Source organism: Pseudopipra pipra, chromosome W (genome assembly GCF_036250125.1).
Source record: "Pseudopipra pipra isolate bDixPip1 chromosome W, bDixPip1.hap1, whole genome shotgun sequence".
Lineage (NCBI taxonomy): Eukaryota > Metazoa > Chordata > Aves > Passeriformes > Pipridae > Pseudopipra > Pseudopipra pipra.
Window position 1 is genome coordinate 22,861,253 of NC_087580.1, and position 69,776 is coordinate 22,931,028.

The window sequence follows — 69,776 nt, forward strand, 5'->3', positions numbered from 1 at the left end:
TGGACACAGCACCTGCTCGGGGATGGGCACACACAGCTTTGTGCCTTCCCCACCACGGGGCTCTCCTTCCTCAACAGCACCTCTGCCTTGCACTTATTCTCAGCCTCACCTCAGGGACAGCTCTGGGCTCACCTCCGCGCCACTTCTCAGCCTCACCTCAGGGCCTGGGCTCAAGGACAGGAACCTGCAGGGAGGGGACATCAGGTGCAAGCTCAGGGCTGCCTGCCTGCACTGGGCTGGGGGCTTCTTTCTCCTTCTACAACCAGCCCAGAACTCAGCCTGCTTTGCTAACACCACACATTTACAGACTAACCTTGCAGATAGATATGGACAGACATCTCTATCCCCCTGGGGATGGAGCCTCAAGCATGTGCTGCCACAGGAATGGCAATCAGAGAATCACAGAATCAGCCACGTTGGAAAAGACCTCCGAGATCATCAAGTCCAACCCTGGATCCAACCCCGCTGTGCTTCCCAGACCATGGCACTGAGGCCACATCCAGTCTCACCTTCAACACCTCCAGGGACGGGGACTCCACCCCCTCCCTGCCCAGCCCATTCCAAGGCCTCATTACTCTCTCAGCAAAAAATTCCTTCCCAATATCCAACCTAAACCTCCCCTGGCACAGCTCCAGACCCAGCCCTCTTGTCCAACTGCTGCTTCCTGGCAGAACAGCCCCACCCCCACCTGGCTCCAACCTCCTGGCAGGGACTTGCAGAGAGTCAGGAGGTCTCCCCTGAGCCTCCTCTTCTCCAGCCTCAGCACCCCCAGCTCCCTCAGCCTCTCCTCACACCACTTGTGCTCCAGAGCTCTCCTGCCTTCCAGCACATCAACACACCCCCAGCTTGGTGTCAGCTGCACATTTGCTGATGAAATGCCTGGTTCTGCAGCAGCTGCAGATGCTCAAGGGGCAGCAGGACCAAGTCAGGGGCCTGGGGGGCTTTGGGGGCTTTGGGGTCTGGGAGGGTCCTGGGGGAGCTGGGGAGGGGCTTTGGGGATTGGGGGTACAAACCAGGACAGACCAGTACAGACCAGCACAGACCAGGACAGACCAGTACCTCCTCACTGCTCCCCAGATCTCTCCTGGAGCTGGGCCACGTTGCTGGGGGACACTTGAGCCCCCCCCAGTGCCCTCCCAGTACAGCCCAGTGCCCGCAGTACAGCCCACTGTTCTTGTCCCAGGCTCCATCTTTTGGGGGGGGGTGGGGGTGTTTAAAGGGATTTGAGGGGGGGGAGATTTGGGGGGATCTGGAGGGTGTTGGATAAGGATTTGGGGGGTTTTGGGTGCATTTTGGGGAGATAAAAGGGGTTTTGGGGAGTCAAAAGGATCTGTGGGGGAAGGGGATTAAAGGGAAAACAGGAGTTAGGGACATTTGGAGGGGTTATTAAGGCCAGAGGGGGGAGGGGAGGGCAGGGGCTGCACCATGAGCAGGTGAGTCCTGAGACCCCCCTCGTGTCCCCAAGACCCTTTCAGTGTCCCCAATTTCCCCTTTGACACCCCTGAGACCCCCCTGGTGTTTCCAGTGTCCCCAGGGCCCCCCCATGGCCCCAATCTCCCCCTGACACCCCCAATTCCACTGTCCACAAAGCCCTCCCCACTGTCCTCACACCCCATCCCTGATGTCCCCAACCCTCCATCTCCCCCAAGGAGCACTGCCTGGACCCTCTGACTGCAAAAACACACCCCCCCCACGCTCACAGAAAGGCCAAGGGCATCTGGGGACACACTGGGGACAGTTGGGGAGCTTTGTGGGGCACTGGGGGATTACTGGGGGATACTGGGACACACTGGGGGGAACCAGGGGGCACTGGGAGGGACTAGGGGTTACTGAGGGAAACTGGGAGGGCACTGGGAGGGACTGGAGAGTTACTGGGGGATTACCAGGACACACGGGGGGACAATGGCAGGTTACTGAGCCATACTGGGGGTTACCGGGTGCACACTGGAGCATTACTGGGCCATACTGGGGCGCAGTGGGAGGTCACTGGGACACACTGGGTGGTCACTGAGGGAGTTACTGGGCTGTACTGAGGATCACTGGGAGGTCACTGGGATATACTGGGGGCATTGGGATCCCCTTACCCGGATGTGCTACATCTCCCCCCCGCACTTTGGGAGGCACCCCCAGGACCCCTCCTCTCGGGGCTGGGAGATCCCCTGAACCCCACTACTGAGCTTTAGGGGGCCCCCGGACCCCCCTCCCTGTGGGGTCTCTGTGTGCTGAGTGTTGGGGGTCTCTGGGGTTCCGGGGGGTCACTGGGATCCCCTTTCCCTGGGGTCGGTTCGCCAGCCCGGCCGGAGCGCTGTGGCGGGAAAAGTAATGGCGGACCGCGCAGAGCCTCATGGGAGTTGCAGTTCCCTCTTGAGGACTCCGCCGGCGCGCCTGCGCAGTGCAGCCAGGGCGTTGGCAGAGCCCCCCCTCGCGCGGGTTCCAGGCCCCGCGCTCTGCCCCTCGGGAACCCCCGAACCCCTCGGCTAAACCGTCCCGAGCCCTCCAGCCTTTCCACCCACAGCCGCGCTCCCCGCAGCCCCCGAGGGGATCCCCAGAGCCCCGCTCTCCCGCAGGCCCCGCCAGCTCACAGTGCAGCACGGAGCCAGCGCCATCTTTGCTTCCCGGAAGCAACCACGGCGCTCTGCGCGCGCACCGCCTGTACAGAGCACCCCCCCCTTTTCCGCCGCGGCCCCGCCCTCCGCCCGCCCGCCCTCAGGAGTGTTCGCACGGGCGGGGCCGCAGCGCCCTCAGACCGAACTGAACCTGCTTTTACCTCATGGAATCTTTGATCTCTGTTAGCCAAGCCCCTCTTTCCTTCCCCAGTTGTCTTGTCCCTTTGGGGAGGGGGGATCATAGCGGCCCTTTGCACTTGAGCGAACTGAGGTTTCTACCACAAAGGGCCAGTCCCCTTTCCCAGGGGCAGGTTCTTCCAACAGAACCCTTCCTGGGAGTGTGTGGAGATTCCTGCCTTGGCTGGGGACCCCCCAAGGTCCCTCCTGGAGGTTGAGAGCAGAGATCTCCCCACCAGCGTTGGTCTGGGGGAGTTCCATCCATCTCTAATTAAGAATTATTGCTTTGGTGCCAGCTTGAGTAGAATTACTTCAACAATTGCTTTAGTGTAGAGCACTGTTCTATCTTATCCTGTACTCCTGGTAGTTTTAGTGTTTGTATTGTGCAGTAAATAATTCTGATGAAGATATTTTGTCTGATTATTTATGTCCCTAAATGACTCATTTGTATCAATAGATCTGATTTGCCATCATTAAAACCTGAGAGACAAAAGTGGTTCAGTCACAGCTCTGTAATTCCTCTAAACTGAAAGTGTTGGCAGGATCCAAGGCTGAGATTGGATCCAGCAGCCCCCAGCACCCCACAGTAAGTTGGAAGCTCAGGGGGCCACCCCCCTTTCCCAGCCCCCCCTGTGCCCAAAGACCCCCATGGGACCATCTGACCCACCAGACCACCCTCCCTTTTCCACGCTTCTCCCTGTTCCTCCCACTTTTCCATGGTCCTCTCAATCCCCACCCCACCTCCAGATTACTCTGGGGGTCCCAACCCCCATTTTTCCCTCCTCTCACATCTTCCACATCATCCCCCCAATCCCCAGCTCCTTCCAACTCAGTTTGAGGTCCCAGCACCCCAAAAAAAAGGGGTTAGGTGGGATCCTGGGTGGGCTCTGACTATGTTTGGGGGGTTCTCCAGGGCCTGTGGGGAGATTTAGGGGGGTCCCAGCACCTTTTGGGGTGAGCTGGGTGCCTTTTGAGGGGTAGGTGCCCCACCAAGACCCTCCCAGAGGGGTTGACACAGAGGGAACAAAGGGAGGTCCCCATTCCCAATCCATCCTGGGGCCGGTTCTGCCCCCCCAAACTCGGCTCCACTCCTTGGGATCCCCCCAAGCCCCTCCCCACTGCCCCCCAAATAACCAGGACTGGGGAGAACTGGGAAGCTGTACTGGGATCACTGGGAGCAGCCGGGCGGAGGCAGAGTGGCAGCAGGGGAGGGGGGACACACGACCCCCCCAAAATCCTCACGGGGGGGGGGGGGGGGTCCAGGCTGGGCCCGAGGCCCCGGGGAGGGGCTGCAGCCGCCGGCGGCTCAGGAGCTCTGTGGGGAGAGAAAAGGGGGTGACACCGGGGTGGGGGGACAGGGGGGACACCGGGATACACCGAGACCCCAACTGGATCCAGTGGGACCAGAACTGGGGCAACGGGGATCATACTGGGAGCACCTGGCAGCATGTTGGAGGCAACTGGGATATACTGGGAGTGACTGGAACCATGGTAGGGGTGAATGGGAGCAACTGGAATCACACTGGGGGCAACTGGGATCCTACTGGGAGCAGCTGGGCTCTTGCTGGGGTCATGCTGGGATCATACTGGGAGTGACTGCAATAATCCTGGGAGTGTGTGAGAGGGACTGCAGCCATACTGGGGATGAGTGGGATCAAACTGGCTTTGTACTGGAAGTGTCTGGAAGTCACTGGGATCATACTGGTGGCAACTGTGATTGTACTGGGATCATACTGGATCAGACTAGGATCATACTGGGAGCAACTGGTTCTATGCTAGGGGCAACTGGGAGCTACTAGGATCCCACTGAGAGGAACTGGGAGCAACTGGGATCATGCTGGGCACAACTGGGATCATATTGGGAGCAACTGGGCCCACAGTGAAGGTGGCTGGAGTCATACTGGGAGTGACTGGGAGCATTCTGAGGGCAGTTGGGACCATGCTGGCACAACCCATCACTGGTTGCCAAAGTCATCCCATACCTAAAATAAACCTGAAACTCTGCTTTTCAGTTAACCTGCTGCCTTGCAGTCAAATTTTCAGACAATGCAATTACAAACAACAAGAACAGGATCAAACTGCATTCAGCAGGTGTTTTTTGGAAAAAATCCTAAAATTTCCTGGTGTTGCCCATCAAAACAGCTGTTTAAATGACACTTTTATGAATCTCAAAAATCCAGTGGGATTGAACAAGCTCTTGGGAGAAGACAACCTGCTGGCATATCTAAATTGTCTTTGGATTTGCTGCAACATTAGAAAACAGACATTAACATGGAACTGGCAAAATCAGCATGAAAAATCCAATGGACTAATATGGGAGTTGGTTGTTTTGAGGAGAACAAAGTTTCTCGGTCTTCAGCTGATATTGCCAAAATGACAAATTTAAGTATCAACAACAGTATCTCAGATGTATTTTGGAGCTCAAGCCACCCATCAAAGTGTTTACTGGCAGCAAAGGGAATGCTAATCCTGATTTTCAATCAGAGAGTTTATTCATTGTTCTAACTAAACATACTTGGAGTTATGATTGGGCTTAATACTGCTAAAAAGCAATACAGATCCTCTGCCAGTAAAATAAGGGACTGGGAAAAACACTGTGACCACTTCTCTCCCCACAGCACCCAGTGGCAAACACAAGAGACCCATGTGTGGGCTTTGTAGGTTGCACTGACAAATATTAATTAGGTATTTTACTCAGAGAGTCTCTTCACTGGGTAGCAAAATAAATCTTCTGGGAGGAAAATTGTGATTTTCCACAGAAATTATTGTTGTCAGGTTCCAGTGACAATGCCTAATTAACATCCATTTATATCCCAACCATTACTGACCTTTCACTGGACTTTGTTAACTATTGAGACAAATACTCAAGACCTTTGTGTTCTTTTTTCACCTTTTAAAATTAGTTTACAACAGAAGGAGCTGCAAAAACATCCTACAGTTTTCTTCAAAAACTTTAAAGTCAAAAAAACCCTATGAAATTACAAGACAAATCTTAAAACTTTTTCTTCATCCTCTTTTCAGGCAGGCCAAGATTACAACAGTTGTAAAGTGTTCTGTCGTGTGCTCCCTCATCATTTCTTACTTGGTCATCTTGACCTTGTTTCTCTGTCCATCTGCACACACCTTTGGCAGCAACCCGGCAGCAACCCCACAGCCCAAAGGAGACAGAACACTCTTCATCAGCAGAATCCATCCCCAGAGGGAATTGCCCTCCCACCCTCCCACCTTCTGTATTGGACACAGAGACTGGTTTTCTTGCTCCTGCCCCTGCCTTGCCACAACTTGGCACGGCAGGAGTTAGCTGGTGAAATCAGAGCAGGGAAGTCCTCAGATGGCAACACTGAAACTGCCCAGGAGGATGTCAGCAGAGCCTGCCTTACATGACATTGTGTGCAACCACTTATGGGATGAGCTTCTACACACGGAAACAACCCCAGGAGTCATGGTAGGAGTGACTGGAAGCAACTGGAACCACACTGGGGAAGTGAGATCATACTGGGAACAGGTGGGCCTGTGCTGGGGTCATCCTGGGATCATACTGGGGGTGACTGAACTCATCCTGGGATCATACTGGGAGCAACTGGGAGCATAAAGGGTGCAACTGGGAGTGACTGGAAGTGAAATGGGGCAACTGGGAGCAACTGGGACCATGCAGGGGGAACTGTGATCATACTGGGATCATACTGGGATCCCCACAGCCCCCCAAGCACCTCCTAAACCCACTCAAAGCCCACCCAGGACCCCACCCAACCCCTTTTCTGGGGGACTTCTCTGGGCACTGGTGGTGCTGGGAGCCCCCCCGGCTGCGGGCGAGGAGCTCTCGGGTGAGTGGGGGGTGGGAAGGGGGAGGTCGGTGGGAAAAGGGGGGTCAGAGGGGATAAAGGGGTGGTGGGACCCCAGACTGAGTGGGAGGGGAGTGGGACTCCCCAAAAGTGGAGGGGGAGGGATCTGAGGTTTGGGAGATGATGGGAAAGGGGTGGGAGAGGTCAGAAGAGTGGAGAAAAATGAGGGTGGGACCCCCAAACTGAGCATGAGGGGGCTGGGGAGTGGGGGGATGATGTGGAAGGGGTGGGAGAGTGTGGGAACAAGTGGAGTCACTTTGCACCTGCACTGAGTTAATGGGAATCCAAAGGGAGGATCTAGAGTTGTTCTGGTTCCCAAAGCTTTTACACTTCCTCACAATAATGATTTAATGGGATCGACTCCCAAAGCAGAAATTAAAACTGTATCCTTGACTGTCTTTGGTGTTGTTCTTCCAGCTCTCAGTGACTCCTGTCTGTGCCAGTGTGCCAACCTGCCAGGGGGGAAGATGCTGCGCTCCAACGCAGAGGGAGCGTCCCTGAAAGGCTGCAACTCTGAGGACCCCTCAGGCCTTCAAGCTAATCTGGAAGGTGAGAAGCTTTTGCCTTGTCAATCTGTGCCAACTGAAGCCTGTGTTTGTCCATTTCCATGGCCCAGAAAAGGTCCAGCTGTGGTTTGTCCAACCCTGAGAAGGGCCCACAAGGGCTGCACTGAGTCTGTGACCATCTCAGCCCCAAATTCCCTTGTCCTCCTCCAATTCACACAGCTCTGAGGCAGCACCAGTGTGGAGCTGCTGTGTTTCTGTTTTTCCTCACAGAACTCCTTTCTGTGTGTGTTCCAGGTGCCAACCTGAAAGGAGTGGCCATGGAGGGCAGTCAGATGACAGGAATTAACCTCCGAGTTGCAACGCTGAGAAACACCAAACTAAAGAACTGTAACCTCAGGGGAGCAACGTTGGCAGGAACTGATTTGGAAGTGAGTTGGGATTCATTTTCCATCCTATTCCTTTCTCTCCTATAGTCAGCTGGTAATTTAGGGGATTGCTGGCTTTTGGCTGACCTCTCCAGCTTCAGAGTACAATGGAGTTCAGGTAAATGGACTTCCAGTAAAGCTTTGAACAGAGTTCTGGGTGCATTCCATTGACACTTCTTTTTCTTTTCCCCTTCCAAATTGTGACCTATCAGGTTGTGACCTCCAGGAAGCCAATTTGAGGGGCTCTGATGTGAAAGGAGCCATCTTTGAAGAGATGCTGACCCCCTTGCACACGTCCCAGAGCATCAGATAGGGAAGAGAACACGTCAAAGAGGAAGGAATCCAAACATTTGTTGTGACTTTCTTCACCTCCTCCCCTTCCTGAGTTAGAAGGAATGCTTATTAGACAACTTCCATTTGCAGTAGTGCCTAAGTAGACTCTTTCTGATCACTTTTGGGGAGGGAATTTTTGTTTCAGAGGTGGAGAGAGAGAGTTTCTCCCTTTGTGAAGAGAGTGAGGAAGTGGGCTGGTTCTGAAACCAGAAAGTGGGGCTGGTTTGGGGGGGAGAGTTTAAGACTTTCATTGTTTAGCATTGCCTGACTTTGGAATGCATTTTAATGTCTAAAGCACAATATATGCAATTCTATTTGTTAAGTCTGTCGCTGCAATATGAATAGAAAATGTTATTGCTGTATAGTAGCAAACAAAGTGGAGGTTTACAGGTAGACAAGTGTCTTTACAGTCAGTGTCTTCATCCCTGCAGGGTGTTAATGCCAGGGGTGGTCACACAGTGCCCACGGGATGTGTTCAGGTCTCTGCTGGGGTGGAAACAGTGGGGAACTGTCCTCAGAGGTCCTAAATTGCTGTGGAGTGCTTGGAGTGCAGGGTTAGAGCAGCTTTATCCCCTCAAATGTGCAGAGGAAGCTGCTGCCCCTGCAGGGACCTGCCCAGAGCCCGGATTGAGTTCCCCCTGGAAGATCCCTGGGCAGAAATGGGCTGTCTTAGTTAATGCTCTCCAAAGGAGTGTGAAATTGCACTCTCAATCCCAGCTGGGAAGAAAAATTCCCCTGCTTCCACATGTCCTGGCCACTCCAGACTGGAGTTCCTGTAGCTTTTTGATTCTTTGTTGGGAATTCAATGGACAGAGGAAAACACAGAAGTGTCCCCAAAGCAGAGAGAAGCTCTGGGGCCACAGCACCTGCTCCCCCTCTTCTCATCCCTTGAAGAAATGGCCCTCAATGTTTCCCCTCAATGTACTGTGGAAATCCTCCTTGAAAGCATGGGCATAATCCCATTTCCCAGCCAGATCCACTTTGGGCTGCTTAAAGTGGCTGTAAAAGCATCTTGCCTGGGGCCAGGTGCCCCTTCCACGCTTGCTTTACCTGTGGAAAAAAGCAGGAAAAGCTGTTTTTTGTGTGAGCACCTTTGTATCTCAGTGTTTGTGATCCTGGGAACCCTCCTGGACCTGGAACAATGGCAGATTATCTGTTGTTGTAAGACATGTACGTGGAGATTGTTTTGATATGTGTTTACATCTTCCTTGAAAATACAACTGATAGAAAACAATGTAAAAAAAAAAGGAAAAGGAAAAAACATGGAAAAAAAGAAAAAAGAAAAAAAGGAAGAAAAAAGAGAAAAAAAGACAGAAAAACTAAGAAAAATGAGACAAATAATAAAAAAGAAAGAAAAAAGGAAAAAAGGAAAAAAGAAAAAGAGACAGAAAAAAGAAAAAAGGGAAAAAATAAAGCAAAAAGAAAAAAGAACAAAAATGAAGGAATAAAGAACAAAAGCCTTATTATCCTCACTCCGCACGTGCAAATGGCCGCTGTGACCCGCCGCAAGGACTACAACTCCCGTGGTGCCCCGCGCAGAGCGCAGGCGCGGCGGTGGGCGTGCGGGGGCGTGGCCGCGCGCTGATTGGCTGCGGCGGTGTTCTCTAAGCGCGGTGCGCGCGCAGAGCGCCGTGTCGACTTCCGGGAATCGTTGATGGCGGCGGGGCCCGCATTGTGCTGTGAGAGCTGGGGGGGTGCGGGAGAGCGGGGTCTGGGGATCCCCTCGGGGGCTGCGGGGAGCGCGGCTGTGGGTGGAAAGGCTGGAGGGCTCGGGAGGGTTTGGCGGGGGGGCTCGGGGGTTCCCGAGGGTCAGAGCGCGGTGCCTTGGAACCCTCTCGGGGGCTGCGGGGCCCGGGGGGCCTCCCAAGAACCCGGATGTTCGATTCGATTCCGAGAAAGTCCCTCGGGAAAAAAAAATCAAAACCACCCAACAAAAAAATAACCCTAAAAAAGGGAAAAGTGAGAGAAAGGTGAAGGAAAAACTGCAAGGGCCAGGATGATTTTATTGCTTTGCTTCAGTTTTTCCTTGGTCTCCTCCTTCTCAGATTCTTTGCTCCCTTCCTTTACAGAAAGCTCTTCTGCTGTTGTGTGGTTTTGGGGTCCCTTAGGGGCTTTTAGGGGTCGCTGAGGAGGTTTTGGGGGGTCTGTGAGGGGGTTTGTTGTCCTGAGGGGACTTAGGGTGGAGGTTGAAGGTCCCTGAAGGGGTTTGGGAATCCCTGAGGGAGTTTTGGAGTCTCCAAGGGAATTGGGAGGTCCTGGGGGTCTTTGAAGCAGTTTTGAGAGTTTCTAGGGGGATTTCGGAAGTCCAAGAGGGTTTTGAGGGCCCTTGAAGAGGTTTATGGGGTCCCTGAAAGGGCTTGGGGGGTCCCAGGTGGGTTTTGCAGGTCACTGAGAGGGTTTGGGGGTCCGGGGGGGGAAGTTGATGTCTCTGAGGAGATTTGGGGTGTCCTTGATGAGGTTTTGATAAGTCCAGGGATGGATTTCTGAGGGGCTTTCAGGAGTTTTGAGTCTCAGGACTCACCTGTTTGTGGTGCTGCCTCTCCTCTTTCCCCCCAGACATCATTAACCCCCTCAAATGTCTCCTAACCCCCCTTTTCCCTTTAATCCCCTTCCCTCACAGATCTCTTTTAACCCCCCAAGACCTCTTTTAACTCCCCTAAATGTAACCAAAGCCCCGCCAAAACCCCCAAATCCCCATCCAACCCCCCCAGATCTCCCCCAGCCCTCCCTCAAATCCCTTCCAATGCCCCCAAAGAGGGATCACCCGGCACCCTGGGACAGGAACACAGTGGGCTGTACTGGGGGCACCGGGCTGTACTGGGAGGGCACTGGGGGGGGCTCAGGTGTCCCCCAACAACGTGGCCCAGCTCCAGGAGAGATCTGGGGAGCAGTGAGGGGGTACTGGACTGTCCAGGTCTGTCCTGGTCTGTCCTGGTTTGTACCCCCAAATCTCCAAAGCCCCTCCCCAGCTCCCCCAGGACCCTCCCAGACCCCAAAGCCCCCCAGGCCCCTGACTTGGTCCTGCTGCCCCTTGAGCATCTGCAGCTGCTGGAGAACCAGGCATTTCATCAGCAAATGTGCAGGTGACACCAAGCTGGGGGTGTGTTGATGTGCTGGAAGGCAGGAGGGCTCTGGAGCACAAGTGGTGTGAGGAGAGGCTGAGGGAGCTGGGGGTGCTGAGGCTGGAGAAGAGGAGGCTCAGGGGAGACCTCCTGACTCTCTGCAAGTCCCTGCCAGGAGGGTGTAGCCAGGTGGGGGTGGGGCTGTTCTGCCAGGCAGGAGCAGTAGGACAAGAGGGCCGGGTCTGGAGCTGTGCCAGGGGAGGTTTAGGTTGGATATTGGGAAGGAATTTTTTGCTGAGAGAGTAATGAGGCCTTGGAATGGGCTGGGCAGGGAGGGGGTGGAGTCCCCGTCCCTGGAGGTGTTGAAGGTGAGACTGGATGTGGCCTCAGTGCCATGGTCTGGGAAGCACAGCGGGGTTGGATCCAGGGTTGGACTTGATGATCTCGGAGGTCTTTTCCAACGTGGCTGATTCTGTGATTCTCTGATTGCCATTCCTATGGCAAGCACATGCTTGAGGCTCCATCCCCAGGGGGATAGAGATGTCTGTCCATATCTATCTGCAAGGTTAGTCTGTAAATGTGTGGTGTTAGAAAAGCAGGCTGAGTTCTGGGCTGGTTGTAGAAGGGGAAAGAAGCCCCCAGCCCAGTGCAAGCAGGCAGCCCTGAGCTTGCACCTGATGTCCCCTCCCTGCAGGTTCCTGTCCTTGAGCCCAGGCCCTGAGGTGAGGCTGAGAAGTGGCGCGGAGGTGAGCCCAGAGCTGTCCCTGAGGTGAGGCTGAGAATAAGTGCAAGGCAGAGGTGCTGTTGAGGAAGGAGAGCCCCGTGGTGGGGAAGGCACAAAGCTGTGTGTGCCCATCCCCGAGCAGGTGCTGTGTCCATCCCCTGTGTGCCAGGTGAGCTGGGGCTTTGCTGCAGAGCTGCGGGCGCTGATTTGAGCGGCTGCAAGTGCTGAGATGGTGGGCACCCAGGAACACCAACTGTGCCTGGCCACGGAGCCTGCAAGGAGGAGCAGAGACAGCCCTGGCAGTGTGGGGGGCCAGGTTGTCCCTGTGCCTTCCCCTGCAGGCCTTGGCTGTCCCTGCTGGGCCCCTGTCCATCCCCATCAGGTCCCTGCCCGTCCCCCCGGGCTGAGCTCCCCCCAGGAAGTGCCGTGGAGCTGAAGCTGCTGCCATCCCCCCCCTGCAGCCGCTGCCCCAGCCAAGGGAGCAGCAAAGGCAGGGCCAGGAGCAGAGGCAGCAGCAGGGGAGCCCTGGGGGGGCCGGGAAGCTCTTGTGTGGGGCAGGAAAGAGGCGCTGGGCACGAGGCCGGGGCTGTGCTGAGCAGGCCCAGCCCTCACATCCCCCCAGCCAACGCCGGCTGCCCGGGGGGCTTGGGAGGGACCCCCAGCCCGTGTGCCCCACACTGAGCTGGCAGAGAGAGAGCCAAGGGACAGGGATGTGGGCAGGGCCCCGGGTGAGGGACAGGCAGGGCCATTGCAGGGCCACGGTGAGGGCACAGCCTGTGGCAGCAGAGCTGCCCAGGGCCGGGGGCAGCCGGGGCTGTTGGGACCAGCCAGTGCTGGGGCCCAGCAGAGCACGAGGCCTCTTGCAGAGCCCTGGAGCAGCCTCCCACTTGCCAGCCCTGCCCTGGTGGGGTGACACTGTCCCCTCCCTACAGGACACTGCCCTAGAAATCTTTGTGGTGACCTTTTGTGTATATTCCTGTTTTCTGATCCAGCCTGGGGACCCAAGGGATCCTCTGCCATTCCATCCAGGCAGCAGGAGTCACCCTCCTGCCCTTGACTCCCTGCAGAGGAACAAGTGCCATCTCTCTGTTTGGGAGAAGCCAGATGCTGCCCCTGGGCCATCAGAAGTGGTGCTGAAGCCTCTTTCAGCCCAGCCCCGGGTGCAGTTTTCTCATCCCCTCAGCGAGTGCCCGCTGCCCCAGCCGACACTGACCAACCAGGGCGTTTGGCACACTTGGATTGGTGGTTTGGAGAAACAGCCCTGGACTGGCAGGTGGCCAGATAAGCTCCAGTAACAGCCCTGGTGAGTTTTAAATGAAACTACATTAATACAGCTTTTGATTAATATACAGCAACTCAATCAAGTGCTCATGAAATGATCTCATTCCCCTCATTCTCCTAATTAAACACTTTTCTTTGGGCTGAATAGTCATATTCTGGAGTACTTTTTGGCTGAATCCTAACTTTTTGCAGTTTGGGAGGGTTCATCTTGCTATTTCTGAAGGGTTTTTTGCCTGAGTATCGATGGTTTGGGTTTTCTGGGCTGAATCTTGGTGTTTTGGAGGTTTTTATGGACACAGGATTTCTGATGTGTTCTAGAGATGGACTTGGGCAGGAGGAACCCCCAAGCCAACACACTCAGCCCTTGTTTTCCCCCCATCAGGATTTCTCCTTCCCAAAGCTTGGCCAGATGAAGGAGGCTGCGAGGAAGAGGAAGATGCCTTGGGCCCCCCAGGCAGGTGAGGAGGCAGTCAGTGTCCCTTTGGGCGGGTGTTGTGCTGGCTCTGTCAGCCGAGCATGGCCCCGGCTGCAGGACAACCCCGCTGGCGCCGCCGTCCTGCCGGGGCCGGAGTTGGGGGGATGTCCTTGGCCTTCCCTGTGGGCCGGAGGCAAATCCCCTCCCTGTCCTTCTTGCTTCCTGCCCCAGGCCCCGAGCTGAGGACGGAGAGCCCGGAGGACAAATCCCCCTGTGAGACCCTGGTGGGAGAGGCCGTTTTGAAGGGCTCCCCGGCGCAGGAAGGCAGCGGGGAGGAAAAGGGCCGGAGATCCCCCGGCAGGAGGGGCTCCAAAGCCATCCCAGGGTGCTCTTAGGAGGAAAGAGCCAGCCTGTGCCGGGAAGGCAGCCGGAGCTTGAGGGGGAGCTCTGAGCTGGTGGTCCTTGAGCAGCCTCCCAGCAGGGAGAAGCCCTTCAGGTGCTTGGAGTGTGGGAAGAGCTTCAGCCTGAGCTCCAGCCTCTTCACTCACCAGCACATCCACACTGGTGTAGGGCCCTACACATGTGGGGAATGTGGGAAGAGTTTCAACTGCAACTCCATCCTGATCCAACATCAGCGCATCCACACTGGGGAACGGCCCTACACGTGTGGGGAATGTGGGAAGAGATTCAGGCACAGCTCACATCTCCTCAGGCATGAGCAGACACAGCACTCACCTTTCGTCAGCAGAAATGGCTCTAGGTTCTCATTCAGGCTCTCCTCATTATCCAGCACAAATTTGAGGATTGATGCCAGCTCAACCTGTGTCAGAGGAGCCATGGGGTCAGCAGCTCTGCTGCAGCTCACAGGAAGCAACCACAGCAGACTTGGGGCAGCAGGCAGCTCCCTTGCCTACCCATGCTGGTGCCCACACTTGCTGCCACAAGCCTTTGAAAGACCAAAACCACCGGTGAGCACTGCAGTACCCACTCCACACTGTCTTTTAAGGGGACCCAGAATAGGAGGGCAGGTCTCAGAGCACCCCCTGAAAGCCACCGCTGCTCCTGCTGCACCCCAAGGGAGGGAACCCCAGAGGGATTACCTGGGTCTTGTAGTCAAACTCATTCCAGTCACCAGGGCTCTTGCAGCTCACAGAGGTGTGATACAGGAGCAGCACAGCCACCTGAGCAAGGCAGGGAAAGTGTCACTGACCCCACGCCAGTCATCAGCGCCTTGGTGCCAGCCAGGACTAAAGCATGGCACACAGTAACCTTGGCCAGAGCCAGCTCCTCTCCATCCACCAGCTTCTGTGCAGAGACCAGGTTCTCTGCAGCCAATTTGTGCCTGCAGTGCTCTGCAACAAGAAGCAGGATTCCCTCTGCACCGAGTGCGGGAAGAGCTTCATCCAGAACTCCTACCTCATCAGGCAGGAAGAGCTTCGGCCGCTGCTTCCACCCCAAATGAACCCCCTGATGGGGAGGCAACCCCTGGAGTCCAGTGACTGTCAGTCCATCCCTTTTGACCACAAAGGGCCAGTCCCCTTTCCCAGGGGCAGGTTCTTCCAACAGAACCCTTCCTGGGGGGTGTGTGGAGATTCCTGCCTTGGCTGGGGACCCCCCAAGGTCACTGCTGGAGGTTGAGAGCAGAGATCTCCCCACGAGCATTGGTCTGGGGAGTTCCATCCATCTCTAATTAAGAATTATTGCTTTGGTGCCAGCTTGAGTAGAATTGCTTCAACAATTGCTTTAGTGTAGAGCACTGTCCTCTCTTCTCCTGTACTCCTGGTAGTTTTAGTGTTTGTATTGTGCAGTAATTAATTGTGATGAAGATCTTTTGTCTGATCATTTGTAACCCTAAATAATTAATTTCTATCAACTGATCTGATCTACCATCCTTTAAACGTGGGGGACAGAAGTGTTTCAGTCACAGCTCTGTAATTCCCGTAAACTGAAAGTGTTGGCATAATCCAAGGCTGAGATTGGATCCAGCAGCCCCCAGCACCCCACAGGAAGTTGGGAGCTCCGGGGGGCCACCCCCCTTTGCGAACCCCACTGTGTCCAAAGACCCCCATGGGACTGTTTGACCTGCCAGACCACCCCCCCTTTTCCACCCTTCTCCCTGTTCTTCCCAATTTCCCACTGTCCCCTCAATCCCCAATATCCCCCCCAATCAGTTTTGGGGTCCCAACCCCCAGTTTTTACCCCCTCTCCTGTGGGTGCTGAAGGAGAAAATGAGGCTGCACACACAGAGTTCCATTGCAGGACTTGTCCACCCATCTTTCCAATGTCCCCCTTTCATTGGGGTTCCTTTGGAAACAGCGCCTGGGCTTTGTCTTTTAGTCCACTGGAATTCCCAGCATGGCCCCAAAGCAGTGCCCTGATCCCACACATTCCCCTCCCCTCATGTGCTGGCTGTGTTCAACCACCAGAGAAAAACACAGGCTGCCCTGCAGAGCGTTCCAAGTGGTTTCCACTTTGGCAAACAGCCCTCTCTGGATGGAAAACACCAGTCAAGGCCAAAACACTCCTGGTTGATCCTGATTAACTGAATGCAGCTGCTGCTGCCTTAACTTGTTCCCATAGAAATTCTCAGGGTTCCTTTGCTTCCAGGAGGCCCCACATGTCCCAATGGCCCCTGGATTCCATGAACTTCCACAGTTTCCAACGGTTCCTTTAGTTCCATGAGGCACTGCAGTCCCCAAATGCCCTTTGGATTCCAGGAGATTTCCCATTGTCCCAGGGTCCCTTGTGCTTCAGAAGCAGCTGCAGTGGGACAGTGGCCCCTTGGTTCCGTGAGCTCTGCAGTGTTCCAGGAATCCTTGGGTTCCAGGAGAGCCTGCAGTTTCACAAGGAACCACTTGAATGCAGGAGGTTCTGCAGGGTCCCAATGGCCCCTGGATTCTGGGAGGTTCAGAAATATCTCAGGGCTCCCTTGGTTCCAGGAGGACACACATGTCAGCAGGAATCCTTGGTTGCAGGAGGTTTGACAGTGTCCCAGAATTCCTTTGATTTCATGAGGCCCTGGATTGTCCCAATGGACTCCTGATTCCATCAGCCCCCTCAATGTCACAATGCTCCCTTGGTTCCAGGAGTTTCTGCAGCATCCCAGGGTTCCTTTTGTTCCATGTGTGACACCTGCAGTGTCACAATGGGCCCTGAATTCCAGGAGTTTTCCCAGGGTGACAGTGCTGCCTTGATTTCATGAGATTGCCCAGTGTCCCAGGGCTCCAGAAGGCCCTGCAGTGTCACAGTGGTCCATCGTTCCATGAGGTTACTCATTGCTTTATTTACCTCAGTCTTTAACACCCAAAGCAGTTGTCCTCAGCATCCCCAGCTCCCAGGGCTGGCAGTTGGTGATGGGGAGCTGAGTGAAGCCCCCAGAATGCAGGAGGAAATGGTCAGTGACCTGCTCTGCCAGTGAGACCCCCCCAAGTGCCTGGACCCACATGGGATGCAGCCAAGAGTCCTGAGAGAGCTGGAGAAAGAGCTGGCCAAGCCACTCTCACTCATTGCCCAGCAGTACTGCACAACTGCACAAGTCCCAGCTGACTGGCAACAAGCAAATGGGATGCCCATCCCCAGGAAGGGCCAAAAGGAGCATCTGGGCAACTCCTGGCCTGTCCCACTGACCTCAGGACCGGGGAAGTCCATGCAGCAGCTCCTCCTCAGTGCCATCCCATGGCACGGGAAGGACAACCAGGGGATCAGGCCCAGCCAGCGTGGGGTTGGGAAAGGCAGGTCCTGCCTGACCAACCTCATCTGCTTCTCTGACAAAGGACCCGCTCAGCAGCTGAGGGAAAGGCTGGGATGTGTCTCCCTGGAATTCCAGAAAGCCTTTGGCACCATCTCCCCCAGCATCTCCTGCACAAACTGGCTGCTCATGGCTTGCCCAGGGACCTGTTTGCTGGGTGACAAAGTGTCTGATGGGCCAGGGAGTGGTGGGGAATGGAAGGAAATCCAGGTGGGGCCGGTCACTAGTGGGGTTCCCAAGGGCTCAGGGCTGGGGCTGCTCCAGTTTAACATCGTTCTTGATGATCTGGGCCAGGGGATTGAGAGCCCCCTCAGTAAAGTCGTGGACAACACCAGGTTGGGTGTGAGTGTGGATGTGCTGGAGGGCAGGAAGGCTCTGCAGAGGGATCTGGACAGGCTGGATCAATAAGGCCACGTGTCAGGGCCTGCCCTTGGCTCCCAACAACCCCCTGGAACACTCCAGACTGGGGGCAGAGGGGCTGGAGAGCTGCTCAGCAGGAAGGGACTTGGGGGTGCTGCTTGACAGCAGCTGGATATGAGGCAGAGTGTGCCCAGGGGGGCAAGAAGGCCAAGGACATCGTGGCCTTTGTGGAGAAGAGTGTGGCCAGCAGGAGCAGAGAACTGATTGCCTCTCTGTGCTGGGCACTGGGGAGGCCCCACCTGGAGTGCTGTGTCCAGTTCTGGCCCCTCAGTGCCAAAAGGTCCTTGAGGGGCTGGAGCGTGTCCAGAGAAGGGAACGGAGCTGGGGAAGGCTCTGGAAAACATGTCTGCTGAGGGACGGCTGAGGGAACTGGGCTGGTTGAGTCTGGAGAAGGGGAGGCTCAGGGGGGACCTCATTGCTCTCTGCAATGACCTGAAAGGAGGTTTTAGTGGGATTGGGTTGGTCTCTTCTGCAAAGTCTTTAGTGAAAGGAAGAGAGGAAATGGCCTTCAGTTGCATCAAGTGAGGTTCAGACTAGATGTTAAAAAAACCCCTTTTTCCACTGAGAGAGGGTTCAGGCATTGGAACAAGTAGCCCAGGGAGGTGGTGGAGTCTCTGGAAGTGTTCAGGTGTGTGGTGGGTTGACCTTGGCTGGACACCAGGTGCCCTCCCAGCCGCTCTATCACTCCCCTTCCCAGCAGGACAGGGGAGAGAGCAAGGTGGAAAAAAATATAGTGGATTGAGATAAGGTAAAAGGAGAAGATGCAAAAAACGAGCTCGAGAGTCAGAGACACATCCTCATAGAGGTACAGGCAATGCTCTAACTTTATTCCAAAAATACACACATTATCAAGGGTCCTACAGGGTTCACACGCTCTGTTCTAACTTTCTATTGGTTACATTCACTTTCACACACTATATCTGTAACTTTATTGGCTCTACTAGTCAAGGCACATTTTCAGGCCCCCCCATCTTCTGGTTTCTCACATCCTGGATAACAACCTCCTTCTTTGTTTTCCTCTATGCAGCTTTCTGATATCTGCTGCTCAAGGACACACATCTGCTGCTGGAGAACACAGGTCCCTGCCGTCCGGCACGCAGGCCGGATTGTGCAAGCAGGCCTGATGCAGAATATGTCCTGCATCATCTAAGATTTTCTCAACAATTCCCCCTTTTTCTTTTGCACAATCCAGGCCTGACTGATGGTCTTTTGCTTGGTTCATCTCTTTGTTCCATGTGGTTCTTGAGAACTTTTATTTTGCAAATGAAACTTCATTTAACTCAGGGTTATGTGCCTCCCACTCTTTATCCAAAGGTGCTTATGCATATGTAAGGTAATATGGTTTACGCATTTGTGAGCAAAACCAGAATATATTAATAATCATATATTCATACATTCATATGCATACATTCACACAACTTTCATGCGTGATGGCCATCACTTCATGCTCTCACACAAACATACTTTTGAGTTGTATTTTGCTGTGTTTTCTGGTTGTGAACTGAGAAATTATCATTCTTGTGTTTTGCCCTCATCTGAGTAAGATCTAATTATGCATTTCTTGTTTTTATGAAAGTATAACTTGGAAAACATAAACATATTTCTGCTTCACGTTCAATTCAAAACCCAAATACATACAAACATTCTTATAGTTTAAAGATAAATATATACTCATATTTTTAAAGCAAAACACACACTTCTCTATGCAAATGGGCTTTTGGACTTCAAAGAGAACTTGTCAATAGTCACTACAAAAACTTCAAAAGCTCCTCTTCTCCACCATGTTTAAAACAATTCTGGCTATTTAGGCAAGCAACCTCAAGTAACAGTCAGCAAGACCATTTCATGAACTTATCTTTCCTCACTCTCCCCCCCCCTTTTTTTTTTTTTTTTTTTTTTTTTTTGTACTGAAATTAAACTGTTAGGTTAGTTGTTGCATAAATAAAAAGCTTAGCTTTGTTGACTTTGAACTTAGTGTCCTGTGCAAGGACAGGTCTTTATATGATTTGCCTGTGGCATGCTGTATCTCAGGGGTCTGTCTTATCATCATCTTCTTTTTCACTGTTTCTGTCAAATGTTTTTGGAGAGTTGTCAACTAATAGCGAAATACCAATTAATCTCAAGTTATACAAGATGGTTGTGTCAGGGATGAAGTTCCCGTCTATCAGCGTTTGCATCATCCAATTAAGCACAAATACATTCCCACCGCATGGTCTGTGGTTGGACCATGCCATTGTTGAACAAGTTAAGCAGCATATTGATGAAAAACAAGGAAAACAACATAGAATATCTACAATAAAGGACTAATAGTAAAAGGGTAGACAATAATATCTTTGCAACCATATCCATTTTTAGTGAAGAGATCAGAATAGGCTCTAGCTGTTCCTGCTTCATTGGGTCAGCCAGGGTCACTTGCATGCTATGCCGTGGTTGCAGGTAATCATAATCTCTTTGCAGTCAGCATACAGGGGGTCAGCATCCTACTGTTGAATGTAGATGTAATCTCCAAGTTGGAATAGATGAACAGGAGTGTTTAATCTCACGGGTTCGGATTACAGAATGAATCTGTGGAATTTCTGCAAAATAGAGCCTAGACTATTAAACAATTTTCACAAAAGAATTTCAAATTTTCCCCAATCAGAAGATTGCAAAGTTGCAGCCTCTATAAAGCAGGAGGGTTCTACACTCCCCCTTTTTTTTTTTTTTTTTTTTTTTTTTTTGAGTTCGGCCAGAGGAGGTCTCCTACTCAGTTGCTCGGCAACAAACTATCTCTATTGTGTGAGCCACTAACACCTTATCTCTTTCTCTGCTAAGGCAAAGGCAAAGTTTTGCAAGAGGGCTTTTTATCCTTTTTGTCAAAACCCTGCTTTTTTTTTTTTTGTTTGTTTGTTTTCTGTTTGTTTGTTTTCTGACTACGATGTTTTTTCAGAAAGGTTTTATAGGGGTAAAATACAGCTAAGAATAAGGCATTTCACTAAGATTTTCGTACAAATACTCATTTCCCGGAAAAATTCCCTAAAACTGTCTGCAGACTAGCTTGCAGGTAAACGCAAGTCTTTGGGTTTAAGTTACCTACGAGTGAGTAGAAGGACTAAAGAGAGAGATTTCGCTTTTAACAACACCGTGAGCGCACAACGACACACCGGACAGACAACAGAGTCAACACGAGAGTTAACAGAAACACGGGAAAGCAGCCTTCTAGCCTGCTCCCCTTCTCAACAAGAAGTGATACTTTTCCGGGGTTGCTCCATCCCTGTTTCCCTCTGGGGCCGCTCCTGGTTTGTTGTTGTTTTTTTTTTTTTTTTTTTTTTTTTTTTTTTTGTTTTTTTTTTTTTTTTCTTGCACCGCTGCGGCCGGGCTGCTCTCCTGCCGGCTCTCGGGTACTCCTGCTTTACCCCCGCGGTGCTGCCTCGCCCTACTCTGCTACGCCGTGAGAGTCTTCCGGTCATAGCGTCTCTCTGGTGTTCGTCTGCACCACGATTCTGCACGGGGTGGCGGCGGCCACGGTTCGAATTCACACGGTTCGGTCGGGGCAGTGTGTGCCAGGCTGCGACGCACTCCCCCCTTCAGCAGGATGACTACACGGCCGAGAAGTTTCGTAGTAGCAGCGAGGGTTTTCAAGTCCCAAAGTCTATCTCCCAAACCCCGCCATTCCTCAAAGGCGAAAAGGAGAGGGGGCACTTTAAAGAAACCGTTTTCACAGGTCCAAGCAATAAGCTTGTCAAACACCTTCTCAGCTACTGTTTCACCTTGCTTAGCAAGGATAGCTAACAGCAGCTTTTTAGCTGCAGCAAACTCCGATTCCATGCTTGCAGCAAATGACAGGGGGAAGGTAGCGACCCTTCCTACCTCGGTTCGCGCCGACTGGCCCACGACCGAAACGCCTCTGTCCAGCTTCTATCAGCCTCTCACGTCTCCCACCGCGTCTCACCGCAAGGAGATCAACCGGCTCAGCCTCTCGCGTCTCCGACCGCGTCTCACCGCAAGGAGATCAACCAGCTAACCGCATTCTTCTACCGTTTCGCGCTTTTTATCACCTTTTCGGGCGCCAGATAAAACGAGAAGATGCAAAAAACGAGCTCGAGAGTCAGAGACACATCCTCATAGAGGTACAGGCAATGCTCTAACTTTATTCCAAAAATACACACATTATCAAGGGTCCTACAGGGTTCACACGCTCTGTTCTAACTTTCTATTGGTTACATTCACTTTCACACACTATATCTGTAACTTTATTGGCTCTACTAGTCAAGGCACATTTTCAGGCCCCCCCATCTTCTGGTTTCTCACATCCTGGATAACAACCTCCTTCTTTGTTTTCCTCTATGCAGCTTTCTGATATCTGCTGCTCAAGGACACACATCTGCTGCTGGAGAACACAGGTCCCTGCCGTCCGGCACGCAGGCCGGATTGTGCAAGCAGGCCTGATGCAGAATATGTCCTGCATCATCTAAGATTTTCTCAACAATAAGGCAGTTTTTTTAAAGCAAAAAGCAAAGCAAAGCTTGTGCACACAGAAGCCAAAGACAGCAGGGTTTGTTCTCTACTCCCCATGAGCAGCCATGGTCGGCCACTCCCGAGGAGCAGGGCTTGGGTACCTGTGAGGGTTCCTCAGCAGGCAGCCATTAGACAATGAATGCCCCCCTCCTGCTCCAGGCCTCAGCTTTAGAGCTGAGCTGACCTCCCATGGTCTGCAATGTCCCTGTGGTCAGTTGGGCTCAGCTGGCCTACTTGGGTCCCCTGCCAGGCTCTTGCCCTCAGCTAAGGAAGGAATGTCCCAGTGTTGGTGCTGTGCTCAGCAGTGGCCAAAACACTGGGGTGTTCTCAACCCCCTTCCAGCTGCCATGCCAAGCCCAGCCCTGGGAGGGCTGCTGTGGGGAACTGAACTGCAGCTCAGCCAGACCCAACCCAAATATCTCTGGCACATATTCTATAGAATCCATCCTTAGCTGTTGTATGATAGATCTATAAGATATTACAAATAATAAGCAATAATAAGGCAAGTGTCCTCCTTAGGGACACCCCCCCAAACTCCTGCCTGGGTTTGTTCCCTGGGGGTCTCTGCAGCAGCAAGCACAGCCCCACACTGACTGCTCTGGGCTGTGCAGGCATTTGTGGTTCTGCCTGTCTCACACACCCCCAACCTTGGGATGGATCTGGATGTCACTGGATGTGATGTCACAGGGGAGATGTGATGTCATATGATGGATGTGACGTCATAGAGGAGCCTTGATGTCCCAACAAGGATGTGATATCACAAGGGAGATGTGATGTCACAGGGAGAATGTGATGTCACAGGCGAGCCCAGGATGTCACAGGGATATGATATCACAAGAGAGATGTGATGTCATATGATGGATGTGGCATCATGGGGGAGATGTGATGTCACAGGAAGGATGTGATGTCACGGTGGAGGATGTGATGCTGCGGGGAGGACATGATGTCACAAGGGAGATGTGATGTCACAAGAGAGATGTGATGTCACATGATGGATGTGACATCATAGGGGAGATGTGATGACGCAATGAAGATGTGATGTCATAGGGGAGATGTGATGTCACAGGAAGCATACAATGTCACAAGGGAGGTGTGATGTCAGAGGGGAGGATGTGATGTCATAGGTGAGCACGGGATGTCACAGGCATGATATGATATCACAGGAGAAATGTGATGTCACAGAAAGGATGTGATGTCATAGGGATTATATGATATCACAGGAGAGGTGTGATGTCACGGGGGATGATGGATGTGATGTCATCGAGCAGCCTTGATGTCATGACAAGGATGTAATGTCATAGGGGACCTGTGATGTCATAGGGGAGCTGTGATGTCATGTGGTGGTGGGATGTCGTAGGGGAGATGTGATGTCACAGGGCAGGTGTGATGTCACAGGGGAGCTGTCATGTTATGAGGTGGTGTGATGTCATAGGGGAAATGTCATGTCACAGGAAGGATGTGGTGTCATAGACGAGATGTGATGTCCTGGGGACATTGGGATGTCCCGGGGAGGACATGACGTCACAGGGATGATATGATATCACAGGAGAGGTGTGATGTCATATGATAAATGTGACATCATAGGGGAGATGTGATGTCATGGAGGATGTGATGTCACAGGGACTATATGATATCACAGGAGAGATGTGAAGTCATATGATGGATGTGACATCAGATGTGATGTCACAGGGGAGAACGTGACCTCACAGGGATTATATGGCATCATTGGAGAGATGTGATGTCATATGGTGATGTCATAGGGAGATGTGATGTCACAAGGGGAGGTGTGATGTCACAGGAAGGATGTGATGTCATGAGGAACACGTGATGTCAGAGAGGACTGGCACATCCCCCCCCAGCCTTGCTCCAGCTAAAGCCATGGAATTTGTCTTTGTTTCCCTTGGGTTCAAGGTCAGGCTGTTTTATTTCCAGGGATGTCTAGAGATGAGTTAAGGGGAGCTCAGACCTTTTGGTGAGGAAGGAGTTGTTTACTCTGGAGCATTTGAACTCAGCCTTTGTTCCTGGTTTCTTCCCCCTGTGTCAGAGCAGTTCATTTCCCAGGGGGAAAGCTCTGATTCCCCAGCACAGTCAGGTTCTCCTGAGCTCAGGAGGTTTCACTGGTCTCAGTTTTCTCCAGTATTAATTCTGTGCCAAATTCTTGCTTCCTAGGTCAGTGAAATATTAGAAGAGAGAGAATCTCACCTTGATCTTGGACAGAACACTTATAGTTTTCTTTATTGTCGTGACGGAAAGCTCTAGACACCTCAATGTGAGAATCCAGGAACTTCGTTTATTGTAGATTGATAACAGCTTAATATACACTCTATAATAGGTTCATGAATATTACAGAAATTAGGCTCATTATTGGTGCTCAGTTAGGTGGTGATATCATCTTAACTGTCTTTCATTGTTTACACAGGTGGCTCGTTAAGTGTCTCTGTTTTGGTAATGCCTAGCTCCTGTTCTTCAGCTCAATTTAGAATACCCAAGGACGCTGCTGCTTTCTCACGGCCCTGCTATCTCACACTTTCTCATGGGCCTAGTCAGACTGCGTCTTATACTTTAGCAGCTCATCCATAGCCTTAGCCATGTTCATATGTCCTCGCATTTCTAACCAATCCTCTACAATTTCCCCCGTTTTTATTTTGTGCCAACAATGCTTTCTTTGTCGTAGTATTTACACGTCTAGTAATACAAGAAAAGGCAACACGAGCTATTACTAAGATTACAATAACTGTCAATATCTATCGTAGGCCTTCCTTAATATAACTTAGAGCCCATTCAGAATAAGGAATCACTATGGTTCAACAGAATCACGTTACACATCTCTAAAATCTTGACACCGGCAGAAAGTATTTTTAAGTTTACACATTCACACATTCATGTAGCTTTTTTCTTTCACACAACATTCAGGTGGCCACCTCAGACACGCTCCTCAATCACACACACATTTTCAAGTGGTCATTGGCTGTGCACTTCTTGTCAGTTTCATAATTCAAAGGAAATTTATGGCATAACTGCCATCAGCAATCTGCAAATCCTGCATAACTCTCCATGTAAAAGACAAATACAGCAAGAAAGAACAGAATATTATCTTGGAAATCTTCAACCCTTCTTATAGAGCAATGCTATTTTATCATAAAGGCAATAAAGCTACTTTTGCAGGGGGCAAGACTATATCCCCTTCTGTCTCATCGTTCCGTCTCCAAATCTTCTACCTGCACCCTGCCCCTGGGGAAAACAGCCAAATTTCATGTAAGAGAAGCAAAATGGCAAACTATAGGAAATTCTTAACAACCTTCTGCAATATGCAAAAGCTAAGCACGGATGTCGCGTTATTTCTAATCTTACTTCAAAGGATTTTTCGTCAGTCTCCCCTTCTGTTTTTGAAGAAAACATTTGAGAATGCCATGAGCACGCTGCATGCTTAACACCTATTGCTGTAAAAACAATGCAATCTTATTTGATTTATAAGTTGGGATATTGTTAATTTTAAGTTGTTTTTTCTCTTTTCCCTTTTTTCCGTGTTTTACCGTCTTTGCCTCCCCCCACGCTCCTCATTGCCGAAGGAAGAAGGAGGGGAAGGAGCGGCTGGGCTCACCCAGAGAGATCAGCAGAAGGAACTTAATCACAGGGTCTGCTTAAGAAAAGACAAAAACATAGGAGAGGGAGAGAACAGCTGCAAACAGGCACGTTTCAGAGAAGGGGTGATTGGTGTAACGGGGAAAAAGAGAAACAGCTTTCCCCCTCCCCCGACTGCACCCCCCAATGTTTTTGCTACCGTCATTAACTCTAGGAAGAGGAGCAGCACCAGGGAAAAACCACTCGCTGCAAAGAAGGGAAGGGGAACGCACACCCCCTGGGACCATGGCTGTCAGCAGTGCGGGGGAAACAGAGCCCCCCCGCCGCCCGCCGTGCCCGGGGCCGCCGGCGTGCACGCACGCGGGCGCACCACTCCGAGCCAGGGCCACGCAGGCGGCGCGACCACCGCCACTGCCCCGCTGCTCGGCGCCGCCCCGTAGGCACCCGGCACAGGCGCACAGACCCGGCGCCGGCACGGGTTCACTCAACACGGCGGCATAAGCACACAGCACCGTGAACACAGCCACAAATGCGCAGCGCAGTCCCGCTGCACAGTTCAGATGAAAAGCTGGAAATGTCTTAAGGTGGAACTCAGTCATAGTGTTCGTAAAGTTTATCTCTGGTCTATCAGCAGTACTTTCACACTGCAGCCGTCGTCTCTGATCGTCCTGGATACGCACTGCCGAGGTGCTAGCACCGCGTTCATGTTGGTAGGGCCGCTCCGTTGTCTCCGGACCCGCTCCGCGATCTCTGGTCCCGCTCCGGCTCCCTTCAACTCCGCTTGACTCCCTTTTTACACGATTTCTCCGTATGATGGTATCCAGTAGCATCCTAATGTCCTCAGACTGTGCTTTAATGCCTTTTACTGTTCCAGATAACAATCGCCAAATTGTAAGGAGGGAAGCAGCAACTTTTTCTCCCTTATAGGCAGCAGTAAAGAGTTTATCACTAAGTTCTTTCCAAGTAGAGATAGTAAAGGCAGTTACAGTGTTCGCTTCATATCCCTGGCCCTTACATGAAAGCAGCATCTGCCGCAAAGCCAGTTCGTCTTAACTCCCCGCTTTCCCAGAAAGCATTGGAGCAATGATAGTGCCGCCTGTCCCTCAATTACCTAAAAAACGTGTTACCACGCTTTGTGCAGCCCTTTCCACGAGACTTTGCGGCTTTGTCGGCGGGCCTCCTTCTTCAGGAGTCGTCCCGGGCGCCGGGCCCTGGAAGCACGGAACTTAACTCTTTCGCCGTCCGAAATCCCCGAAAGGGAGGCGTCCGGCGGCGGCAAGTTGAGCTCTTTTTCATCCAGCCCTTTCGCCTTCTTGTGCTGCACGGCAAGACCGACCGAAACTCCTACGTCCGACCACGGCTGCGAGAACCCGACTTGGCTCTCAGGAGTCCGACTTGACTCCGAGTCCGACTTGACTCCGACCCAGGAGATCCGACTTGATCCCCTAGGGACCCCCCACTGGTCCCTGTTCGGGCGCCAATTTGTCGCGACGGAAAGCTCTAGACACCTCAATGTGAGAATCCAGGAACTTCGTTTATTGTAGATTGACAACAGCTTAATATACACTCTATAATAGGTTCATGAATATTACAGAAATTAGGCTCATTATTGGTGCTCAGTTAGGTGGTGATATCATCTTAACTGTCTTTCATTGTTTACACAGGTGGCTCGTTAAGTGTCTCTATTTTGGTAATGCCTAGCTCCTGTTCTTCAGCTCAATTTAGAATACCCAAGGACGCTGCTGCTTTCTCATGGCCCTGCTATCTCAGATTTTCTCATGGGCCTAGTCAGACTGCGTCTTATACTTTAGCAGCTCATCCATAGCCTTAGCCATGTTCATATGTCCTCGCATTTCTAACCAATCCTCTGCACTTTATGAAATTGAATTCTTCCCTAATAGTTCTGGATGACAGGACACCCATGTGGAAAGTCCCTTTTCTGGTTTTCAGGACTTAAAAGAGATGCTTTTCTGATGTGGGTATTTATTGGAGTGTTATTGATTCGACTGTGAGGGTTGAATTTGGTGTTCCTTGCACCTTTAAAAAGTGCAACCCCTTTAATCTATTGTTTTAAAACCCACGCATTGGATGTCAGATGACACAAAGACAGCAGGTAGAGATAACCCTGATGTAAGTGATGGTTCCAGTCATCCCGTGGATGGATCAAAGATTTCCAAGGCTTTGTTCCAAGGCTGCTGCCCCGCCCCCACCCTCTGCCCCTGGCTCCTGATTGGCCGCCGCCCCACCAATGGGCCGTCCCGGGGGATGCAAATGTCCCGCCCTGCTGCATATTCATGAGCTCGGGGCGGGGCTTTGAGCCCTCGATCAGGGCCCGGGCGAGCTTTTGGTCCCCGCCCGTGCCGAGTGCGCGGGGTCGGCCACGGGAACTTTGCTGTTCCCCGCGGGGCGCACGGAGGGTTTGTCGCCGGGCGCACATGGACTGGGGAGAACTCTGCCCGCCGGAGCCGCTCTCAGTGGATGTTTAGGATTGTGCGGAGGCAGCGTTGATGGAAGCGTTCCAGGAGTCGCAGGAGGTGGCGGTAGATGACCCATGATTCAGACCCATATAAGAGAGTAGACAGCACTATGGCTCTGTAAACACGGATCTTTGTACTTTTCTTCAGGTGTTTATTTCGCCAAACTCTTTTGTGGAGTTTTCCAAAAGCTCTCTATGCCTTTGCTAACCTGTTGTCTGTCTCTCTGTCAATCTTACCGTTCAAGGAGATGATGCTTCCCAGATAATTAAACTGCTGGACTGATTTGAGCTCTGATTGGCCAATGGTGATGTGGGGATGATGGAAGACTTCCTGAAGTGCAGGTTGATAGAAAACTTCAGTCTTCTTTAAGCTGACTTCCAGTCCAAAGAGCTCCATCTGTCCCTGCACATGTTGGGTCCAATTCTCATCCCCCACTTAGGGACAAAGTCAGGCTACATTGGGTGTTTAGCTTTGCATTTGCTTCACTCTTTTGTGCTTCCAACACACACACACCCCCCAGTCTGGGCAGAGTCTGGCCCCCCAAAGAACACAAGACCTGACTATTTGTGGCTCCCGCTGCAGTGACTGGAACTTGGGCCACAATCTGTGCCAGGAGCAGAGAGGTCCCTCCCCACAGAGACTTCTTGGCAATGGAGTTCTTAAGAAAACGGGACAGGCTGTGGGGATCACTGGCAGGGCACAGCCAGGGACGTGTCTTGACCAGCCTCCTGTTTAACATGACCAGCTTTTTCAGCCTCTTTGCTCTCTCTTTTCTCATGCTTGTTCCTCCAGTGACCACTGTGATCCTACCCTTGCTTTGGTTCTTTCCTAGACATCCCATGACAAGTCTTGCCCAGTGCCCAAATCCCCTTTCTGGCTGCCCATCATGAGTCTCAGACCCTGAGGCCGATTCCCCCATCCTCAGTTGCAAGGTCACCCTGAGAGGTTCTGCCACTGACCCACTTGCTTCAAGTTTCCTACAGATACCTTGGAACTTCCCTGGAATTGATTCTTTACCTTTCGGGCTTAGAAGGGTTTCTCCATAAACATGGCAATTCATGTCCTCAACATGGAAATTCTTTGGAGAAGGAGTTTGGGACTTCAGACTCAAAAGAATCTCAGAATGATTTGGCTTGCAAGAGAGCTAAAAGGTCATCTGGTCCAAGTCCCTGGACATAGACAGTGACATCTTTTATTAATTGAGGTTACTCACAGTCCTTGACTTTGGACAAATGCAGGGATGGGACATCCACTTCTCTGGAAACCTCTTCCAGTTCTTGCCACTCTGGTTGTTAAATCTTTCCTCCTATTATCCAATAAAAAACTTTTTCAGTTCAAAGCACTGCCAGGTGTTCTGTCACTACAGGCCTTGGTTAAAAGTATTCTCTGTGATTTACTTAGCCTATGAGCACGACATTTTCATCTGCAAAAACATCTGTGAGTGCCCAGAGATCTCCCAAGATGGGCTTGAAAGGTCTCAAGCACATGAGCACTAGAGAGGGGCTAAGGAGCTGTGGCCTCACTGGTGTGGAGACTGAGGACAGGACAGGACAGTCCTCAGGGGGCTTGAAGGGAGGATTTAGAGCTGGTGGATCCTTTTGTCAGAGCAGAAAAGAACATGAGAAAGAAAGAAATAATGCCAAGTGCAGCTGGGGAGGTCCAGCACGGACATGAGGAAAAAGGAATTTCACTCAATGGAAAACGCTGTTCTGGAACACATCAGCCAGGAGGAGTCTGGATGAGGCCAAGGCTTTGTGTGTGCAGGAAGAGCCAGGGAGGACGCAGAGATGTCAGTGCAGGAAGGTGCCAGCCAGGTGGGGCAGCCGGGGGGATGACGACAGCCTGCAGGGAAAGGGGCAGGGCATGGACACCGTAGGACAGCCTGGGCTGGAGAGGAGACAGGGAGGGGGAGAAGCTGAAAGGCCCTGCCAGAGCCACCTTCTGCAGGCCTTTGGCCATGGCTGCTGTCTGTGCCCCTGATGCCAGGAGGAGGGGAGTGCCCCTTGCAGCCCTGGGGCCTCATGGCCTCCTTGTCCCTGCTCAGCAGCCTGGCAGGTGCCACCCCATGGACCTGCCCTTGGCATTGCACATCCCACATCCCAGTGCCCCAGGAAGAGCCCTGAGGAATGAGGCAGGACAGGATCTGTCTTCCCAGGGGCTGAGGGTAAGGGCTTGGCCTGTTGGAATAAGGAAACAAGTCAAGGTTTGTTCAGCATCAGAGCCACCTTTCCCTTGCTTGTCCATCCTTGGCATCACTGTCTGCAGATTTCTGCTCTAACTGGAACCTGAGGACATGTTCTCAGTTGTGTCCCTCAGTGAGACTCATTAGCACTACAAGAAACTTTCGTGTTCCAATCTCACTTTGACTTCTTGAAAAGTTGTTTGAACTTCCTCTCAGGGACTGAGTTTCATGTAAACAACCCCAAACCCCCTGAGGTTCATGAAATGCCTGGGGCTGTTGCTGTGCTGCTGAGCTGGGCCGGGCTCCTGGCACACAGGGAGCTCCTGGCAAGCAAGAAGAGCTTCAAAGAGACAGCTGTGCCCAGGAGCAGCTCCTCTGCACAGCCCAGCAGGGCTGAGGGCACTGCCTGCAGCACCCAGGGCACAGGAGAGAAGGCAGAGAGATGAGAGGCAGCCTGGGCTGGGAGGTGACTGAGCTCTCACCACAGGAGAGACCTCCCCAGGATTTGAAGGAGGAATTCTCTGGCTGTAGGAAAGTTCAACTTGCCTTCCTGGAGGCACCTCCTCAAGCTGGCACATCCCACAGCTTCCAGGATCTTTCAGCAGGACTCTCCCAGTTGCTGCAGTGCAGGGGAAGTGGCCATATGGCAGAGCAGGGCAGGAGCTGCAGGCAGCAAGGGCAGAGAGGAGAAGGGAGCAGGAGGTTCAAGGGATCCTGGGCTGGGAGGACAGGGCAGAGCTGCTCAGGGCAGGAACCTTGCCAGCCCTTTGCCATGGTCAGGCTGTGGCTGCAGAGCAGTGCAGGTGAGTTCCTGCAAGTGCCTCTGGCAGCTGCCAAATGGCAGCAGTGGCAGGAGCTGTCAGGATGGCTCTGCTGGATTTGCTGGGGTGCAGCAGGAGAAGCTGCTGCAGAGCAGGACTTGCTGCTGCCCCCTCAGAGGCCCAGGGCAAGAAGGTTCCCTGTGCCAGGGCTGGCTGTGGGGTAGGAAGGTGGGGGTGCATCCAGGGGTGCCCAGGGCTGTGGTGCAGAGCAGGGTCCTGCCCCCAGGGCTCTGTGTGCTGGGGCAGGGACTCTGCTGCCTGCCAGGGGCAGCTCTCAGCCCGGCCAAGGAGCTGCCACGGCCCTGCAGGGAGAAGAGGTGGGGGGAAGGAGTGACCCCTCAGGGCAGGGCAGGGCTGGGCAGGGCCCTTCAGCTGCAGGCTCAGGGCTCCTCACAGCTTCAGCTCCACCTCCTCCATTTCCAGGGGCCCTTCTCAGGAAGCACATCCCCCCAGAACACCCCCCCTTCCCAGCCACCGCAGGGGGTCTGGGATCTGCTCTGCAGCCCCTGCCCAGGCAGAGCTGCCCCTGGGCACTGGGCTGGGGATGGCTCTGGCAGCACTGGCAGGGAGCTGAGCTGGGCACAGGCAGGGGCTGCTGGCAGGAACAGCTCCTCACCCAGAGACAGGCAGGCAGGGAGAGGCAGCTGCTGCCACAAGGGCTGGGCAGGGGGATGGGGGCCCCTCCCTGCTGTCCCTGTGGCACAGACCCCTTCCCTGAGCAGCTCCTGCCTGGGCTCCTTTCCCAGCCTAAGCAGAGCCTGTGCCCTCAGGCCCACGGGGGCTGGGCTGTGCATTGCCCTGCAGCAGCCAGAGCCCAGGCAAGGACAGGGCCCTGATTTCCAGCTGTCTCTGTGTGTCCCTCCTCCCTTGGCAGCAGCACTGTGGCATTTCACTGCCATCCCCTGCTGCCTGGGCTCTCCTTGTTCTCACCACTGGGTTTTCTGAGCCAGTGTGGGGTTTTGGGGGGGCAGATTCCTGTGCAGACACAAACCCTTTGGGTGCTTCTGTGGGGATGTGTCTGGGGGAGCCAAGTGCCCAAGTACCCTCCAGGCACCCTCAGGGGATTCAGCTGTTTGCCTGGGTGTCCTGCAGGGCTGCAGGTGCCCTCCAGAAGGGCACAGCTCTGCCATAGGATCTCTGTGCTGCACAGGATCCCCATGGAGAAAACTCCTCAGTGCTAAATCCATGCAAATGCTCTGGGCAGCTGCAAGGAGCATTTTGTGTCTCACTCTGGGAGGGGAGAGATGAAAAGGTGAGGAGTGTGTCAGTCTGATCTTTGGACATGCATTCCTGGATCTCTGGGCAGTTTCTCTGTAGGGGAACAGTTGAGTGTGATGCTCCTCCAGCTCCAAGCTGCCAGCACAGGGCAGCTGAGCCCAGGACTGATGGGCAGAGCAGCTCCTCTCTCTGCACTAAGGGACCGTCCCTGTACCCCTCAGAACCCACAAGACTTGACCTGCAGTGCAATAGGAATGTCAGGGACTTCAAAATTCCACAACCACTCCTAAGTGTGGCAGGTGCAAGTGGGTGAACAAATCCAAAGAATTCCCTCAGCTCAGTCCTTCATTTGGGCAAATTGCAAACAGCAAAGCTGAGAAACTCTTTGATGTATCAGGAGTACATTTAATTTGAGATCACCCTGCATTCCAAGGTCCCTCTCCCAGCAAAGAAAGGAGGCCTTTGGAGCCCATCAGAGAGTTCCTGCTTCCAATGTTTCCCTCAGCCAGCAAAAGGCAGAGCTCAGGGGAGGGAGCTGCAGGGAGGTCTGAGTGAGGAGAGAGAGCCTGAGAGTGGGGTGGCTGAGACAGGTAATGTTTGGCTGCAGAAGCCTGGTCTAACTCAGCAGTGACTTTTCCTCCTCAACAGATCAAAATACTCTGAGGAAGGAGCAAATGTCCAACAGCAGCTCCATGGCCCAGTTCCTCCTCCTGGCATTCTCAGACAGGCGGGAGCTGCAGCTCCTGCACTTCTGGCTCTTCCTGGCCATCTCCCTGGCTGCCCTCTTGGCCAACGGCCTCATCCTCAGCGCTGTAGCCTGCGACCACCACCTGCACACCCCCATGGGCTTCTTCCTGCTCAACCTCTCCCTCACAGACCTGGGCTGCATCTGCACCACTGTCCCCAAAGCCATGCACAATTCCCTCCATAACACCACAACCATCTCCTACACGGGATGTGCTGCACAGGCCTTTTTCTTTCTATTCTTCATCTCATCAGAGTATTTCCTCCTCACCATCATGTGCTACGACCGCTACGTTGCCATCTGCAAACCCCTGCACTATGGGACCCTCCTGGGCAGCAGAGCTTGTGCCCACATGGCAGCAGCTGCCTGGGCCACTGGCTTTCTCAATTCTCTGCTGCACACAGCCAATACATTTTCCCTGCCCCTGTGCCAGGGCAATGCCCTGGGCCAGTTCTTCTGTGAAATCCCACACGTCCTCAAGCTCTCCTGCTCACACTCAGGCTACCTCAGGGAAATTGGGCTCCTTGGGGTTGGTGCCTGTTTCGTGTTCGGTTGTTTCATTTTCATTGTTTTCTCCTATGTGCAGATCTTCAGGGCTGTGCTGAGGATCCCCTCTCAGCAGGGACGGCACAAAGCCTTTTCCACGTGCCTCCCTCACCTGGCCATGGTCTCCCTGTTACTCAGCACTGGTGTATTTTCCGACCTGAAACCCCCCTCCATCTCCTCCCCTTCCTTAGATCTGATTGTGTCTCTTCTGTACTCAGTGGTGCCTCCAGCACTGAACCCCCTCATCTACAGCCTGAGGAACCAGGAGCTCAAGGATGCCATAAGGAAAATGATGACTGGATGCTTTTCAGGAGCAAGAACCTGCCTTATTCCTTCTGCAGAACACTCGTTGTGTAACCCTTTAATGGCCCATCCTGCCTTCTAAATCTTTTGAGAGTGGTAGTGATTTCCTGCATTTTTTCGTCTTTTAATGTTGTTAACACTGAAATTTATTCTTCATCTCACGCCTAATTCATTCTCAACCTCTTTATTTTGACCCACAATTGTGTAAATGAGGAATCATTCTCTGTGTGCATTTAAACAAAATAAAAGTTCCTGCAGCAACTTCTTTCTCAAACATCCTGGCTTTGTTATTCTGTACATGAGGAAACACAGTCTCTGTGTAGAATAAAGGATTTGAATTCTTTTTTCCAAATTCCCCTTTGAAGAACCTCCCTGAAGCTGGAGGGCAGTGCCTGTGTGCAGAGGAGAAGGGGTAAAGAGTCCTGGTACAGGAGCACTGCCAGGGAGCAGCAGCTCTTGGGCTTTTCAGAGATGCTCTTTTTCCACTGCCTCCCTCTCCTTTCTGCTCCTTGCCCAAGGCCTGAGTGCTCTGGCAGCTCAGTCACTGCTGTGTCAGTCCTGTGACCATGGGCAGGGACAGGCCCTGGGCACTGCTGGCACAGAGCTGGGCTCCTTAACATCATTTCCATCATGAAAGGGGATCCCCCTGGGCAGTTCCCGAAGACTTTGTTCTTTTTGAAAGGTTGGTGTAAAGAACAAGGCCAAGGAACAGACTCTGCAAAGTCTCATTGCTTTGCTTGTTTCCCCATTCAGTCCCTGCAGTGAGAGAAGTGACTCACTGGGGTACTTGAGGGCCTGAGGGCTGGTTCAGATGTTCTGTGCTGGTGGCCAGAACACCAGGGCAAATGCTCTCCAGGTCACCTGCCTGGGGCTCTGCAGCTTGTAAGGGCTCTGATGGAGGTGAGGACTTGTCTGTAGGAACTCAGGAAGTGCAGGAGAGCACAGAGGATCTGCAGGGACAGCCCGTCCCATCCAGTCAGCAGGGAATGGAACCCTGGAGCAGAATCCTGCCCAGGGTGGAGTTACCAGAGATCAAGTACTAAATCTCCCTGTGAACTGGTAAAGGAGAGTTCTGCAAGCCCAGGGGACACAGCAGGAACAGAGAAAGGACTCTGGCCAGTGACTCATCTGACCCACAGTGAACTCCCCTTGTGCCTCCCCAGCTCAGGGAGGGCTGTACCAGAGCCAGGGCTGGGCTTTCCAGGAGGGTGTCCTGAAGAACTCTCCAGCCCACAGGCTGCATGGAGTGGAGCCCTGCCCTGCCCTCTGTGCCATTGGAAACAGCCCATGGTCCTGCCCAGCCTTGTTCTTGGCTACTGAGCCTTCCAGGACTATGGCAGAGGGTGGAGAGGAGTGATCCCCATCCTGCTGGGTCTGCTCCCCACCCTGACCAGCATGGCCAGTGCAGGCTCAGCCCAGGGTGCCACAGCCCCTCCCTGTGCAGAGCAGCACCTCCAGCTCAGGGCCCTGCAGGGATCCCAGGCTGGGATCTGCAACTGGCCAAGGCAGCCTGGACACACTGACCTGGGCAAAGGGATGTCCCTGCAGAAGAGCAAGGCAGCATTTCTGGGCCTGCAGAGAGGAATCCCTGACACAGAGAAACCTCTCTCTGCAGCCCCCCTGGGGACAGGCTGCTCTGTCCCTGGGCCAGGACTCTGGGCTGGGCTGGGCAGAGGGGTTGGCACTGAGGGGCACAGTCAGGCTGTGCTGGGCATCTCCTGGAGGTGACAGCAGGGCTCCTGCAGTTTCCCTGCCCTCCATTTCCTCCTGCCACGCTGAGTGTCCAGCCCCTGAGCTGATGGGGATGCTGAGACTCCTCTCTGTGCCCCAGGAGCTGCTGTGCCCTTCAGAGGGGCTGGGGCTGTGGGGGGAGTGCCCAGAGCTCTGCAGCACCCTGGGCTGGGCACTGCTGTGGGGCCAGACCAGACTGGGCTGCTCCCCCAGTTGACCTCTATAATGAAATCACTTCTAATTTTCTCCTGAAGAACCATGAGAATATGTGTTGTGTCCCGAGCACTAAACTGGAACTGTGGGATAACAGAAAAGGCTTTTGGTGTCAGGGATATTGGGAAGGCTGGGCAGTGTCACTGGGAGACCTCTCCCAAACCCTTGGAAAGGCCAGAGCCAGCCCAGAGCTTCCTGGGGCCTTGGCAAAGGCAGACATGGAACCAGTCTGCAAACAGGGCAGCAAGGAGGGTTGGAGAGTTCCAGACTGCTCAGGCTCAGCAGGGAAGGGGATGGGGCAAGTCCTCCTGCAGCCATTGCCAGGCATGGGAAGGACAAGGTAGGGATTGCAGAACCCCTGTGGGGGGGAATAGAGGGGAATGTTGTGTGCTCAGACTTCAGCAAGGCCTTTGACATGGTCTCCTGTGGCCTCCTTAGAGCCAGACTGGTGAGAGCTGGACTGGACAAGTGAAATGTGGTGGGTGGGAAGTTGAATGACTGATGAGGCTCAAAAGTCATGGCACAAATTCCACTTGGCAGCAACTCCCAGGTGACATCCATCAGGGACCAGCCCTTGACTATTCCTATGGAACATCTCTATTATGTCTCTGGATGATGGGAGGAAATGCACTTTCCACTCCTTTGTGGATGAGGCCAAGTTGCAGCGAGTCTGTGAGAAACCTCGTCTAGTTAATGGTGACTTGTACCAAAAATGTGGTCAAGATGACTGAGTTGGATAAACTTGTCTTGCCATCAGGTGCCAGCAAGGGCCAAGACAATGAAGAAAAAACTCATGAAACTTCAGAGGAAGGGCAATTCAAAAGGGGAGAAAAAGGCCAAACACAACCAAACCAAACCCAACCAAACACAGAATGACAGAATATGCTGAGCTGGAAGGGACCCACAAGGATCATCCAGTCCAACCCAACTCTTCCATTGCCATCTCCCCCACCCCACCAGGCTCTGGAGCAAAGCACGGCTGAGGTCCAGCCCAGCTCTGCTCTGACAGAAAGAACCTGCAGTCAGGGAGAGGGAGAGGACAAAGTCATGTTTAACCAGCCTGAGGAATAATGGGATCAATGACCTCCTGTATTCCTGGGCACTTGAATGACCCTGTGGATCAGGTTTGGTAGCAGTGAGGGGGCTGCAGGTTTCCCTTATGGAAGAGGAGATCAAGAGTTGACTCTGTGTCAGAGAGAGCCAGTTTCAGGTGGTTCTAAAATGGACCAGCCAGTGCCCAAAGCTGAGCCAAAAAGCAGTTCCAGAGGCACCTGTGTGATAACCCTTTGGAGAAAGGATAAAATCCAGGGTGCTGGAACCCAGAGAGGAGTGAGAGAAATGTAGGAGAAACAACTCTGCAGGCATGAAGGTGGGCAGAGAAGGAGGAGGAGTGAGAGAGAGCTTTGGTGGGCACCTGGCAGCCAAAAGCCAACCCCCAGCCCTGAGAGCCACAGCTGAGCCCAGCACAAAAGCTCCTCTAGGTCTGGAGGTTCTTTGCAGCAGCTTTTTAGCAGAGCTGCCAGATGGGCCATCAAAGGGGATGCTCAGCTGGGTCTGAAACCTGTGTCAGCCTTGTCAGCCTTGGCTCTGTAGGAAAGAACTATAGAATCCTAAATAGTTTGAGTCAGATGGGATCTTTATAGGTCATGTAGTCCAACCCCCTGCAATGAACAGGGACACGTTCAACTAGATCAGGTTGCTCACAGCATTTCTAACCTGGTCTTGAATGTTTCCAAGGCTGGGGCATCTATGACCTCTCTGGGCAACCTGTGCCAGTGTTTCATCACCTTCAGTGTAAACAATTTCTTCCTTATATCTAGTTCCAATCTGCTCTTTTTCAGTTGAAAACCATTATCACTTGTCTTATTACAACTAAGTCTGTCCCCATTCTTCTTCTGAGTATGATCTCAGGAGCTCCTGACAAGCCTTGACCAAACCAGCTGAGCAATGAAGAGCCCCTGGACTGGACCAGGGGTATGGGGAAGTGTCCCTGGACTGGACCAGGTGCTCCTGGATGATACAGGTGGGAACAATCTGGAGTGGAAGAGATGGGGAACACAGGATAATCAGTCATCCCATGAAAACCTTGGAACATTCCCTGCCTGAATCTCAGCCCAAATGGAACAGTTTGGATACAATTCCCAAATATTTTGAAAACTCCAGTCATTCCTGACACCAGGATGGAAATTCAGCAGATAACTAAAGCCAGTCCCCTTGGGAGCCCACACCCAGCGGGGCTGAGGGAGGCCCTGGCAGCTCCCCAGCACCTCCCTCTCAGTGGGACACCTCTGGCAGCCTCTCCCAGCTCGGGAACCCTCCAGTTTGCAACACTCCAAAGAGCGGCCCTGATGGCCAGGACAATTCTGATCCCCCTCCATAAACACTCCTCCAGCTGGGACCCTTGTCTGGTGGCAAACACAAAGGGATTGGTGGGAGTGTTTCCCTGACAACAGGAGAATTTGGGAGAGGGACCTTTACCAACCCAGCTATTGATGTGTCCACACATCTCTGCCTGGGTGTGGGTGTGAATTGACTGTGGTGGGAATGTTGTTCTTGGGAATCTATAATTCAGTCACTGTTAAAATTGCAGCAAATGCTATTGAATCACTTGATAATTGTTCAATTGGTCAATGATTAAGGGCTACTAATGTCTTTTGTCCCCTTGTCTTTGCATCCAAATCCTTTGCACCTTGACCCTCTTGCATCCTAAGGCTCTGTGTAAATCATTGTCTTTCATCAAAAAATATATATTTTTCGTGATGTCTACTTTAAAATCTTCCTCCTTAGCTAAACTACAAAACAACTCCAATTAACTGTAGAAGTCTTGAAGACTTGCATTCATATAAAGGAAGGGAAATATTTGTTTTTCAGTGTTTTAATGGGTCCCACAGTGTGTTTGGAGCTGCATCAGCTGTCAGTCCAAGATGGGCCATGTCAGAACTGGTGAGGCTGGGGGGTGAGGAGCAAGGTTGATCATCCAGGGTCAGTGTGGATCTCCTGAGGAGACACTCAGCATCAAGATCACGTGGAGGACACCTCTGTCACCTCTCTCTGAAAACTAAAATATATCCATTCTTGAATTAAAAAAAAAAAAAAAGTACAAATTTTGAAGACTTGTTTTGAAATTGCCTTGAAGACAATTAAAGGAAGATAAAGAGATCCTGAGGGATTTCTGGTTTTAATGAGCCCCACGGTGTGTTTTCCTGACAACAAGGAGAATTTTGGAGAGGGACCTTTCCACACCCAGCTCTTGATGTGTCCACACATCTCTGCCTGGGTGTGGGTGTGACTTGACTGTGGGGTGAATGTTCTTGTCAATCTATAATTGTCACTGTTAAAAATGTAGCAAATGCTATTGAATCTCTTGATAACTGTTCAAATGGTCAGTAATTAAATGCCACTAATCTCTTTTGCCCCCTTATCTTTGTGTCCAAATCCTTTGCACTCTGACGCTCCTGCATCCCAAGGCTCTGTTTAAATCATTCCCTTTCATCAAAAATATATTTTTCATGACTTCCACTTTAAAATCTTCCTCCTTAGCTAAACTACAAAACAACTCTAATTAGTTGTTGATGTCTTGAAGACATGAAGACAATTAAAGGAAGACAAAGAAATTGTTTTTCAGTGTTTTAATGAGCCCCACGGTGTGTTTAGAGATGAGTCCATCATCCTCACGTACTGAGAGAAGACTGAAGAAGCTGCTCAAGAAGTCAGAAGCCAAACTGCAAGTGCCTTGAAGCATTGCTGGGCCCCACTGAGGGCAGGCCCTGCCAAAGCCTCCCCAGGGACTCCTTGGAGCAGCTCCTTGGAGGCCAGGAGTGCAGGCAGACAAAGGCTCTGGGCAGGCCCCTGCAATGCTGAGCAAAGCCTGCCTTGGTTTTGTGGAGCACAAAGGCCAAGGCCTGAGCCCCAGGCCCTGGCCCAGCAGATCCTGTCCCTCCCGGCTGGCTCAGGGCTGTTTGGGAGGCACTGGGATGGGAGGGGGAGGAACAACAAAGGCCCAAAACTGGGCAACCCCTGCCAGGCTGCTGAGGGAGGGGCGAGGCAGAACCCAAGTGCAGAACCTGCCAGGAAAGTGGCTTGTGGTGGCCTGAGTGGCAGAGGCAGCTGCCAGAGGCAAGGGGACAAAGGCCTGGGTGCCTTTGGGCCTTGCAGCCCTGCCAGAGCCCTTGGCCATCTCTCCTGCAGGCTGTCCTGCCCTGGCCCTGCTGCTGCTCTGGCCTTGCAGGCTGCACACACCCCTCCTGCTTTCCCACCCCCTCCCAGCAGCATTTCTAGACCCTCCCTGATGGCTCTGCACCAGCTCTGGCTGTTGCCATGTGCACTTGGCCTTCTTACCTTGGATCCTGAGCCCCTGTGCCACAGGACATCCCTGCCAGAGCCCAGGCCCTTCTCCTGGGGGTCACTGCAGAGCTGAGCAGATCCAGGTCACCTCCCATTCCTCTGCCAACCCCCTGGGCCTGCTCTGGGCCCTCCAGGTCCTTGCCCTGCTCCCAAGGGCTGTGGGGGTGCTGAATGGTCAGGGCTTGGGGTTTAGAGCTCATGGTGGGCATTAGGCAGAACTTTGGGAGGTTTGTTGTTCTGCTGGCAGTGTCTGGTTCATGATTAGGGGAAGAGCTTTTTGGGCTGAGTCAGGATTAAAGCTTGGCTTTTCATACTGGTAATACAGGTTTGGGATTGGGGTGGGCACTAGAGGACAAATAAGAGTCTGGAGTTCTGGGTTTGGGCTTTTTCTGGCTTGGAATTAGAGCAGTGGATTCCTTTCCATGGGAAGGGCAGCACTTTTGGGTAGTGTTGAGGTTTCAAGTTACAAAGAGGGTAAAGGTCTATCAAGAATGTTTTCACAGTCAGTGTTTCAGCACCCTCAGCATTACCCGAAACTCTTTTCACCTCATCAAAATCCTTCCTCTCTGTTGGCCAAGCCCCTCTTTCCTTCCCTAAATATCCAATCCTTTTTGTTCCAGTTCCTCCTAATCTCCCCTAGACTTTCATCTGGGTGGGCTCAGCTTTGTGATGACACTGTGCAACCTCATGGAATCAAGGGGCCATTGTGGCACTGCAGGGCCTCATGGAAACCAAGGAACACAGGGACACTGTGAAACCTTGTGGAACCAGGGGACCATTTAACATCTGGGGCCTTGTGGAAATAAAAGAACCCTGAAACCTTTTGGAACCTCATGGAACCAGGGGGCCATTTTGTCACTGTGGAGCCTCATGGAAACAAGGAAACCCTGGGACACACTGCAAATCAAGGAGGCATTGTGACACTGAAGGCCCTATGGACCCGAGGACACTGTGGAAACTCACGGAATGCAGGGGCCATTTTGGCACTACAGGGCCCTCTGGAGCCAAGGGAACCCATGGACAAATTGGATCCTCATGGAATCAAGGTGCCACTGTGACACTACAGGGCCTTATGGATGCAAAGGAGCACTGGGACTCTGTGGAATCTTGTGGGATGAAGGGGCCATTATGACACTGAGGAATCCCATGGAATCAAGAGGCCATTGTGACCAGGCATTATGGAGCCAAAGGGACCCTGGGACACTGCAGAACCTCTTGGAAACAAACACCCAGACACTGTGAAACCTTGTGGTACCAAGGGGCCATTTGGACACAGTGCAAGCTCATTAAATGAAGGGGGCTTGGTGACACCGAAGGGCCTCCTGGAGCCAAGGGGACCCTGTGACAAGATGTAACCTTGAGGAATGAAGTGACCATTGTCACACTGTAAAACCTCTTGGAATCAAGGGCCATGGTGACACTGAAGAGTCTCCTGGCACCCCCTGTGCCTCCCCAGAACTCCATGGGATCAAGCAGAGCCGCTGCCTCCCCCCCGCCGCACGGACCGGAGTCGCCGGCTCTGCCCCGCTGGGACACCTCTGGAGTCAGCGTGTTCTTGGGCAGCATAACTCATCTCAGATCAGAGAGTTTCCCAGATTTTGCTTTGCCCCCTCTTTCCCCTGGTTTTCTTTTTGTTCTTTGTCCCCTAGGATGCAAAAGGGGAAGGGAAAGACGTGTTAATCACCATTTTTATCTGTTTACGAAGTGGCGTTCAGGATGCGGGGAGAGACAAAGTGATTTCTCTCTGTGTTGTTGGTGTGAACAGTTCTGTTGGTATTGTTGTTTTTGCTGCTATATTGTCAGTAAACTGTTATTTTTTCACTTATACCTCCTTGTATTTTGTCTCACTCTATTAGTGGGGAATAAAAGGGGAATGAATTCATTGTATGGGAGTTTCTGCCCCAATATTTGTCTTGAAATCAAGATGGGTTGCTCAAGGGCTCCCTATAATTTGGCATCATTCACAAAGGACTTGAAAATACATTTTGTCCCAGTGTACAGAGAGATAATAAAGATGTTCTATAGTGGTGTTCAAGGGCTGGTCACTGAGGGATTTCACCAGGAAGTTGCTGCCAAAAGGACTTTGTACCATGGATTTTATTGGACACTCTTCATTCAGCCAACTTCCCACCCACCACATCTTCCACTTCTTCAGTCCAGCTCTCACCAGTCTGGCCATAAGGAGACCACAGGAGACCATGTCAAGGGCCTTGATAAAGTCTGGGCACAAAACATCCACTTCTTTTCCTTCCCACAGGGGTTCTGCCATCCCTGCCTTGTCCTTCCCATGCCTGGCAATGGCTGCAGCAGGACTTGCCCTATCCCCTTCCCTGCTGAGCCTGAGCAGTCTGGAACTCTGCCAACCCTCCTTGCTGCCCTGTTTGCAGACTGGTTCCATGTCTGCCTTTGCCAAGGCCCCAGGAAGCTCTGGGCTGGCTCTGGCCTTTCCAAGGGTTTGGGAGAGGTCTCCCAGTGACACTGCTCAGCCTCCTCAATATCTCTGACACCAAAACCTTTTCTATTACCCTACAGTTCCAGAGGAGTGCCCAGGACACAACACAGGTTGTCCTGGTGGTTCTGGAGAATGAGAAGGGATTTCTTGCTCGAGGCCAACCCCTCCAATTGGATTGGAGTGCAGCTGAAAGGTTTCCTCAGCATTTTCCCCAGTGCCTCCCTGCCCTGAAGGTTTGTGGCCATCAGGCTGGAGCTGAGGGGGTTGGGCAGGTGCCTGAGGAGGGGGGAGAACAAGGGCTGTGTCCAACTGTGCCAGGAGGGCTGTGCTGGGCAAGGAGGAGGAGGCTGCAGAAAACAGTGGCACTGGGGAGGGGAGAGGAGCAGCTGGAGAGACCTTGTGCCTGCCAACGCTGGGCAGGAGCTGCCCCAGGATGGCAGCTCTGAAGCACTCACAGGATGTCCCTGGGAACAGGAGGGGAAGACTGGATCTGAAAATGGAACCTGGAAAGCAGAGAGCAGCAGTGTCATGGTGACACTGCAGGAGAGTTGCAGCCCTGGAGCAAGGTGACAGAAGAAGTGACCCAGTACTTGCAGTGCCCTCAGAAGATCCCACAGCATCCTGAAGATGCTGGAAGGGAGCCCAGCTCTGCTTCACAAGTTCCCAGGGTCTGTCCCTGCCTGTGCTCCAAGGGCTTCCACCCCCCAGGACTGTGCTCAGAGAGCACTCAGGCCTTACCCCGAGAAAGGGGCTCAGGAGGACAGTGTGGAAGTGGCAAGAGAGCAGCTCTGCAAAGACCAAGCACTGCTGCTCCCTGGCAGTGCTGCTGGGCTGGGATTATTGTCCCCTTCCCGTTTGCAAAGACCCCCTGTCCTGCAGTGTGCTGTCCTTTAGGAACATTTGAGAAGAAGGGTCTTGGACAAAGAAGGCACTGCAGGGTCCTTTATTTTGTTTAAATACTCTGTGAGCACAATACATCATTTATACTTCTCTGGGTCAAATTCAGTGGGTTGACACTAAATTAGAAGGCAGATGCATAATAATATTTCATTGCAGAAAAAATTCCTGCAAGAAGAATTAGATGACCTCCACGAAAAATGTGAACAGGAAGGCTGGGCCAGTAAGGAGTCCCGTTCTGAATGCTACACACCAGAACACAGGCACTTTATTTCTCCTGAAAAGCATCCAGTCATCATTTTCCTCAGGGCATCCTTGAGCTCCTGGTTCCTGAGGCTGTAGATGAGGGGGTTCAGTGCTGGAGGCACCACCGAGTACAGAACTGACAGGGCCAGATCCAGGGATGGGGAGGAGATGGAGGGGGGCTTCAGGTAGGAAAATGTGCCAGTGCTGACAAACAGGGAGAGCACGGCCAGGTGAGGGAGGCACGTGGAAAAGGCTTTGTGCCGTCCCTGCTGAGAGGGGATCCTCAGCACAGCCCTGAAGATCTGCACATAGGAGAACACAATGAAAATGAAACAACCAAGTGCTAAACAGCCACTAACCCCAAGGAGCCCAATTTCCCTGAGGTAGCCTGAGTGTGAGCAGGAGAGCTTGAGGATGTGTGGGAGTTCACAGAAGAACTGGCCCAGGGCATTGCCCTGGCACAGGGGCAGGGAAAATATATTGGCTGTGTGCAGCAGAGAATAGAGAAAGCCAGTGGCCCAGGCAGCTGCTGCCATGTGGGCACAAGCTCTGCTGCCCAGGAGGGTCCCGTAGTGCAGGGGTTTGCAGATGGCAACGTAGCGGTCATAGCACATGATGGTGAGGAGGAAATACTCTGATGAGATGAAGAACAGAAAGAAAAAGAGCTGTGCAGCACATCCCGTGTAGGAGATGGTTGTGGTGTTATGGAGGGAATTGTGCATGGCTTTGGGGACAGTGGTGCAGATGTAGCCCAGGTCTGTGAGGGAGAGGTTGAGCAGGAAGAAGCCCATGGGGGTGTGCAGGTGGTGGTCGCAGGCTACAGCGCTGAGGATGAGGCCGTTGGCCAGGAGGGCAGCCAGGGAGATGGCCAGGAAGAGCCAGAAGTGCAGGAGCTGCAGCTCCCGCCTGTCTGCCAATGCCAGGAGGAGGAACTGGGCCATGGAGCTGCTGTTGCACATTTGCTGCTTCTTAGCACAGGGTCTGTTCAGAAAAGGAAAGCCACAGCGTAGAATTACAACAGACACCTCTGACAATATCACTCCAGGTTTCAATACAATTAATTTCTTGAATAAATCAAATTTTTCTTTCTAATATGTGCTGGCAAGAGGGTTGTGTGTGGCAGGAGCTCTTGCCATGTGCTGCCAAGGAGTTCAATGTGTCCTTCCAGGCCAGCACTGTAGTTGTGCAGGACAGAGCAGGACAGGAGCCCTCTCGTAGAGATACCAAGGGCTGGGACATGAGAGAGCCCACCCCCAAGGGAAGGCTCAGCACTGCCCAGGATCCTGCCCAGGCAGAGCTGGGCCTTGCTGGGGGCAGTTCCAATACCAGCAGCACAGGCCCAGCAGAGAGGGGCGGGTCCCACAGAGGAGAACTTCTCCAGGCAAAGGCAGCTCCTTGCCCAGCACACAGTGCCCAGCAGAGCTGCCAGGAAGGGCCCCCAGAGCTGCCTGAACGCCCCCTCCCCCAGGCCTTGGGGGCACTTGCCTCCCACTCCCTGCCCAGGGCTCTGCTGCCTGGAGCTGTCCCTGCCAGCAGCTGCTTCCCTGGGCCCAGAGCTGGGCCCTGCCAGTGCTGCCAGAGCCCATCCCAGCCCTGGGGGCTCAACTCTGCCCTGCAGAGCCCTCCCAGCAGCACAGGGCACTGCCCAGGGGCATCTCTGGCTGGACAGGCTCTGATGGCAATGTCAGAGCAATCCTGAGAAGGCTGGAAAAGTGACACTTCTGCTATCTTATAGACAGTTTTGATGTCTGTGAACTCTCAGGTTCAATCCCTTCTAATCTATTAGAGTTTAAGTTTCAGTGTCTCCTGTGCTCTGAGATTGATTTCCCTGTCTCAATCAGCACCCAGACAAACCAGAGTATAACACTGAAAGAACTGATTCATTCTCTTTAAGGTACCCCCTGTCTGTCTGTGCCTCTTGCAAATACCTTCTGGGAAATTTCCTGCTTTGATCTGGAGCTGTGACCAGCCCTCGTCCCTGCAGCCCACTGTGGAGATCAGAAGAACTCTGCCCTGCTCTGCTCTCCCAGGAGTTGTTCCTTCCCCACAGCCCTTCTCCCCCAGCCCCGTGGCAGCTCCTTGGCCGGGCTGAGAGCTGCCCCTGGCAGGCAGCAGAGTCCCTGCCCCAGCACACAGAGCCCTGGGGGCAGGACCCTGCTCTGCACCACAGCCCTGGGCACCCCTGGCTGCACCCCCACCTTCCCACCCCACAGCCAGCCCTGCCACAGGGAACCTTCTGGCCCTGGGCCTCTGAGGGGGCAGCAGCAAGTCCTGCTCTGCAGCAGCTTCTCCTGCTGCACCCCAGCAAATCCAGCAGAGCCATCCTGACAGCTCCTGCCACTGCTGCCATTTGGCAGCTGCCAGAGGCACTTGCAGGAACTCACCTGCACTGCTCTGCAGCCACAGCCTGACCATGGCAAAGGGCTGGCAAGGTTCCTGCCCTGAGCAGCTCTGCCCTGTCCTCCCACCCCAGGATCCCTTGAACCTCCTGCTCCCTTCTCCTCTCTGCCCTTGCTGCCTGCAGCTCCTGCCCTGCTCGGCCATATGGCCACTTCCCCTGCACTGCAGCAACTGGGAGAGTCCTGCTGAAAGACCCTGGAAGCTGTGGGATGTGCCAGCTTGAGGAGGTGCCTCCAGGAAGGCAAGTTGAACTTTCCTACAGCCAGAGAATTCTTCCTTCAAATCCTGGGAAGGTTTTTCACGTAGTGAGATCTCAGTCACCTTCCAGCCCAGGCTGCCTCTCATCTCTGTCCCTTCTCTCCTGTGCCCTGGGTGCTGCAGGCAGTGCCCTCAGCCCTGCTGGGCTGTGCAGAGGAGCTGCTCACCAGTAGAGCTGTCTCTTTGAAGCTCTTCTTGCTTGCCAGGAGCTCCCTGTGTGCCAGGAGCCCGACCCAGCTCAGCAGCACAGCAACAGCCCCAGGCATTTCATGACCCAAGGGGGTTTGATGTTGTTTACATGAGACTCAGTCCCTGAGAGGAAGTTCAAACAACTTTTCAAGAACTCAAAGTGAGATTGAAGCATTGAAGTTTCTTGTAGTGCTAATGAGTCTCACTGAGGGACACAACTGAGAAAGTGTCCCCAGGTTCCAGTTAGAGCAGAAAACTGCAGACAGTGATGCCAAGGATGGACAAGCAAGGGAAAGGTGGCTCTGATGCTGAGCAAACCTTGACTTGTTTCCTTAATCCAGAGGACCAAACCCTGACCCTCAGCCCCTGGGAAGGCAGATCCTGTCCCTGCCTCATTCCTCAGGGCTCTTCCTGGGGCACTGGGATGTGGGATGTGCAATGCCAAGGGCAGGCCCATGGGGTGGCACCTGCCAGGCTGCTGAGCAGGGACAAGGAGGCCATGAGGCCCCAGGGCTGCAAGGGGCACTCCCCTCCTCCTGGCATCAGGGGCACAGACAGCAGCCCTGGCCAAAGGCCTGCAGAAGGTGGCTCTGGCAGGGCCTTTCAGCTTCTCCCCCTCCCTGTCTCCTCTCCAGCCCAGGCTGTCCTACGGTGTCCATGCCCTGCCCCTTTCCCTGCAGGCTGTCGTCATCCCCCCGGCTGCCCCACCTGGCTGGCACCTTCCTGCACTGACATCTCTGTGTCCTCCCTGGCTCTTCCTGCACACACAAAGCCTTGGGCTCATCCACACTCCTCCTGGGTGACGTGTTGCAGCACACTATTGCCCTCAGAGTGAAACTTCTTTCTCTTTGTTTCCACTCTGGACATCTCCAGCTGTACTTAGCATTATTTCTTTATTTCTCAGGCTGTTTCCTGCTATGACAAAAGGATCCACCATCTCTGAAACCACCCTTCAAGCCCTCTCTGGCTACTCTTGTACTGTCCTCAGTCTCCACACCATAGAGCCAAGAGTTCCTTAGTCCCCACAGAGTGGTCATGGGCTTGAGGCCTCCAAATCTTTTCTTGGGAGATCCCTGGGTACTCTCCAAGGTGTTTGCAGATGAACACATGGTGCTCATAGTCTAAGGAAAACACAGGGATACAATTTACCTGTATTGGCAGAACACAGGGCAATGGCTTTGAACTGAAAGACTAGAGTATTATATTTATAGTAGGAAGAAATATTTAACAATGAGGGTGGCAAGAACTGAAGCAGGTTTCCAGAGAAGTGGATGTCCCATCCCTGCATTTGTCCAAGGTCAGGGAATGTGAGTAACCTCAATTAGTAAAAGATGTCACTGCCCACATCCAGGGACTTGGACCAGATGACCTTTTAGCTCCCTTCCAAACCAAACCATTCTGGGATTCTTTCAGTCCCAAACTCCTTCTCCAAAGAATTGCCATGTTGAGGACATGAATTGCCATGTTTTTGGAGAAACCCTTCTAAGCCCAAAAGGTAAAAACATAATTCAAAGACACTTCCAAAATATCTGTGTGAAGCCTTCACCAAAGTGGGTCAATGGCAGAACCTCCCAGGATGACCTCACAAATGTGGGTGGGGTTTTCATGCTTGGGGTCTGAGACTTATGATGGGCAACAAGAAAGCACATTTGGGGACTGAGGAAGACTTGTCATGGGATGTCGAGGAAAGAACAAATGGAATGGGAAGGATGGGATCACAGTGGTCACTGGAGGAAGAAGCATGAGAAAACAGAGGGAAAAGGGAATGAAAAAGCTGGTCATGTTAAACAGGAGGCTGGTCAGGACAATTCCCTGGCTGTGTTCTGCAAGTGATCCCTACAGCCCGTCCCATTTTCTTCAGAACTCCATTGTCAAGAAGTTTGTGGGGAGGGACCTCTCTGCTCCTGGCACAGATTGTGGCCCAAGTTCCAGCCACTGCAGCAGGAGCCACAAAGAGTCAGGCCATGCTGGGCCTGATGCCCCCAGGACAGGCTTGGCCCTCCTGGCTGCCAGGGCACTGCTGACTCAGGGCCAACTGGACACCCACCAGCACCCCCAGGGCCCTTTCCCGGCACTGCTTTCCAGCCTCTCCTTCCCAGTCTGTCCATCCATGCGGGGTTGCCCCATCCCAGGGCAGAATCCGGCACTTCCCCCTGTTGAAGTTCTCAGGGCTCCTAAAGAGCCGGGAGGTCACGGGATGTCCCAGGGCTCCATGGTGACCTCCCAGTGTCTCCCTGAGAAATCTCTTTGAATCAAGGGTCTATTGGAACACTGCAGGGTCATATGGAGTCAAGGGGCCCATGTTAAAGTGTGGAAACTCATGGAATGAAGGAACCACTATTACACTGCTGAGACTGTGCAGAACCTGATGGCAGAAAGGAGCCCTCGTGACACTGCAAAACCTCGTGGGATCAAGGGGCCACGGTTTCACATCTGAGTCTCATGGAACCAAAGGAAACCTGGGGCACTGGGGAAACTCATGGAAGCAGGGAGACCCTGGGACACTGTGGAGCCTCACGGAATCAAGGGGCCATGGGGACACTGCAGGACCTTGTGGGGTCAAAGGAACCCTGGGCTGCTGCAGACCCTCACGGAGGTGGGAAGCTGCTGTGTGGGGGCCCCCACGACGAGTGGCTGAGGCTGCTGAAGGAGAAGGTGAGTGAAGCCAATTTGCAGAAGTGGAAGCCTTGGGCAATGCCACTGAGCCCCCTTGCCATGGTCAGTTACCATGGCAACCTTCATACAGTCCTGTTGCTACAGTCGGTTACGATGGTAACCATCACACACTCCCATTGCCATGGTCGGTTACCATGGCAACCATCATACAGTCATTGTTGCTACGGTCAGTTACCATGGCAACCATAATACTTCCCACTACTACAGTCAGTTACCATGGCAACCATCATACAGTCCCATTGCTATGCTTAGTTACCAAGGCAACCATCATACATTGTTCTTGCTATGGTCGGTTACCATGGCAACCATCAGACATTTACGTTGCAACAGTCGGTTACCATGGAAACGAACATACTTCCCACTGCTACTGTCACTTACCATGGAAACCATCATACATTCCCGATGATACAGTCGGTTACCATGGCAACCATCATGATTTCCCATTGCTATAATCAGTTACCATGGCAACCACCATACAGTCGTGTTCCTATGGTCACTTACCATGAAAAACAGCATACATTTCCGTTTATACGGTCAGTTACCATGGCAACCATTGCTACAGTCAGTTACCATGGCAACCATCATACACTCCAATTTCTATTTCCATGGTCGGCTTCTGTGGAAAGTATTACTGAAACATGGTTAATAGAAAGAGGACATGAGAGAGATGCTATAGCTCTGGTCCCACGGTAAGAGAAAACTATCAGAAGGTCACTGTGTTTGAGAAACTGGGTACGTGACAGAAGAATAGTGTATAGCGGATGGGAAAGCAGAGCAAATAGCAAACAAGTAACCATAAGAAGGTTAAAGAAACAGCATTTGCGCAAATATAACTTAGGTAATTAGGAGCCAATGATGAGCTTAGCTTTTGTAATATGTATGAAGCTAATTTGTAACCTTTATAAGCACAGAGTACGCAGCAATAAAGTTGGATAAGTTATTGATCAATTCTGTGGTCTAAAAGTGTCTTTATCCCGTTGTCTACAACAGGCTTCCATTGCAACCATCATACTTCCCACTGCTACAGTCGGTTACCATGGCAACCATCATACAACCCTGTTCCTATGGTCAGTTACCATAGCAACCATCATACATTCCCATTGCTATGGTCAGTTATCACGGCATCCATCATACTTCTCACTGTTACAGTTGGTTACCATGGCAACCACCATACATTCCTGTTGCTATGGTCAGTTACCATGGCAACCATCATAGAGTCCTATTGCTATGCTGGTTACCATGGCAACCACCATGCAGTCTACATTCCCATCACTACGGTCAGTTCCTATGGCAACCTCTTGATTCCTCTTGGAGAGCAGCAGATGCAGATGAGCCTCCCTGTTGTCCACCAACCTGCCAGCTGTGCTCTAAAGGCCTGTGTGCCAAGGGCTGTCTTGAACAAGCCCTGCACAAACCTCTGGGACTCTTTGCATCCTGTCCTGGTGCCTTTCCAGGGAATTCCAGGGTTATCAAAGCCAACTGCAATGGGCTCTTTGTCTCACTCCACAAGGCCACCCAAACCAGTCTCTCCTCTGACCCTCACCCACAAAAGTTCACCCAATTCCTTCATCCCCCAGAGCAGCTCCACAGGTCCCAGAAGCTCCTTCCCGCTGAGGACACCTCTCTGCTCTTTCTGTCCTGGGTCTCCTTGGCCTTCTCTCCCAACCCATCACAGCACCAAAACCTGGGAACTGTCTCAGCAGGCCTGGGCTGTTATTGCCTGCAAGTGGAATGAAGAGAGATTTGGGGCTGCAGCTCCTCCTGCCTGTGCCCCACACGCAGGGCATTGGGGCCTGTCTGGCTGCAGCCCCTCAGCGGGGGCACCGGGGTAAGAACAGACTTGCAGTGGGCAAAGCTGCCCTGAAAGCCCCGAGAGCTGGGCTGTGCAGAGGCTTTGCTGACAATGGCCTTGGGGGTGGACGTGCTGGGACTCAGGCCCAGGGGGAAAATCCCAGGCCTGATCCCTGAGGAGATCAGCACATGCTGCTGAAATGCTGGGGGAGAGAAGAGCCAGCAGAGGGAGGAAACAAGTGTGGACAGCCTGGGCTGATGGGATTTGGACTCGTGCCTGGCCCGGCCTTGGCTGGGCAGAGAAGGGACAGCCTTTGTGTCCCTGCAGGGCTGGGATTCACTCCCTGCCCCAAAGGCCCCCAATGTGTCTGAGAAGCCCTGGGTGGTGCTGTCATGGTTTGAGATAGCCCCAAAATCCAATTCCCTAGTTCCATCCCCCCTCCCACATCTCAACCTAATGTGAGATGGGCTTTTCCAGACAAAACACACCAGACTCAAAGTGGGGGAAAGGGAATATATTACAATGACTGTACAAATAAATACCATATCACATTATACACATGATCACAAACTATCTCTACCATGACATATGTATTTACAATGGACCAGATCTCTTCTCCCCTCCAAATAAAAGTCCAGGAGGGAAAGAAGGACAGATCCCTTCCAGTCCTTAAGCAGCAGCTCCTCTTCTGTCCTCCATGCAGCAGTAACTGGGTTGTTGTAGCTGGATCTCTGTTCAACATACACAAGGGGGTCTCCAAGCCCCTCGGCTCTCCTTCGGTCCAAGCGAAGGCCTCACCTGTGGACTGCCAGCAGGGACAAGACTCGCATCACCACAGGCATATCACGAAATGCCGGGGCATCTTCGTGAGAGTCCCTTCCTCAGGGGATTCAAGTTCCTGTTTGCAGAGCTCTGTGCTCTGTCTCTCAGGCTGCCACCGCGGCAGCAGTGCAAGGGGGGGAAGCCAAGGTCAACTCCCCCCCCGCATTCCATCTGGCCGTCCTGGTCCAGCTCCGGGACGCCCTGAGCTTCTCAGCTCCTCTCTCTCTCGTGCTGCATACTCCAAGGCTCCTCTAAAATAGGAGTCCATGTCCCTCTTCTCCAAGAGGGTCTCCAAGGGAGTTTTGGGGGATCTGGTACAGTCTCTTACCCCAAACTCTGTCTCTCTGCTGCTCTCTTCTTCTCCTTCCCTTCCAGGAGTCTTCTCTCCGGTGCTGCATGTTGTTTCTGCTGCTTCTTCAGTTCAGGTCTTATCTCTGGCTCTCTGCCACCGTTTCTCTGGTCAGTCCCAGCTGCTGCTCTGTGCCCATGGAGAAAAGCATCTCCCGGCATAACTACAGGCACCTAGCCCAGCTTTATGCTGTTCCAGGTCCCTGCAGCCCCCCAGCCGGGGCTGGGAGGGGGCCAGAGGCCCCAAGGGGCACAGAGCCCCTTCCTCGTGGCTCACAACATGGCCACCACTTCTACAACAACCAAAACTACAACTCTTCTCTCCCGGTCTGGTTGTGATATGTTTACATTTCTGCAGGAGCGCCCATTGGGCAGAATTTCAAAACTTCTAGGGGTTTCCACCCCTTGGGGTGGAAACTTTTCAGCCTCTGGGGGAAAACAAGGTCCAAACCACGACAACACTCCACCCCTCGCTCCTGCGAAATTGTCAACATATCACAACAACTGAAAAAACTCTAATCAACATTCAATCTTCAACAAACTAAAATATAACCAAAATCTCTCTACTACACATCAATAAAACATTATCACAAACTTAACTCTACTCTTAGTACTTAACTTACATTACTATAGCCTTACACTTACTCTACAATGGTACAGTCTGTGTTTTGTCTGGAAAACTTTCTGCTACCACAAGCATCATGGCTCTTATCTTTTTCCCCCGATGGTTCGCAACCATCCTCTGCTACCATTTATGTCATGGTTTGAGATAGCCCCAAAATCCAATTAAAAGCCCACGCGGACATGCGTCCATTGGATCTCGGCTCAACACCCCCCTCTGCGTGCTGAGCTACCTGGGGGGGCTGTGCTGGTTCCTGCTGACCGGGCTGTGCCACAGCCCCTCACTGTGGCCTCGCTCCCCGTTCCAGTATCCCACTTCTGACACCAGGCTGCTGCAGGACCACCTGTCACACAACTGCTGGGAATGGGGACGGGGTCCCTGCACAGGCCCTGTGCTGTCCATGGCAGCTGCTGCACTTGTGCTGCAGAGCCCTGGCACCTCCCCTGGCACTACAGGCCCCTCTTTGGCTGTTCAATCCAGCTCAGCTGCTCTCAATTAGGTTCAGCAGTGAAGGGGTGTCCAGGAGACAACTGCCATTGTACTCTGAGGACATGTAGAAAATACCCTGATAAAGAACAGGAGAGAGACCTCTCTCCCTGTGCCACCTGACTCCATTTGGTCACCTGAGCACCTCTAGGGGCTGCCCTGGACAGAAGGAACAGTGACACGTTCCCCTGTCCTACATGTGGGCCCCTTCTGCCACTGAAGTTGGCCAAAGCAATGTCCCAGCAGCCTCCAAGAAGATCCCACAGCTGCTGCCCTGTCCCTAGGAACTGCTCCATTGGAGCCTGCAGTTCCCAGCAGGAATCTCAGTCACCTCTGGCCCTTCAGAAGGAACCAGGGGTTTGTGTCCCAGCAGGTCACTCCTGGCTTTGGTCTTCCTTCATTCCCAGGGGAGCTGGGACAAGGAGTCACCTGCAGGGACCTGTTTTGGGCCCACTGAGCTGGAATTGGACCAGCCCATGGGGGTTGTGGCCCCAGGTCTGCAGAGCCACAAGGAGACACCTCCGTTGACTCAGCTGAGTCCCTTCCCTCAGTGGGGGTGAAGGAGATCCCTCCTGGGCACTGTCTGGGTTTCCTGTCCAAGGATGGTACATGAAAATGGGCCTCTTGAACTTAACTGTGTGTCTGTTTGGAGAAATGACAGTGCTGAAAGAAGTGTCTGTACCCAGCTGAGAGAAGGACCATCATTATTTCCTTCAGCTGTGTGCCAGCAGGTTCCCCTGGAGCCCCAGGGACAGCTGGAGGAGCCCAGAGGGGCAGAGAAAGGGCTGCCTGGGGCTGTTGCTGTGCTGCTGAGCTGGGCCGGGCTCCTGGCACACAGGGAGCTCCTGGCAAGCAAGAGCTTCAAAGAGACAGCTCTGCTGGTGAGCAGCTTTTCTGCACAGCCCAGCAGGGCTGAGGGCACTGCCTGCAGCACCCAGGGCACAGGAGAGAAGGGAGAGAGATGAGAGGCAGCCTGGGCTGGGAGGTGACAGAGCTCTCACCACAGAAGAAACCTTCCCAGGATTTGAAGGAAGAATTCTCTGGCTGTAGGAAAGTTCAACTTGCCTTCCTGGAGGCATCTCCTAAAGCTGGCACATCCCACAGCTTCCAGGATCTTTCAGCAGCACTCTCCCAGTTGCTGCAGTGCAGAGGAAGTGGCCACATGGCAGAGCAGGGCAGGAGCTGCAGGCAGCAAGGGCAGAGAGGAGAAGGGAGCAGGAGGTTCAAGGGATCCTGGGCTGGGAGGACAGGGCAGAGCTGCTCAGGGCAGGAACCTTGCCAGCCCTTTGCCATGGTCAGGCTGTGGCTGCAGAGCAGTGCAGGTGAGTTCCTGCAAGTGCCTCTGGCAGCTGCCAAATGGCAGCAGTGGCAGGAGCTGTCAGGATGGCTCTGCTGGATTTGCTGGGGTGCAGCAGGAGAAGCTGCTGCAGAGCAGGACTTGCTGCTGCCCCCTCAGAGGCCCAGGGCCAGAAGGTTCCCTGTGGCAGGTCTGGCTGTGGGGTGGGAAGGTGGGGGTGCAGCCAGGGGTGCCCAGGGCTGTGGTGCAGAGCAGGGTCCTGCCCCCAGGGCTCTGTGTGCTGGGGCAGGGACTCTGCTGCCTGCCAGGGGCAGCTCTCAGCCCGGCCAAGGAGCTGCCACGGCCCTGCAGGGAGAAGGGGTGGGTGGAAGGAGTGACCCCTCAGGGCAGGGCAGGGCTGGGCAGGGCTGGGCAGGGCCCTTCAGCTGCAGGCTCAGGGCTCCTCACAGCTTCAGCTCCACCTCCTCCATTTCCAGGGGCCCTTCTCAGGAAGCACATCCCCCCAGAACACCTCCCCCTTCCCAGCCACCGCAGGGGGTCTGGGATCTGCTCTGCAGCCCCTGCCCAGGCAGAGCTGCCCCTGGGCACTGGGCTGGGGATGGCTCTGGCAGCACTGGCAGGGAGCTGAGCTGGGCACAGGGAGGGGCTGCTGGCAGGAACAGCTCCTCACCCAGAGACAGGCAGGCAGGGAGAGGCAGCTGCTGCCACAAGGGCTGGGCAGGGGGATGGGGGCCCCTCCCTGCTGTCCCTGTGGCACAGACCCCTTCCCTGAGCAGCTCCTGCCTGGGCTCCTTTCCCAGCCGAAGCAGAGCCTGTGCCCTCAGGCCCACGGGAGCTGGGCTGTGCATTGCCCTGCAGCAGCCAGAGCCCAGGCAAGGACAGGGCCCTGATTTCCAGCTGTCTCTGTGTGTCCCTCCTCCCTTGGCAGCAGCACTGTGGCATTTCACTGCCATCCCCTGCTGCCTGGGCTCTCCTTGTTTTTACCAGTGGGTTTTCTGAGCCAGTGTGTGGGTTTGGGGGGGGGCAGATTCCTGTGCAGACCCAAACCCTTTGGGTGCTGCTGTGGGGATGTGTCTATGGGAGCCAAGTGCCCAAGTGCCCTCCAGGCACCTTCAGGGTATTCAGCTGTTTGCCTGGGTGTCCTGCAGGGCTGCAGGTGCCCTCCAGAAGGGCACAGCTCTGCCATAGGATCTCTGTGCTGCACAGGATCCCCATGGAGAAAACTCCTCAGTGCTAAATCCATGCAAATGCTCTGGGCAGCTGCAAGGAGCATTTTGTGTCTCCCTCTGGGAGGGGACAGATGAAAAGGTGAGGAGTGTGTCAGTCTGTTCTTTGGACATGGATTCCTGGATCTCTGGGCAGTTTCTTTGGAGGGGAACAGTTCAGTGTGATGCTCCCCCAGCACAAGACTCATGGGCAGAGGAGCTCTTCTCTCTGCACTAAGGGACCGTCCCTGTGCCGCTCAGAACCCACAAGACCTATCCTGCAGTGGAATTGAAATGTCAGGAATTTCAACCTCTCCAAAATGTGGCAGGTGCAAGTGGGTGAACAAATCCAAAGAATTCCCTCAGCTCAGTCCTTCATTTGGGCAAAATGCAAACAGCAAAGCTGAGAAACTCTTTGATGTATCACGAGTACATTTAATTTGAGATCACCCTGCATTCCAAGTTGCCTCTCCCAGCAGAGCAAGAAGGAGTCCTTGGCAGTCCATCAGACATTTCCTGTCCCCTCAGGCAGCAAAAGCCAGAGCTCAGGGGAGGGAGCTGCAGGGAGGTCTGAGAGAGGAGAGAGAGCCTGAGAGTGGGGTGGCTGAGACAGGTAATGTTTGGCTGCAGAAGCCTGGTCTAACTCAGCAGTGACTTTTCCTCCTCAACAGATTGAAATACCCTGGGGAAGGAGCAAATGTCCAACAGCAGCTCCATGGCCCAGTTCCTCCTCCTGGCATTGGCAGACAGGCGGGAGCTGCAGCTCCTGCACTTCTGGCTCTTCCTGGGCATCTCCCTGGCTGCCCTCCTGGCCAACGGCCTCATCCTCAGCGCCGTAACCTGCGACCACCACCTGCACACCCCCATGGGCTTCTTCCTGCTCAACCTCTCCCTCACAGACCTGGGCTGCATCTGCACCACTGTCCCCAAAGCCATGCACAATTCCCTCTGGGACACCACAACCATCTCCTACACTGGATGTGCTGCACAGGCCTTTTTCTTTCTGTTCTTCATGTCAACAGAGTTTTATCTCCTCACCATCATGTGCTATGACCGCTACGTTGCCATCTGCAAAACCCTGCACTACGGGACCCTCCTGGGCAGCAGAGCTTGTGCCCACATGGCAGCAGCTGCCTGGGCCACTGGCTTTCTCAATTCTCTGCTGCACACAGCCAATATATTTTCCCTGCCCCTGTGCCAGGGCAATGCCCTGGGCCAGTTCTTCTGTGAGGTTCCCCCCATCCTCAAGCTCTCCTGCTCAAACTCTTACATCAGGGAACTCTGGTTTCTCTTGTTTTCCATCTCTTTAGCATTTGGTTGTTTCATTTTCATTGTTTTCTCCTATGTGCAGATCTTCAGGGCTGTGCTGAGGATCCCCTCTCAGCAGGGACGGCACAAAGCCTTTTCCACGTGCCTCCCTCACCTGGCCGTGGTCTCCCTCTTTGTCAGCACTGGTACATTTTCCTACCTGAAGCCCCCCTCCATCTCCTCCCCATCCCTGGATCTGACCCTGTCAGTTCTGTACTCGGTGGTTCCTCCAGCACTGAACCCCCTCATCTACAGCCTCAGGAATCAGGAGCTCAAGGATGCCTTGAGGAAAATGATGACTGGATGCTTTTCAGGAGCAATCACGTGCCTGTGTTCTGGTGTGTAGCATTCAGAATGGGACTTCTTAATGGCCCAACCTTCCTGTTCAGGTTTTTGTGGAGGTCATCAGGTTCTTCTTGCATTAACTTTCTATTCAATTAAATATGATTATGCATCTGCCTTCCTATTTAGTGTCTACCCACTGAATTTGACCCAGAGATGTATAAATGATGAATTGTCCTCTCTGAGTATTTAAACAAAATAAAGGACCCTGCAGTGCCTTCTTTGCCCAAGACCCTCCTTCTCAGATGTTCCTAAAGGGCAGGACAGGGGGTATTTGCAGACAGGACGGGGACAATAATCCCAGCCCAGCAGCACTGCCAGGGAGCAGCAGTGCTTGGTCTTTGCAGAGCTGCTCTCTTGCCACTTCCACACTGTCCTCCTGAGCCCCTTTCTCGGGGTAAGGCCTGAGTGCTCTCTGAGCACAGTCCTGGGGGGTGGAAGCCCTTGGAGCACAGGCAGGGACAGGCCCTGGGAACTTGTGAAGCAGAGCTGGGCTCCCTCCTGTGAGTGCTTCAGAGCTGCCATCCCAGAGCTTCCAGGGGCCTTGGCAAAGGCAGACATGGAACCAGTCTGCAAACAGGGCAGCAAGGAGGGTTGGCAGAGTTCCAGACTGCTCAGGCTCAGCAGGGAAGGGGATAGGGCAAGTCCTCCTGCAACCATTCCCAGGCATTGGAAGGACAAGGCAGGGATTGCAGAACCCGTGTGGGAGGGAATAGAAGAGGATGTTTTGTGCCCAGACTTTATCAAGGCCCTTGACGTGGTGTCCTGTGGTCTCTTAGAGCCAGACTGGTGAGAGCTGGACTGCAGAAGTGGAAGATGTGGTGGGTGGGAAGTTGGCTGAATGAAGAATGTCCAATAAAATCCATGGTACAAAGTCCTCTTGGCAGCAAGTTCTTGGTAAAATCCCTTAGTGATCAGCCCTTGACCACCAATGCAGAAGATCTCTCTATATAATGGGACAAAATGTATTTTCAAGTCCTTCGTGGATGATGCCAAATTTCAGGGAGCCCTTGAGCAACCTGTCCTGGTTTAAAGACACATATTGGGGCGGGAACTCCAATAAAATGAACTCACTCCTCTTTTATTCTCCACCAGTACAGGGAGACAAAATACAAGGAGGTATAAGTGAAAAAAATAACAGTTTACTGACAATATAGCAGCAAAAAGAGCAATACCAACAGAACAGTTTAAACTGACAATAGAGAGAGAAATCACATTGTCTGTCTCCCTGTCCTGAACTCCCTTTTCTAAACAGATAAAAACAGTGATCAACACATGCTTCCCTTCCCTTTTGCATCCCCCTGAATGGACAAAGAACAAAAAGAAAACCACGGGAAAGAGGGGGCAAAGCAAAATCTGGGAAACCCTCTGGTCTGAGATCAGTTGTGCTGCCCAAGAACACGCTGACTCCAGAGGTGTCCAAGCGGGGCAGAGCCGGCGACTCCGGTCCGTGCGGCGGCAGGGGGGAGGCAGCGGCTCTGCTTGATTCCATGGAGTTCTGGGGAGGCACAGTGGGTTCCATGAGACTCTTCAGTGTCACTGTGGCCCCTTGGTTCCATGAGATTCCACAGTGTCCCTGCATTGCTTTGGTTCCATGAGGCCCTGCAGTGTCACAATGACCCTGATTCCATGCGGTTCTGCAGCATCAGAGTGGCCCATGGATTTCAGTAGATTCCACAGTGTCCCAGGGTTCCTTGGGTTCCCTGAGGCCCTGCAGTGCTACAGTGGCACCTTGAGCCAATAAGGTTCCTCAGTGTCACAATGGCCCCTTCATTCCACAAAGTTCCACAGTGTCTCTGGGTTCCTGTTTTTCCCATAAGGTTCCCCAGTCTCACAATGCCCCCTGAGATCCAGGAGCTTCCATTATATCTCAGGGTTCCTTTGTTCCCGTAAGGGCCTGCAGTTTCCAAATGGCTGCTTGGATCCATGAGGTTCCAAAATGTTTCAGGGTTCCTTTCTTTCCACAAGACCCCAAGTGTTTAATGGCCCCTTCATTTCACAAGATTTCACAGTGTCCATGTGTTCCTTTCTTTCCATGAGGCCCTGCAGTGCCACAATGGCCCCTTGATTCCATGAGGTAGCACAGTGGCATCACAATGCTGACCCCACCCGGAGGAAAGTTTTGGGGAGGTTAGGGAAAACTGGAACAAAAGGGATAAAATAATTGAGGAAGGGAAGGAAATTGAGGCTTGGCCAACAGAGAGGAAAGATTTTGATGAGGTAAAACCAGATTCAGGTAATGCTCAGGGTGCTGAAACACTGTCTGTGCAAATATTCCTGATAGATCTTTACCTTATTTGTAACTTCAAGCCCCAACAGTACCCAAAAGTGCTGCCCCTCCCATTGAGAGGAATCCACTGCTCTAATGAACCAGACACTGCCAGCAGAACAACAAACCTCCCAAAGTTCTGCCTAATGCCCACCATGAGCTCTAAACCTCAAGCCCTGACCATGAAGCACCCCTACAGCCCTTGGGAGCAGGGCAAGGACCTGGAGGGCCCAGAGCAGGCCCAGGGGGTTGGCAGAGGAATGGGAGGTGACCTGGATCTGCTCAGCTCTGCAGTGACCCCCAGGAGAAGGGCCTGGGCTCTGGCAGGGATGTCCTGTGGCACAGGGGCTCAGGATCCAAGGTAAGAAGGCCAAGTGCACATGGCAACAGCCAGAGCTGGTGCAGAGCCATCAGGGAGGGTCTAGAAATGCTGCTGGGAGGGGGTGGGAAAGCAGGAGGGGTGTGTGCAGCCTGCAAGGCCAGAGCAGCAGCAGGGCCAGGGCAGGACAGCCTGCAGGAGAGATGGCCAAGGGCTCTGGCAGGGCTGCAAGGCCCAAAGGCACCCAGGCCTTTGTCCCCTTGCCTCTGGCAGCTGCCTCTGCCACTCAGGCCACCACAAGCCACTTTCCTGGCAGGTTCTGCACTTGGGTTCTGCCTCGCCCCTCCCTCAGCAGCCTGGCAGGGGTTGCCCAGTTTTGGGCCTTTGTTGTTCCTCCCCCTCCCATCCCAGTGCCTCCCAAACAGCCCTGAGCCAGCCGGGAGGGACAGGATCTGCTGGGCCAGGGCCTGGGGCTCAGGCCTTGGCCTTTGTGCTCCACAAAACCAAGGCAGGCTTTGCTCAGCATTGCAGGGGCCTGCCCAGAGCCTTTGTCTGCCTGCACTCCTGGCCTCCAAGGAGCTGCTCCAAGGAGTCCCTGGGGAGGCTTTGGCAGTGCCTGCCCTCAGTGGGGCCCAGCAATGCTTCAAGGCACTTGCAGTTTGGCTTCTGACTTCTTCAGCAACTGCTTCAATCTTCTCTCAGTACCTCAGGATCATGGGCTGGGCTGCAAACACACCGTGGGGCTCATTAAAATGCAGAAATCCCTCAGGATCTCTTTGTCTTCCTTTAATTGTCTTCAAGACAATTTCAAAACAATTCTTCAAAATTTGTACTTTTTTTTTTTAATTAAATTATGGCTATTTTTTAGTTCAGAGGAGAGGTGATAGAGGTGTTCTCCAAGTGATCTTGATGCTGAGTGTCTCCTCAGGAGATCCACACTGACCCTGGATGATCAACCTTGCTCCTCACCCCCCAACCTTACCAGTTCTGACATGGCCCATCTTGGACTGACAGCTGCTGCAACTCCAAACACACTGTGGGACCCATTAAAACACTCAAAACCAAATTATTTTGCTTCCTTTATTTGTCTTCAAAACTTCAAGACTTCTACACCTAATTAGAGTTGTTTTGTAGTTTAGGTAAGGAGGAAGATTTCAAAGTGAATGTCACAAAAATATATATTTTTTGATGAAAGGGAATGATTTACACAGAGCCTTGGGATGCAAGAGGGTCAGGGCATGAAGGATTTGGATCCAAAGATAAGGGGGCAAAAGACATTAGTAGCACTTAATCATTGACCAATTGAACTGTTATCAAGTGGTTCAATAGCATTTGCCACAATTTTAACAGTGACTGAATTAGAGATTCACAGTAACATTCACCCCACAGTCAATTCACACCCACACCCAGGCAGAGATGTGTGCACACATCAAGAGCTGGGGGTGGAAAGGTCCCTCTCCCAAATTCTCCTGTCAACAGGGAAACACTCCCACCAATCCCTTTGTGTTTCCCAACAGACAAGGTTCCAACTGTTTGTATGGTGTGATAGGACAAATAGTTTTCAACTAAAAAAAGGCAGCTTTGAAGTAGATATAACCAAGAATTTTTTACACTGAGGGTGTTGAAACACTGGCACAGCTTGCCCAGAGAAGTGATGCCTCATCCCTGGAAACATTCAAGGTCAGGTTGGAGGGGGCTCTGAGCAACCTGATGTAAATGAACATGGCCTTGGTCATTACAGGGGAGTTAGAATAGAAGAACTTCAAAGGTCCCTTCCTACCAAAACTCTTCCATCATTCTACTGGAGCCAAGGCTGACAAGGATCACCCAGGTTTCAGACCCAGCTGAGCATCCCCTTTGATGGCCCATCTGGCAGCTCTGCTACAAAGCTGCTGCAAAGAACCTCCAGACCTAAAGGCTTTGCTGCCTGGGGGGTCTCTGCCACCGTGGAGGGCCTGGAGGCTTCAGGTGACTCTGATCTGCAGGAAGGACAAGGTGCTGATGGAAATGTCCTTGGCTTTGGACATCCTGTGATCCAGGAACACTGTGAAAATCACTGGTCTGTTCCTTGGCTGCAGCATCAAAGGGATGGCTAAGGGTTATCAAGCATTGGAACAGAATGTCCAGGGAAGTGGTTAAGCCACCACAGAATCATAGAATTGTTAAGGTTGGAAAAGACCTCTGAGATCATGGAGTGCAACCATTAACCCAACACTGGCATCGTCACCACTGAACCATGTCCCCAAGTGCCAGAGCTCCATGTTTTTTGAACACTTCCAGGGATGGTGACTGTAAGACCCCAGGTTTGAGCTACAAGCTCAGCAAAGGGGTTTTACATTGAAAAATATAAAAGGCACCAAAAATTTCTGCCCTCCAAATATTTGAAAAGGGCCTTCAGTTCTTTTAATACCTTGAGAGAGATCACAAGGGGAAAGACACTGCACACGTTTTCTCAAGTGGTCAAAACCCACACTTTTACTGGCAAACTTTAGAAAATAAGGAAGCTTGGCAAAAGTTGAAAGGGCAACATTCAACCAGAATAGAGCATTCCCCAAAGCACTGACTGATCACAGGCCAACCCATCCATGGATGGTTTATTGACAATGTGTCCCGAGGGGCGGGACCTCCGATGCCACAGAAACCCCTCCCCCTGGATTAGGAAACATTTGGAATTCACAAGCGTGTGGTTGTTGGGGAGAGACAGACCTTGAGTCCCTGAGACTCATGACAGTGGCGGCAGCCTCGTGGCAGCGGCGGCTCCGGGCAGACACGGCCCCGCTCCAGCGCTGCCGCCTCAGCGGCGCCCAGGGGACGGCGCGGCGGCTCCGGGGGCAGGGCCGGGGACTCCCTCTCGGGGCAGCCCCGGGCACCAAAGAGGACCAGGGCCCGCCGTGTTCTCAGCTCGCTTCTCTGCAGTTCTCACGGCATCTGAGCACAGCAGGGGATGGGGAAATTGAGCTCAGCCACAACAGGAGCTCCTGGAACCGAGTGGCCATTGGGACACTGCAGGGCCTCCTGGAATCCAGGGGCCGGTGGGACACTGGGGAGCCTCTTGGAGCCAAGGGAACCCTGGGATATTGTGGAACATGGTGGAATCAAGGAGCCATTGTGACACTGCAGGGCCTCAAGGAACCAAAGGATCCAAGAGACACTCTGGAACCTCAAGGAATCCTTGGGCCACTGTGACACTGCAGGGCCCCATGGAACTAAAGGAACCCTGAGAGTTTTTGCAACCTCATGGAATTGTGATAAACTGAGAAAATAATTCGAGCTTATTAAGAGGAAACAGTGTAAGGTCAATATGACCTGGAGAGAAAAGAAAAACAAGTCGTAAAACTTAATTGGGCCCCTATAAAGAGATAAAACAAGTTACCTCCCTTTTACCTTGTGTAGGATTTATAGTGAGACAATTTTGTTTAGTTAGATAGATAATAGCACCTTTCTTAAAATTTATAACTTTGTATAGATAGCAAGCAAACATCTGCTGAATGTCTGATTTGACAATATATTATGGATGCTTATAGATAACATTCTTGTTAAGAAAAACATCTGTTGAATGTCTGACTTAACAATGTGTAATGTTTATGCTTATGTATAATGAATATTCATGAAGTAGCTGGAAATAAATGTAGAACAACTGTCTTCTTTGGGTGTGACAGGCGTTGGGAGTTGTTGGACCCCTTCCCTGATCACCCAGCGCTGAATTTGCTTTTATCATATAATAAAATTCTGATTGGAAATTGCCTGATTGGGTTTCTGTTTCTCACAGAATCAAGGGGCCATTTCTGGCAGGATGCTCTGCTCTAAGAATACCTAAACAATGGTCAGAGAATGCAAACAATTCAAGCTCTCTGTGGTGAGTTACTGCTGGTGTCAAGGTGCTGTTTTTAATGTTGAATTATGCTAAACCCAAAATGCTTCATGGAACTTCAAACTCATATCCTGCTTTTTGAAGCAGGATTTGACAGATAAGCTGCTCCCTGGCCCGCAAATAGTTCCAGCAGTCAAACCCTTGATAACTATAAAAGCCCCGTCCAACTTTCAGGTGGCAGATTCTTCCCCAGACTTCCTTGAAGTGTGTGGAGCTTCTGCCATGAAGCAGGGACAGCTCTTCATGGTCACTGCCCAGGGGTTAAGTGAAAGAGAGAGAACTGCCCCCTGTAGTTGTGGGGTGAGTTACCTCAATCTCTGCTTCAGGATTGTTTCTTTTTGCTGGCTCTGATCCAATTGCTTTAATAGAATGACTTTGATAGACTGCACTGTCCTATCTTACACTGTACTACTAGGAGGTTTTGGCTTTTATATTCTGCAGTAAATAATTCTGTTTAATGTTTTTCCTCTGTTCTCTTGTCTGATCAATTGTCTGTTCATTTATCATAATAAATAATTCATTTCATAGAAATATTTCTGATTTGCCATCACTAAAACCTACAGGACAAATTTAGAAAGCAAGGGGGTCCTTTCTGCACCTCGTAGCTCAACGAGACGGCTTCTGCCATCAACTTTGTCTAAGCCTTCCACCCCCCCAGCCCCAAGCCGTGACACAGGGGCATGTCTTGTCCATGCAGTGCACACACGGACTCCTGAGCTGGTCATTTGATGTCCCTCCTTGGAGGGAAGAACAAGCCCAATGGCCTGGGGTGAGAGGCCAGTGCTGGGAGCGGCGCTGGCTGTGCCAGGGCACTGCTGGGTGCCCCCACCCTGAGCACTCCCCCCCTTGTGCTGGTCACTGCTGTTTTCCTCTGCAGGGCATTGTGTTGGGCACATCCTGGAGAGCAAAGTGGAAAGCAGATGGAAGCTTTGAGGCCCTGGCCTGAGGAGATGCCCCTGCAGGATGGCAGTGCTGCTGCAGAGGTCAGCTCTGTGCCAGCAGTGCCCGTGGCTGTCCCTGCCTGCAGTCCCTGGACAGTCCTGCAGCAGGACTGGCACCGACTGCCAGAGCACTGAGGCCTCCAACAACACAGGGCTCTGCAGGACAGTGTGGAAGGGAAGGGAGAGGAGGCCATGGAGGAGAAGGGCTGCTGCTCCCTGGCAGTGCTGCTCTGCTGGGACTCTTTTCTGGCCCAGCTCTGCACAGAGGCCCCGACCCTGCAGCTGCAGAGAAGTCAGAGAGGAAAGATGTCAGGCAAACAAGTCAAGGCAGAGTTCTTTATTTGGTTTAAGCAAACAATGAGTACAATTTGTACAGCCTCTGGGCCAGGCTAGAAAGGCAAACACTGAATTGAAAATGGTGGGGTTTTATATATATAAAGATATATCTATCTATCTATCTTTATACGTATATATTTTTATATATAAAGATTTTTTGGTGTGAAGAAATTCTTACAAAAATAACACCTCTACCAGGAACAAAAAATAGAGAAGCTGTCGTGGGCCTTTAATGAAGCACAGAACAGTATTGGCCTTTAATGAGGAACATAACATGCAGAAGAAGGAGAGTTTATTGCTTCTGAAAAACACCCAGTTATCAGTTTCCTAAGGGCATCCTTGAGCTCCTGGTTCCTCAGGCTGTAGATGAGGGGGTTCAGTGCTGGAGGTACCACCGAGTACAGAACTGATAGTGCCAGATCCAGGGATGGGGAGGAGATGGAGGGGGGCCTCAGGTGGGCAAAAGTGCCAGTGCTGAGGAACAGGGAGACAACAGCCAGGTGAGGGAGGCACGTGGAAAAGGCTTTGTGCCTTCCCTGCTGAGAGGGGATCCTCAGCACAGCCCTGAAGATCTGCACATAGGAGAAAACAATGAAAACAAAACAGCCAAAACAAAAAGAAGCACTAACCACAATGAGCCCAATTTCCCTGATATAGGACTGTGAGCAGGAGAGCTTGAGGACGTGTGGGATTTCACAGAAGAACTGGCCCAGGGCATTGCCCTGGCACAGGGGCAGGGAAAATGTATTGGCTGTGTGCAGCAGAGCAGTGAAAAAGCCAGTGGCCCAGGCAGCTGCTGCCATGTGGGCACAAGCTCTGCTGCCCAGGAGGGTCCCGTAGTGCAGGGGTTTGCAGATGGTAACGTAGCGGTCGTAGCACATGATGGTGAGGAGGAAATACTCTGCTGAAATGAAGAAGACAAAGAAAAAGAGCTGTGCAGCACATCCCATGTAGGAGATGGTTGTGGTGTCCCAGAGGGAGTTGTGCATGGCTTTGGGGACAGTGGTGCAGATGCAGCCCAGGTCTGTGAGGGAGAGGTTGAGCAGGAAGAAGCCCATGGGGGTGTGCAGGTGGTGGTCGCAGGCTACAGCGCTGAGGATGAGGCCGTTGGCCAGGAGGGCAGCCAGGGAGATGGCCAGGAAGAGCCAGAAGTGCAGGAGCTGCAGCTCCCGCCTGTCTGCCAATGCCAGGAGGAGGAACTGGGTGAGGGAGCTGCTGTTGGACATTTGTTGCCTCTAGGTATGGGGCCCTGTTCAAGTAGGAAATAACAGTGACAAGTTAGGGCAGAACATTCTAAGAAAATTCAAAGTTGCTTTCCAACACCTCTCTCACTGCTCCATTGGTTTTCCTTTTCTAGAAATCTCTCCCTCAGCTCCATGGCTGGAGCTCTGCTTGGGGCTCACCACATCTTCCACGAGGAGCAGACCCTCTGCTCACTGGCTGTGAGGGCTCAGATCTGCTCTGCAATGGTGGGGTCATGGGCATGGTGGGCACAGGGGCCCGTCCTGGTGTTCAGATGTATCAGATGAAACAGCTCCCAGTGCAAAAGGGCTTGTCAGCATCTGCACTCCCAGTTTCTGAGAAAAACCAGGACAGCAGAAGGCAGTGTCACAGGTTTGGTGTGTTTGCTTGTTTGCTTTTTTTTTTTAGACTCCCCTCATCTTTCCTGAAGATTGTTCCTGGATGTCAGAACCCCTCAGCACTTCTGATGCACTCAGGGAGAACTGAGCAGGTCCTGCCAGGCAGGAGGATTGTCTGGGGCTTAGTGCAGAGGGAGGGGAGCTGGTCTGTCCCTCTCTCTTGTTCCCAACTGCACTGGTTTGTTTCTTCCTGAGATGGAGATTGATCACACTCCCAGTTTGGTCTGAAAAGCCACCAGACACTGTTGAGAGCAGAGGGATCCATCCCAGACCCCTCAATGTCTCAGCCTGTCTCAAGGGCTCAGCACCCCACTTGGAGCCAAGGACACCCGTGGCTCATCTCCCCAACCCAACAGCATCTCCTGGCATGGGCACAGCATCTCTGCCCCTCTCCACTGGGGCTTTCAGAGAACACAGCTGTGCTGGGAGGATGATTTGCATTCTCAGGGACAGCTCCCAGCTTGGAAGGACACCTCAGAAAAGAGCCAAGTGTCCTAATGACAGGGTCTGATTGAGGGAAAAAGAGCTCCTGACCCAGGCCCACAGACTTCACTGCCCACACCCCATAGGGCAGAGGACAATTGGAATGTCTCATTCCCAGGGACACTCCTGCCATAGGGGAATCCCAGGATCAGTGTTGGACTGTGTAGCTTGAACTGCCCTCCCCAGTGAACCTGACTGAGAGAAGGAGGGAACAACCTCAGGACCATGGGCAAGCTGAGAACCAAGGAAATGCACAGGGAGGGTCCAGCTGGGAGAGGCCAGGGCAGAGCCCACTGGGCACTCAGGGCAGTGTCACCCTGAGCCAACAGTGCCACCTCCCAGACACCAACAGTGCCAGGAAGTTGTTCTCAGCCCTGGGCAGCTCCTCACAGTTCCCTGTGGAACTCAAACCACCAGGCATGTGGTTTGAGAGCCTGAGAGAAATCCCTCCTTGGACCTTCCCCTTGAAGTATCCCCTGGAAAATATCCTGAGGTGCTCTGGTTCTGTGAGCAGCCCTGACCCATGAAACTCTCCCTGGATAGCAGAAGAAACCTGCCCTGCCCTGCCAGGCTTTGCTCTTTCCACCCCCAGCCTCTGCCCAGCCCTGAGGGAGCTCCCCAGCCCAGCTGAGAGCTGCCCCTGGCAGTGGCAGAGCTCCAGCCCCAGCACAGCCCTGGGCTGCAGGACCCTGCTCTGCAGGACAGCTTGGGGCAGCCTGGGTGGCACAGCTTGGCTTCACAACCCTGCAGCCATCCCTGGGAGAAGGGAACCCTGCTGGGATGTGCCTGGGATGGTGCAACAGGGAGTGGGATGTGCCAGCATTAGGAGATCTTTGCACCAACTGCAGACACATTGCCCTTCATGCTGACTCACTGTGAGGGAGCCTGGAAAGATTCCTCCTTCAGTGGATCTTCCTCTTGACTTCCCTTCCAGCCCAGGCTGTGTGTAACCTCTCTCTGCCTTGCTTTGTGCCCTGGGTGCTGCAGGCAGTGCCCTCAGCCCTGCTGGGCTGTGCAGAGGAGCTGCTCCTGGGCAGAGCTGTCTCTTTGAAGCTCTTCTTGCTTGCCAGGAGCTCCCTGTGTGCCAGGAACCCAGCCCAGCTCAGCAGCACAGCAACAGCCCCAGGCATTTCATGACCCTCAGGGGAGTTGATGTTGTTTACATGAGACTCAGTCCCTGAGAGGAAGTTCAAACAACTTCTCAAGAAGTCAGATTGGAACACGAAAGTTTCTTGTAGTGCTAATGAGTCTCACTGAGGGACACAACTGAGAACGTGTCCCCAGGTTCCAGTTAGAGCAGAAATCTGCAGACAGTGATGCCAAGGATGGACAAGCAAGGGAAAGGTGGCTCTGATGCTGAAGAAACCTTGACTTGTTTCCTTAATCCAGAGGACCAAGCCCTGACCCCCAGCCCCTGGAAAGGCAGATCCTGTCCTGCCTCATTCCTCAGGGCTCTTCCTGGGACACTGGGCTGTGGGATGTGCAATGCCAAGGGCAGGCCCATGGGGTGGCACCTGCCAGGCTGCTGGGCAGGGACAATGAGGCCATGAGGCCCCAGGGCTGCAAGGGGCACTCCCCTCCTCCTGGCCTCAGGGGCACAGACAGCAGCCATGGCCAAAGGCCTGCAGAAGGTGGCTCTGGCAGGGCCTTTCAGCTTCTCCCCCTCCCTGTCTCCTCTCCAACCCAGGCTGTCCTACGGTGTCCATGCCCTGCCCCTTTCCCTGCAGGCTGTCGTCATCCCCCCGGCTGCCCCACCTGGCTGGCACCTTCCTGCACTGACATCTCTGCGTCCTCCCTGGCTCTTCCTGCACACACAAAGCCTTGGCCTCATCCAGACTCTTTCTTTGTGACATATTGCACCACAACACTGACCTTGGAGGGAAATTTCTGACTTCTTGTCACCAGTCTAGGCCACCCCAGCTGCCCTTGGTGGCACTAGTTCTTTCTTGGGCTGTTTTCTGCCAGCAAGAAAAGCTCCACCAGCTCTGACACCCCCCTTCCAGTCCTCTCAGGCGACTCCTCTACCGTCCTCCACTGACCCCTGAGTCCTCAGCCTCTATATACCGGTCTTGGGCTTGAGGCCCCAAATTCCTTCCTGGGAGATCTCTGGGACCTCTCCAAGGTTTTGGAAGATGACAATAGAGTGCTCTTATCCCAGGAAACACAGAGGGACACTTTTTTCCAAGGGTTGTCTTGGCAGAATGAGGCACAATATCTTTAAACTTTCTGGGACAAGGGAGCTCTGAGCTCTGGGTACGGAGGGAGCTCCAAGTGCCAACCACTGGAGTGGGAGCTACAAATCATCAGGTCTGGTGTTCTTTGGAGGGCCAGGCACTGGTGAGAGTGGTGTGTGTGTGCACATGGAAGGACTTGAAGGGC

General features: G+C 52.8%; 3 protein-coding genes and 2 long non-coding RNA genes across 6 annotated transcripts; 2 read left to right on the plus strand and 3 right to left on the minus strand.

Moving 5' to 3' along the window:
• Positions 1-7,110: 7,110 nt before the first annotated feature.
• Positions 7,111-7,978, plus strand: LOC135405682 (uncharacterized). 2 transcript variants are annotated; one of them, XR_010425940.1, is made up of 3 exons: positions 7,111-7,174; positions 7,426-7,559; positions 7,769-7,978. It is a non-coding gene; the product is annotated as an uncharacterized LOC135405682 (long non-coding RNA). The 2 variants fall into 2 exon arrangements; XR_010425939.1 differs by lacking the exons at positions 7,111-7,174; positions 7,426-7,559 and adding an exon at positions 7,566-7,674.
• A 6,128-nt stretch (positions 7,979-14,106) lies between these two features.
• LOC135405640 (uncharacterized) lies at positions 14,107-14,731 on the minus strand. The gene is made up of 3 exons (XR_010425894.1): positions 14,641-14,731; positions 14,472-14,552; positions 14,107-14,191 (listed from the first exon to the last, which is right to left on the minus strand). It is a non-coding gene; the product is annotated as an uncharacterized LOC135405640 (long non-coding RNA).
• An 18,259-nt stretch (positions 14,732-32,990) lies between these two features.
• On the plus strand, positions 32,991-33,992 carry LOC135404921 (olfactory receptor 14J1-like). Its single transcript, XM_064639653.1, has one exon. The coding sequence runs from the start codon at positions 32,991-32,993 to the stop codon at positions 33,990-33,992; it is 1,002 nt and encodes a 333-aa protein (XP_064495723.1).
• A 9,800-nt stretch (positions 33,993-43,792) lies between these two features.
• Positions 43,793-44,734, minus strand: LOC135404922 (olfactory receptor 14J1-like). The gene has a single exon (XM_064639654.1). The coding sequence runs from the start codon at positions 44,732-44,734 to the stop codon at positions 43,793-43,795; it is 942 nt and encodes a 313-aa protein (XP_064495724.1).
• A 20,709-nt stretch (positions 44,735-65,443) lies between these two features.
• LOC135405595 (olfactory receptor 14J1-like) lies at positions 65,444-66,119 on the minus strand (the record flags this gene model as incomplete). Its single annotated transcript, XM_064640303.1, has 1 exon — positions 65,444-66,119. A coding segment is annotated over one exon (588 nt), but the record flags the coding sequence as incomplete, so codon positions are not given.
• Between the last annotated feature and the right edge of the window lie 3,657 nt (positions 66,120-69,776).

Coding starts and splice junctions, on each gene's coding strand:
- LOC135404921 (XM_064639653.1), top strand. CDS start 32,991: ATGTCCAACAGCAGCTCCATGGCCCAGTTCCTCCTCCTGGCATTCTCA.
- LOC135404922 (XM_064639654.1), bottom strand. CDS start 44,734: ATGGCCCAGTTCCTCCTCCTGGCATTGGCAGACAGGCGGGAGCTGCAG.